We start from the raw sequence: 72,089 nt of genomic DNA, 5'->3' as shown, positions 1-72,089 counted from the left end.
CTTTGTCTCTCTCTCTCTGTCTCTCTGTCTCTCTCTGTCTCTCTCTTTCTCTCTCTCTCTCTCTCTCTCTCTCTCTCTGTCTCTCTGTCTCTCTCTCTGTCTCCCTCTTTCCCTCTCTCTCTCTCTCTCTTTCTCTCTCTCTCTCTCTCTCTCTCTCTCTCTCTCTCTCTCTCTGTCTCTCTGTCTCCCTCTCTCTGTCTCCCTCTCTCTCTCTCTCTCTCTCTCTCTCTCTCTCTCTCTCTGTCTCCCTCTTTCCCTCTCTCTCTCTCTCTCTTTCTCTCTCTCTCTCTCTCTCTCTCTCTCTCTCTCTCTCTCTCTCTCTGTCTCTCTGTCTCCCTCTCTCTGTCTCCCTCTCTCTCTCTCTCTCTCTCTCTCTCTCTGTCTCTCTGTCTCCCTCTTTCCCTCTCTCTCTCTCTCTCTTTCTCTCTCTCTCTCTCTCTCTCTCTCTCTCTCTCTCTGTCTCTCTGTCTCCCTCTTTCCCTCTCTCTCTCTCTCTCTCTCTCTCTCTCTCTCTCTCTCTCTCTCTCTCTCTCCTACAGTCTGTACACTCTGTAATTACTGTAAAGTTACTGACTGTGGAAGCGTATTTGTAGGAGATAATAGAAATCAACATTTACTCAAAAGTCAGTATTTGATATGTGCTGCATTCTGAGTAGACTTGGACAACACTGAAATGTTTTGAACATGCAGCTTGAACTAATTTTATCTCAAGCTGCATTCTGAGCACCACTGATGTAGAAGGTTTTCAGTGACATACTCCAGAGAGACTGCTTTTAAAGATTGCTTTGTGGTTTGTATTTGTATTTGCTGTATTTGTCTGCTCTGTGTACAGTAAAGCATACTGTACTCAAGCCTCCTCCAGTGTTGAGTGAAGCTTGAATTTGAAGTGTTTACTGAAGAATTTACTGAAACACTAAACATACTCAATAAAGCTCATTACAGGCGTCAAATGTCAGAGTTTAAACTAGAGCCATCAGTGTTTTAATGACTTTACTCCCAAATAACTTATTGGAAATCTCAGGGCCGTAAATAAACTTTGTATTTGTCTTTAGTCTCTCTAAGCTGGGACTGACTTCTTTGGCATTGAAAGCATAACATGTTATTAACACTACTTATAATGCATTATATTAACAATTCATAATGTATAATAAGCATAGCTATAAAGTGTAATTGATTTTTACAATAATATTTAGAACCATGTTTATACTGCCTTATGAATGCATTTGAACATGTTATAAATGTGTTTGTAGATGCTTACAAATGTTACATTCATATAAAGTGTTACCATTATTTTTTTTCAAATTGTCTGTAAATTCAGTGGCTCAAGAGTAAATAAAGTCAATGACAGTCGTCTGTTGTGAGATGTTGCTTTGTAGAGAAGCTCGTTACAGCACAAAAATCTTTATGTACTATCCAGAATAACTAGTGAAGCTGGCTACAGTATGTTGTCTGAGACTTTGTATGAAATGATAATGATGGTTATTTAGCGGCAAAACTAGACAATGTTTTGACTACATGCCCTGCTTGTACCTCTCTACCATGAATGAGTTTAAGAAATACGTTTTAGTCCAGAGCCCGATCTCAAATCTGTCATAAAGTAACGCCAGGCAGCATACTCAGACATCCCATCTCTCAATATGTTAGGTAGATTTTTGAGTCATGTCTGGCTCTTATCACCATCACACCATGAACAATTCAGCCAGTATCTCTAGAAGGGTGCCTTTCACAGCAAACTCCTCTGAATGGGGTTGTTGGAGCCTATCCCAGCTGTCATTGGGCAGAAGGCAGGATACAACCTGGACAGGTTGCCTGTCCATTGCAGGGCAGACAGACAGAGACACAGACCTCACAAACAACTACACCAAACAAAGTTGTCTATAAAAACACTTAATGGTTTCTAGATCACATGCAGATATGGAAGTGTGGTGTGGGTGGCTGGAGCCAGGAAGAATCCAGTTGGAATCTCCCCTCAGCGAGGAGGTGACATGGCAAACATAAACCACTTGGCTTCACCAGGATCCACTAATCTGAGATCATTTCCCTGACCCCTGTCACTAAACCCTTTGTACTTGGTATCACATTCATGTCTTGCATTCTTGTCTGATGAGTTGTTCAAATGCAATTCCAGAGCGAAAGAGGCCATGGACAGATGGAGTCTCCTTCAGTTGATTCAAGTACTTCTCATCACATCCTGTTTCTGTAAAGGTAAGGAAAATCAGCTCACTCACATTCACCCAAGTCCAAAAAGTACATTTAGTATGATAAGTAAAAATGCTGCTGGCTTTGTTCCAGCTGGTGAAATTATTTTATACTTACTTACACACTGGATGATCTAACAGATCCTTTTGCTTCTTCTCTAAATATTTTCTATCAGCAGAGAGAAACAGACATCCTATGTGTTTTGAGCTCATTTATAGGAATCATTTAATTCCAGAGAAAGGATACTTTAGCTGCTTTTTGTAGTGGTCCTCAGTCTCCAATATCTTCCTACATTTTTCTTTAATGTGTACTTGAGAAAGACCCTGAGAAAAAATCTATGACTGATTCATGACATGTTCTTAAACTGCAGAACTCTTCACACCTTTGTGCATGTATGTAGATTTTGTTGTTACCTAAGAACAAATCCCAAATAGGAAAACTGCGTAAGTATATATATATATATATATATATATATATATATATATATATATATATATATATATGAGTAAGTGATACTTTTTTAATTCCACAAACAGGGAATTTCCACCTCCACATTTAAACCATCCCTGCAGTGAAACACCACATACACACTAGTGAACACACGCACACTAGGGGGCAGTGAGCACACTTGCCCGAAGCGGTGGGCAGCCCTATCCCACGGCCAGTTCCCTAACCTCCAGCCCACAACTGCCCCCAAATGTATATATGTACAGTGCTGTGCGAAAGTTTTAGGCATCTAAGCCAATTTTTAAACAATTTACCTCAGCAGTGAGTTTATCAAAATATACATTAGAATAAAGTCACATTCATAATTCAAATAAACATAAAAACATTAATTATTAATCAATATTCTACCAATTTTGTTTATTAAAATATTAACACTTTTCTCAGCAAATAAACTCATAAACTCATACTACACATACAAATAGATTTTGAAAAAAGACTTTTGCACTGTACTGTATATATAATTTTATGCATATATATATATATATATAAATAAAATACGATTTTAGCCATGTGCTTTAATCCCTTTAAAACAAAAAGATTGTTGTTCCTAACAATTTGTGGACTAAACTTTAATGTGTGGACTGCGTGTTGTTTGGATGCTCCACTGTAGATGCTTTGTAAATGCTCAGTCCATCTTTAAGTAACATTCAACTTAACATGAATTGAATGCAACTGGACTTCAATGCAACCCTAACGTTAACCTCAAGGCAAAACCTTCATCTATTCCTAACCCTAACCCTACACACAATGTTGTTGTTAATTAACCGAACATCACCAGAAGGTTTGTTAATGACTTAAGGATCTGTAGAGCATCTATAGGGGACCATCCAAATACAATGTGACCCAGATTTCAGACCAGACATGAAAAGGTTAAAGATACTCTCTCTTAACATCACACATGTTGATTCATGAGTTCAAATGAAATCGCACAGTGCATGGATATATATGCAGGTGTTTGTGTGCGTGTTTGTGTTTAGTAAACTGTTAGAATTTATTCACTGACTTTGTTTGTTTTTACATTTCAGATGCTGAACTTCACTGTCCTGACATAAATGCGACTGTTGGGCAGCCATTAAATCTGAACTGCAAAGTTACATGTGAAAACTGCAAAGCTATCGAATATAAATGGAAGAAGGACAACAAAATACTGAAACATGAGAATAGTACTGGTCAGCTTCAGTTTTATTACCCAATTCCAAAATTTTCCATGGAACACAATGGAACCTACACATTTTGGGTGCAGCTGAATACTACGTCTCTTACAAAGACCTTCAGTGTCTTATCAGGTACTTTTCCTTCAGTCCATATGTTGTCACTGTTAAAATAATCTCAGACTGACATTTAACTGACTTTAATAACCTAAAAGTAAATAAATTTACAAGATAAATATTTACAGTAGAATATCAGGGAGCACTGTATGTCGTCAGGACAGCGTCTTATATAGCATCATAAGTGTAACTCAGCAGATTATCTACAGAAAGAAAGATTAGAAGGAAGAAAATAGTTTTGTAGAATACAGTAATAAAACATTTGTGGTCTCATTAACTGCCAAAATACTACAATTCAACTAAGAAGGATAAAAACATGTTGTTTCTGTATATACCTAGAGTTTTAGCTCTGGTCAAATGACACATTTATGAGCCATGTGTTAAATAAATAAATAAGCAGAAATCAAATACTTGTAAATGCTGAGCGTCAGATCAGGCACATGTTTCTGTATAATTAAATCACAATGATGTAAACAAAGACATCCAGACTGATTTGATGTGAAATGTTCCGTTGCAGAGAAACTTGCAAAGTCAGAATGGTTCACAGTGGTGATGACAGGAACCAGACGTCTGAAGCGTTTAATGACTCTAAAAGTTACTTCTCGAAACTCGTACGTGACATGCCTACAAATAAGCTGCCTGAGGCCCTGTACATTGTTTTACCACAGTTCTGAGATGAAGTTTTGGCTTAAAATGTACTTTTTTTTATTATTTATTAAAGGCGAGGAGATATATGCAAGGTGTTGTGAGGCAAAATAGTCCTCAATGAGGACGTATTCCACTACCTTACCATTATCAGCATTATACAGATGAATTTTAGAAGGCATGTGTAGATTGGTTTACTGGTTATTTTTGATAAATAAAATGGCTATATTTTTGTTGTGGATATATTGACCCCTGATTCAAGTTGGACAAAAATGAAAACTCTCTGAATGATTCTGTTCGCATCACAGAGATTAAATTATGCAGATTAAACTTATAAACATATGAAGACATGGACCATAGAAAATGTACATTTCTAGATTTCAGACCAGACATGAAAGAGTTACACTCTGTGAAAGTAGAGTGTAACTCTTTCATGTCTGATCTGAAATCTAGAAATTTTAACTTTTTATTTTTGACACACCAACTCCATACCTGGGTGCATGTGCAGGTGTTTGTGTGTGTGTTTGTGTTTAGTAAACTGTTAGAATTTATTCACTGTCTTTGTTTGTTATTGCCTTTTCAGCACTGTATTGTCCTGACATAAATGCGACTGTTGAGCAGCCATTAAATCTAACCTGCACAGTTACGTGTAAAGACTGCAACTCTATCGAATATAAATGGAAGAAGGACAACACAACACTGAAACATGAGAATAGTACTGGTCAGCTTCAGTTTTATTACCCAATTCAGAATCTGTCCATGGAACATAATGGAACATATACATTTTGGGTGCAGCTGAAGAGTGGTACTCTTACAACGAACTTCAGCGTGATCTTATCAGGTACTTTTCCTTTTTCAGGCCATATGTTATGTACTTCTACATTGCAGTGTACACTGTTAAATTAATCTCAGACTGACTCAATACATAAAGAAATTTTACTGACTTCAATAACTTACAAAAAATATTAACAGCAGATTTTAAAGAATGTAGAACGCATTCCACGAGACAAGGCAGTCATTATGATTACAAACATAAAGAGCATAATGCATAAAAAGGCCTAATGTTAGGTCAGAAATGTGCATGGACTGCAATATTTCTGTATAATTAAATCATTACAACATGAACAAAGTCATCCAGACTGATTTGATAAGAAACGCTCCATTCTAGAGAAACTTGCAAAGTCAGAATTGTTTACACTGGCTGTGACAGGAACCAGATATCTGAAGGTATTAATGGGCCTCACTCACCAACCCTTCCTATAAAGAAATTTCTTCTTAAAACCCACGTACACAGTTTTCATGAAGATTCTGACATTCACCAGTGTTTTCTTATTTCGGATTTGCTCTTAGGTAAGAAAAGAATCTACACACACTCAAGAGCACGAAGGTGTGAATATGGCACTTTAAGAACAAGTCATGAATCTGACATAAACATTTTATTGGGATAATTCTCAGGAACACATTTCGGAAAACCTTAGGAGGATATTGGTGAATGAGGCCTATTAACTCTAAAAGTAACTTCACAGAAAACTTTTACATGACATTGTTGCGTACTTTCTTTTCTTTCTTTGTTCTTTTCTTTCATTAGTGCTAGTTATTCTATGTTTTATTGTAAATTATACAGTACCCCAACAACTGATCACAAGGCAGATGTCCTGACCAAACAGTTGTTTTTTACTTGTCCCTGCTAAGGGCACAAATAGCAACTTTTACCACATTACATCTGCTTGTCTACCTCACAACAGGATGTATGTAGTCCTGACATAATCCTTAAGAGATGAACCAATAGCTGCAGGGAAAATATTTAGTTCAAAGACTCCTCTTAGAAACTTGTTGGTCAGACTGAGTGGTAGCAGATGGACAGCATGCTTCAAACCTTGCTCTACTGACTTTCTCCTCATTGGCAAAGAAAGAGATGTTTACAAATATGCTTAAAACATGGTTTTGCAATAGGTCTGAGATAAAGGTTTTGCTTATTTTTTTTACTTGGTAAAGAGATACATGCAGGTTGTTGTAAGTTGAAACAGCTTTCAAAGAAAATGTGTATCCAGGGCGGCACGGCTCCTCTCTGTGTGGAGTTTGCATGTTCTCCCCGTGTCTGTGTGGGGTTCTTCCTCCCACAGTCCAAAGACATGCAGTCAGCCTGGTTGGACATGCTAAATTGCCCCTAGGTGTCTATGTCTGTCTGTCTGTCTGCCCTGCAATGGACTGGCGACCTGTCCAGGGTGTATCCTGCCTTCCGCCCGAAGACTGCTGTGATAGGCTCCAGCACCCCCCGCGACCCTGACAGAGAAGCGGCTTAGAAAATGGATGGATGGATGGATGTTTATCCATCTTTACTACTATTTTCCCATTATCGAAATATATACAAAATCTCAGAAGACACTTTTTGCTAGTAAATAAGATGACTACATTTGTGTTGCAGACATCTTGACCGCTGATTCCTGCCAGCTAAATAAACTGGAATCTATAAGTTTATCTAGAATTAAGCGTTTTATAATTAAACCACTCTGAATGACTTTGTGTGCATTTAACTGACTGAATTATGCAAAAAATGTAAAACGTTGGTGGTTTTCTGCTTCAACCTCCTGCCTTCACCACTGTTTATAGCAGGGTAGTGGACGCACTTACACATATGAAAGTACATCATCTTCACAAACAGAAATTATCTACCCACTGAATTCTGATTTGTATATTTTTATATTCATGCATTAGACTAATGATTTTTTTTTTTTTCCAGAAAACAAGACTGAAAATATTCCCCACCTTGACACTTACACAGATGTTTATTCTCATAATCATAAAGTGGCTGTAATTTTTATGGCCATTCTTTTTGCCACAGCTCTTGCTGCTTCCATTGGTTATATATATAAAAAAAAAGAAAAGTAACTGCATCTTACCAAACAGAGAGCATGTTCAAATTTCAGATTCCAGATCTTAATCCCAAGGAGCAAAACACATCGCCATGGATACTGTAACAAGGTGTCTTACTACTGTGAATCTGTGAGTCAAGCTGAACAGTAAAAGAGGAGGTGAAAACTGAAACAATTGGGTCAGTTTTATATATAAAATATAGGACAAATAAACACTGATCAGGTTTCTGTGCTTGTTTTGTAGAAAGCTTTGAATATATATACAGTAAATATGTACACATATGTAATGTACTTCTTCTGCTTTTTATATCTAATTTCCATGAAATATCATTGTATTACTGCTCGTTTGTGATTGATGAATAAGAGATTGTTGGACAAGAGTTCATTTTTACCAAGTTACTTTCAAACTATACAAAGATTCAAAATGTTTTTTTTTGTCTTGTCAGTCCTGAGTCATGTCATTTTTTTCTACTCTAACACTGAGTTGTAAGTCAAGCTATTTACCCTGTTAACATGCATTCTCAAAAATAAAAGTACCAAACTGTCACTAGGGCTGTACCCCTCTTGTCTCGTCTCCAGGCTTTTTATTTTATTCTGTTTTAAAACATTCGATTATAAAAAGGTACAGATACGTACTTTTCACCTGGGGAAAAAAAACGTATTTAAGTTGCACAACTGGACCTTCAAACCACTGTCGTACCTTTAAGGGACATTTATATTGTTTGTACCTTGATGAATAAAAAATGTGCCTGCAAGAAACTTTATTTCTAACAGTGTACAGTGCTTTTAGAAAGCATTCAGACCCCTTTGCCTGTTCCTTATTTTAACATTAACATTTTAACATCTGCAAAAAAAGCTCTGTAATACATAAGAATAAACATGTTTCTTCAAGGTTTCTTTTATTAAACACAAAAAGCTGAAATATCACATTTACACAAGTATTCAGGCTATTTACTCGGCCCCAGAGTTGTGAACAAGTCACAAGTAGAAAGCAACAAGTAAACCTCAAGTCTGACACTTGAGTCCCGAGTCAAATCCCAAGTCAAGACTCTGGAGTCAGTACAGGCAAGTCTTGTGTCGAGTCCAGAGTCCTAAACTTTGAGTCCTAAACAGGTCAGTTTGCTTGCTTCAACATTTAATGACATTTCAAAACCAAGAATGATGGTGGCAGCAACAAAGTATTTTAATGGCCGCATGTTCAATCAATCAATCAATCAACCTTTATTTTGACTCGGAAGTACATTGAGGGCAACCCTCATTTTCAATGTAGCCGAGCATTTACAAAAACAGGGATTGACATGACAAAGAAAATAATAACTACATTTAATCATTTTAAATTAAAAGAAAATTTAAAATAACAGTGAATAAAAGATGAAAATAGATAAAAATAAAACTTGAGGTTTAAATGATAAATTAAGACCAAAAGATAAGATAAGAGATTAGTAAGGTAATAATACAATAATACAAATTAAAAAGTAATGATACAAAGCTATTAAAAATAAAATGAGAGAAAATAAATAAATAAATAAATAAATAAAAAAGAAATAAAGAACTAAGGAGAACTAAAACAAAAACTAAAAGTTAAGAATAAATATGATTAAGTAAAACAGGTACAGGCTGTCTGTAGGAGGTTTGATATTAAAAGTTTAAAATGACTGAGTGACACCAGTGAGCCAAGTTTTAGTGTTTCCTGTAGTGAATTCCAGCTGGTGCTGTAAAAGCAGATTTTCCCAGTTCAGGAAAAAGTCTTGCTACCTGGCAGCTGATCCAGTTACTAGAGCGAGTCTGATAATTACTGCTATTTGTATTCATCCATGAAGTGATGTATTCTGGCAAATGACCGGAAAGTGTCTTATAAATAAAACTCAACCAGTGTGTTTCCCTTCATACCATTAAAGAGGGCCACCCAACTTTCGCATACGGCTCACAGTGGTGAGTTCTGTATGGCTCTCCAGTGATGAACCTCAGGGCAGAGTGATACACTGGGTCCAGTAATTTGAGAGAGCTGGAGGGAGCATATTTATAGATAACGTCACTATAGTCCAGCACTGATAGTAAAGTTGCTTCAACTAGTCTTTTTCTGGCATGGATGGGGAAACTTATGTCTATAAAAATAACCCAGCCTTTACTGTCTAGTAAACTGTCTTGTCTTGTCTGCCTTGTCTGCCTTTACTGACTAGTTTATTTATGTGTGGTTTAAAACTGAGTTTATCGTCCAGCCATATGCCAAGGTATTTATATTCCGTGACTCTCTCAATAGTGGATCCTGCCAGGGTAGTAATATTTACAGTACTAAAATCAGTATTGAAAGATCTGGAAAACAGCATGAACTTAGTTTTCATGGCATGTAAAACTAATTTGTGCTTATATAATACCACCTGTAGAGCATTAAATGAGCTCTGTATATTTTTTTATATTTTTATATAATTTAATGTTAATAGTGCATTGTTATGCATTAAGTTTCTAGCTTATAGAGGCAAACTTGAATATTTCACATGTCTTCCCAGATAAAATAGGCCAGGAATTAGCATTGTAACAGACTTGATGACGTTGCTGTAAATATACTGTGTAATGTGATGCAGTTCTTTTATACCCACGCCAGGGAATCCAGTTCAAATGAAAAGTAGCTGACTGTCAAAAGCCACATCTGCTGACAGATGTCTTTCCATGTTTCTTTCACTTTGGGTTGTGAGCCTTTCTGTGTTGTAAGTCTAAGTCATCTGATAAAGGCAAAGTCGAGTGGCAAGTCTTTTTTATAGAGTCCAGTCTCAAATCATTCATGATACAAATCTTACTTGTGTCCACATCTCTGCTTAGTGCTGTTTTGAGGAGCCCATGGCTGTGAGTGCAGCCTTAAGTCTTCTTGGATGCGATGCTACAAGCTTGGCATTCTTGGATTTGGGGATTTTCTCCCATTCCTCTTCACAGTCAGGTTGGATGGGTACAGCTCGGCTACTCAGGGATGTTCATACACCCATCCCTGAAGGCACTCCTGCATTGTCTTGGCTGTGTGTTTCCAGCATTGTCTTGCTGGAAGGTAAACCTTCTCCCTAATCCGCAGTCCTTGGTGCTGATGAACTGTTTTTTCACAAGGATTTCTCTGTAACTTGGTCTGTTTTTCTTTTAATTAACCCTTAATCCTAGTTCCTGCTGCTGACATCCATATTACTTTATGCTGCCACCACCATGCTTCGCTGTGGGGTTGGAACTGGCCAGATTTTGAGCAGTGCCTGGCTTCCTCCAGATGAATGCTTGGCATTCAGGCCAAAGAGTTTGTTCCACCAGAGCATAGAATTATTTAGGATCCTGAGAGTACTTTAGGTGCTCTTATGCTACATTTACATGTCACAAGAAACAACGAAAAACTGAAAACCTCATAGTGGTCTGTGACTGACAACAGCAGCCACACAAATACTGTCATGCTGAAGCTGCTGCTGGTAGTGGAATTTTCCTACTTCCCAAAACCCCTACAGCAACTTCAGCAGCTGTAGTTGTTTTGCGTACTAATTGAGAACCAGATGTGTCCCTGAGTCTACATTCTATTTTGTGTTTCCAACTTTGTGTAAGCAGTCTGGAGAAGGGCCTTTCTTGTTCATGCATGATGGAGGTCCCATGCACAAACAGAGGTAAATAAGGCGTTTTGAGAGTCTGATGTAAAAGAACTTAACTGGCCTACATAGCGACCATACCTCAACTCACAGTTCCTTCTCATCTGTATTTTAGTCCAAAAATTATAGTGTTATTTCCTACAGCAGTTGGAACAAATGCTTTCTAAAAGCACGCTTGAATATGTATGTGTTTGTGTGTGTCTTTACTAGAATGCTGAAGTGAAAATACTGAACCATGGAAAGTAGTTACCACTTCTCAAATGACATGATTCTGTAAGCAAAAATAAGTTTACACATCCTTTTCAGAAAACACTGCACATTTAAATATAAAATTGCTGTATTTTTTACTCAGTTTAACATATAGGGAAAAATAAAACATAAAACACAGCCTATGCAAAAAGTGGCATATTTCATATTTACTCTTTTCCCCTAATGTGTTAAATTTGTAATGTTACACAAACACAAGAAGACGCTTGAATGGCAATTCCAAAAGAGCAAAATCCTGAAAGCAGGCAAAAGGTTCAAGGCAGAAGTCAAACAATCAGAAATACCACTCAGTGTTTAAGAAATTGCCAATACCTCCCAAAAGAGGTCAATACCTCTCAGGTGACTGAGAACGAGATGATTGCAGGTGATTGTAGGAATTGGTGACGTCATCGGGACTGGGATTATGGGAAATGGAATGCTTGGCAAGGGAAAAGAACCTGGAAGCGTGACAAAATTCAGCAAATAAACAGCAACTGTGCACTAAACTTAGCTGAAAAATTCCATATTTATCCCATAGTTGACAAAAAATTCAAAATTCAAAAAATTCAAAACAAAAAAAATGTCATTTGAGCAGGGCTGTTCAAACTTTTGCATGTGACTGTATATATAATGCAAATAAAGTAGTTTCTTATTTTTAGTGATTATTCATGTGAGTCACTTGTGATTAGTTGATATGCATTCAGTAACAGTTAGATTGACTTAATGTATATTTTATGTATTAAGCACAACATGTAAGATAACAGGAATGGAATCAAGATTTTAAAACACTTCTGAAAAAAATATATATATAAACTTAATTCTGTACCTTAAAAGGGCAATGAATACAAGAGATCCATCTCATAAAACATAATATACATGTGATTTTTGTTCATTCGATCTGTATCAAAAGTATTTATATTAGCACTTGTAAGGTCAAAAGTTCACAAATTATGCATTTTATTCCTATTTTTACACTCATGCCACTATAAAATCTAGGTTATTGATTTAAATTAGGCATCTGTATTATTTTTCTGTTTTATACTCTACTATATTTTGTTATATTCTATTGTTATTAACTGTATTATTTATGTATTATTCTAACTGTATTAAAGGAAAGGTGAGATTTTGGTGATAATTGGATTTGTTGTTTGCCGAAATGAACCTGTGACTGGGTTCTTATCTGATCCCTTCTGATATTTAACAGATGCAGGCTGTTATTATAAGCAGTTACTTAGTGGCACTTTGGTTTGAGAGGTCCTTGTTAGAAGAAACAAACACTCAACTGACTCTCAGTAACATGTTAAACATTTATGAGGGTTAGGGTTAGGGTTGAGGTTAAGGTTAGGATTAGGATTAAAACAGATGAAAAACTCGTATCTCCAAAATGGTTCTTCACTTCTAATATGAGTCAGTGGAACCAAATGTATTTCTAAGCCATTTTGGGACGTTTCTTTTGGCCCATTCATCAGGAAAATTTGACATAATATAAAGGACAAAATACATTTTTAAATTATGTAAAAAACTGGAAAACGACAAGAATGGAGATACAAGGTTTTGTTCTGACAGCAGCAATATTAACATCAAATACATCTACTTAATGTAAGTACTGTATCAACAGAACATCTACAAGATATTTACTTCAGTGTATTCAGATGCTGCACTACGTCTACTTCACTGATATCTATTAAGGGTTTATTAATCATCTACAAAGGACCACTCCAGAAAAAGTTTACCAAATAAATAAACGTTCAGCAAAGCAGGCATGATGCACACGCCACACGTAATTCATTGTCTTTATATTGGCTGTTTAGTTATTTGTATCTTAAGAGAATTTTGTTGTATCATATCTTATTCTCTGCTGTCGTTAATTATTAGTTTCCTGTGTTTACTTTAGAATGTCTGTCATTGATTTAATTACAATCAAAATTAACAAGCCATTTTAGTGGATGTAGTGAGTCACTTATGTTCCCAAAAGTGCCGAAAAGGCCCCTGAAGGTGTCATATTTCTGAATGGTTTTTCAAAGTAGGTTTATCACAGCATTGTCTGTCCATAAAACATGAAATCGAGACTCTTCTGACTCATTTCTGCTCTTTTAATCAACTTGTCTTCTGTTCTTTTTGTTTTCGGGGCTGATGAGGGGTTCTGAGCAGTTTTCTCTGAACAGTCAGTGATTTCAAGGCAGATGTTCTGAAGGTTTTCTGTGCCCATTTCCTTCACCACCCACAGCTGTTTTTGTTTAGTCAGATAAATGGGGAGTACGGTGCCTCCTTTCTTCAACCTGAAAGTTTCCCCATGTTTTTGCTTTGATTCTAACAAAGTCATATTCAAATATTTCCTGAGTCTTCGTAATTCTGCTTGGTTACTGACTCTGAAGGTATGCAGCAAAGAATGAAAGCAAAGGTTAAACAACTATTATTTCTTGAAAGCAGCATCAGTGTCAGAGTCGGTCTCAGTCTGAAAAAATTCAAAACAAAAAAAAATGTCATTTGATCAGGGCTGTTCAAACTTTTGCATGTGACTGTATATATAACATATAATGCAAATAAAGTAGTTTCTTATTTTTAGTGATTATTCATGTGAGTCACTTGTGATAGTAGTGATAGTAGTGCGACCAGGGTGCTCTCTGTGTGGAGTTTGCATGTTCTCCCCGTGTCTGCGTGGGTTTCCTGCGGGTTCTCTGGTTTCCTCCCACAGTCCAAAAGACATGCAGTCAGGCCAATTGTGTAAAATGATCAAATTGTAAGTCGCTCTGGATAAGAGTGTCAGCCAAATGCCGTTAATGTAAAAAAATGTAATGTAGTTGATATGCATTCAGTAACAGTTAGATTGACTTAGTGTATATTTTATGTATTAAGCACAACATGTAAGATAACAAGAATGGAATCAAGATTTTAAAACACTTCTGAAAAAAATATATATATAAACTTAATTCTGTACCTTAAAAGGGCAATGAATACAAGAGCTCCATCTCATAAAACATAATATACATGTGATTTTTGTTCATTCGATCTGTATCAAAAGTATTTATATTAGCACTTGTAAGGTCAAAAAAGTTCACAAATTATGCATTTTATTCCTAATTTTACACTCATGCCACTATAAAATCTAGGTTATTGATTTAAATTAGGCATCTGTATTATTTTTCTGTTTTATACTCTACTATATTTTGTTATATTCTACATGTTGGTGTTCACTGGAGTTCACTGATGAATACAGTAAACTGAAAACAAACTAACCTACCAGGTTTGAATTTTATTGACTTTTAGATTTTCCACCCAGTTGTGAACATGATGATGCTTCTCTCAGTGTGCAAGTTTCACGCCTGGCTCTGATGTGCACGAAACCTGCGCGAAGTGTACAAAACTGAATTTGTGGGTGTTTAACAGAGCGTGGAGAATTGACAGGAAACAGACAAAAACACTTTCAGGTAATCAGCTGCGCAACTCTCGCCATCACATCAGACACTTTTATCAAGAAATGTCGAAGACTGTCAGCAGAAAGTCAGTACTGTGGAAACCACATTTCCTGTCAGAGAGAAGTATTGGAGGAAGTTCTCTCCTTTTTATATATATGACGCCAACTAGATAAGGAAGCCACAGAGTATTGTTGTGTACAGCTTCAGCGCAGCTCCAGCAGGATGCTTCTGACTCTTTTCTGGCTCTCCTTGGCCGTTTGCTGCACTCCTTCACTTTCGGCCAAAGCAGGTGAGCCACATGCAAATATGCATCTTTATGCACTGACCATTAGAGCAAACATGACTTCAACTCTTGAGCACTTTATGCATAGCTATGGGCTGACAATCTCATTTCCTCTCAAGAGTGCTATTTTAATGCTGCTGCAGAGACAAAGAGCAAAGAAAAAAATACACCATCGCTACATAAAGACAATATTTTTCATGTGGCATCTGAAAATTATGTTGTCTTTGTTAATGGTGTAATCTTCTTTGTGTTGAAAACAGTAGTTAGATAGTTCTAGTCCTACATTACCCCTGCACTGCATGATTTTGTGTTTGATCATGCACAGCTGCATTAGTGGACAGTGCTAAAGTGTACAGTACAAAGTGCCCCAGGAATGTTGCTCACTGGCAGACTTTGGCCAATGGGGAAGGGCAATATGGTAATGCATATAGAAAGTCATGCGGTGGCAGATGACAAAAACAATAGAACTGCAACAGGTTTAAAGGAGACTTGCTGTTGTCAGTGCTAAGGAAGTAAAGACCCTGAAGTCAAACAAGTTTTAGCTCTATGCAGCAATACAGCTCTATACACAGCACATTGTATTAAAGAAAAGGTGAGATTTTGGTGATAATTGGATTTGTTGTTTGCCGAAATGAACCTGTGACTGGGTTCTTATCTGATCCCTTCTGATATTTAACAGATGCAGGCTGTTATTATAAGCAGTTACTTAGTGGCACTTCGGTTTGAGAGGTCCTTGTTAGAAGAAACACTCAACTGACTCTCAGTAACATGTTAAACATTTATGAGGGTTAGGGTTAGGGTTGAGGTTAAGGTTAGGATTAGGATTAAAACAGATGAAAACCTCATATCTCCAAAATGGTTCTTCACTTCTAATATGAGTCAGTGGAACCAAATGTATTTCTAAGCCATTTTGGGACGTTTCTTTTGGCCCATTCATCATGAAAATTTGACATAATATAAAGGACAAAATACATTTTTAAATTATGTAAAAAACTGGAAAACGACAAGAATGGAGATACAAGGTTTTGTTCTGACAGCAGCAATATTAACATCAAATACATCTACTTAATGTAAGTACCGTATCAACAGAACATCTACAAGATATTTACTTCAGTGTATTCAGATGCTGCACTACGTCTACTTCACTGATATCTATTAAGGGTTTATTAATCATCTACAAAGGACCACTCCAGAAAAAGTTTACCAAATAAATAAACGTTCAGCAAAGCAGGCATGATGCACACGCCACACGTAATTCATTGTCTTTATATTGGCTGTTTAGTTATTTGTATCTTAAGAGAATTTTGTTGTATCATATCTTATTCTCTTATTCTCTAATTATTAGTTTCTTGTGTTTACTTTAGAATGTCTGTGTCATTGACTTAATCACAATCAAAATTAACAAGCCATTTTAGTGGATGTAGTGAGTCACTTATGTTCCCAAAAGTGCCGAAAAGGCCCCTGAAGGTGTCATATTTCTGAATGGTTTTTCAAAGTAGGTTTATCACAGCATTGTCTGTCCATAAAACATGAAATCGAGACTCTTCTGACTCATTTCTGCTCTTTTAATCAACTTGTCTTCTGTTCTTTTTGTTTTCGGTGCTGATGAGGGGTTCTGAGCAGTTTTCTCTGAACAGTCAGTGATTTCAAGGCAGATGATCTGAGGGTTTTCTGTGCCCATTTCCTTCACCACCCACAGCTGTTTTTGTTTAGTCAGATAAATGCGGAGTACGGTGCCTCCTTTCTTCAACCTGAAAGATATTTGAAAAATATTCAAATATTTCCTGAGTCTTCAGAATTCTGCTTGGTTACTGACTCTGAAGGTATGCAGCAAAGAATGAAAGCAAAGGTTAAACAACTATTATTTCTTGAAAGCAGCATCAGTGTCAGAGTCGGTCTCAGTCTGAAAAAATTCTTACTCATTAAAACCTAGTCTAAACACACATGCTGTAAAACTGAAACGATCAACCACACAAAAAGTCATTTTTAGCTTTATTTTTACATATACAGCAGCCAGTGGTGGACAAAGTACACAAATCATGTATTTGAGTAAAAGTAAAGTTACCCAAGGTAAAATATTACTCCAGTAAAAGTAGAAGTTCCTCCCTTTAGACCTCCATTTGAGTAAAAGTACTAAAGTATTTGCCTTTAAATGTACTTAAATATTGAAAGTAAAAGTACTAAACCATTAAGTATGAGTCTAATGTTCTATTACTGTTTTTGTAACAAGACTCTAGTCTTCATTCACTCATTTTGGGTGAAAATGCTCTATTGTCACTCTTGGTAAACAGTCACAATTGCATATGTGTACATATAGACGCTCCCAAAATTTTACGCTGCTGCATTGATGTTGAACCATATGCTTGCATGCTTACAACAAACTTATGCTTATGTCAAACAAGCTCGAAACAAAGTGCACGCTGTGTCCTGATTGGTGTTCTTGCTTTGTGCTTCGTTTGTGTTGACATGTTATGTCTTTATACACACAGAAACCAAAAGGAACGACAGATTTGACATAATGTAGTGGAGTGAAAGTAAAAATGCGCGAGAGCTGTGAAAAGTCGCCCAAAATGAAATACTTCAGTAAAGTACATGTACACTAAAAAACTACTTAAGTACAGCAACAAATTACAATGACTTAGTTACTGTCCACCACTGGCAGCTGCTGCACTTTACGTTGAGTAAACATGAGAAATGGGCCATGAAGTGCTCCAAACTGACTTGGAGTAAAATTTATTTGCATTAACAAGCACTAAAAGTTAGCAACGTTTTTTCCTTTAAAGTTCTTATTTTGAAGATTGTTTTTTATATACAAGGAATAATAAGTTATTAATAACCAGTAGTCAAAACATGCTTAGTTGTAGCAATCTAAGGTCTTGTTTCCTCTGCCCATTTTTCTCTGTTTGCTCGCTCTCTCTACTTCTCCCTCTCTTTCCTCCCTCGCTTCTCCCTCTCTCTAGAATTGCCTGCACTCCTCCAGACCCCAGCAGCCATCGTCCTGTCCAAGCTCAACTCCACGGCCGAGCTGCGCTGCTCCACCACACTCAAACCTCTTGGGCTGTATCTGAAACAGCGCTACTCTAAGCCACGAGAGCTGCTCTATCTAAGTATATCTGACAATACTAAGACCATCACTTCTGGTTTTGAACATCGCCTGTCAGTCACCGGCGAGTGCTGTGACTTCACCCTGAGACTGTCTGAGCTGCAAATTGAGGACACAGATGGCTATTACTGCCAATGGGCGTTTTCTGAGGGTGAAGGTATAAAATTCAGCTACAGGCAAGACAAAGAGACAGTCATCATCGTGAGAGGTACAGTTTCACAGCTTCACTATAAACACACAAAATCAAATGGAAATATGGAATGAATTATTAGTTAGAAGTACTTATTAATAATTAGCAGGACATAGAAAGCTGTGAATAAAAAATAGAAATCACAGCACTAACAATGTAGGGTATCTACTTTCCACTAGGGTATATTGGTTGTATACTACTTATTGTGGTGCACTGTAGGATTGTTTGGGTGCCCTGAATGCTCTGCACTAGGTTTTCAGACTTCAGTACAAAAAAACAGAACCCCTAAATAGCGCCCTATGTGGTGAAGAGGGCACAGTTTCAGACTAGAGTCTGAAGAGTCAGCCATAGTGAGGCACGACGCCGACTCTTGACTCTGCTCTCGATTCCCCGACTCCACTTAATTTTAACCAAGACAGCACCAGGGCTGGTGACAATGAGATCTGTCAGAGATGACCGAAACCTTCCTACACAAAGCTTACTCCATTTTTTTGAGTAGCTACACGTTCTAGGGATGTGACGAAAGTTTGTATGTTACCAGGGAGAATCAGATAGCTTGACAAATGATCACAGTTGATTAATGTTTCTACAGTGTAACTGGCTAAATTGCTAGTTCAGCTAATCCCAACAGCTTCATGTAGATTTATGGAAGTTGCTTCTTACTCCAAGCGTCTAAGTAAAGTCGTGGGCTGGAGGTTAGGGAGCTGGCCCTGTGACCGGAAGGTTGCCGGTTCGATCCCCAGGGCTGACAGTCCATGACTGAGGTGTCCTTGAGCAAGACACCTAACCCCCAACTGCTCCCCGGGCGCCGTGGATAGGGCTGCCCACCGCTCTGGGCAAGTGTGCTCACTGCCCCCTAGTGTGTGTGTTCACTAGTGTGTATGTGGTGTTTCACTTCACGGATGGGTTAAATGCAGAGGTGGAATTTCCCCGGTTGTGGGATCAAAAAAAAAAAAAAGTATCACTTAAAAGCTTAGCTACCTACGCTCTTGGAGAAGCTACCCATCAGATGGGTAATTAAATGAACTATCAAAACAGAAATGGCATCCAAATAAATGTTTCCGTCAACATTCAGGGAACAGACCATTCAAATAGGAAGCCAACTTCAGCCTCATACATCTGTGTATGTTTAATCAGAGTGTCCTGACCTATGAAAATGGGGAAGTGTTGAATAAACGGGCAAGGCATAATATCAATGTCAATAATTTCATTGTTGTACTTCAATGTGCAATGAATTGATTCATAACACAATGTCTCAGATCACTCACATATACGTGGGACACGTCAGAAATCTAACAAGTACTGCAAATCCAAGCAAAAGTACTTGCTCAAAAAAGCATCAAATAGGTCATACACTGGAAGTAATGTGAGTCACTCAGCAATAATTTTCACCGCAGCTCTTCCTGTATTAGTTTCTAAAGCAGCTTGTCCTGATTGTTCCTTTCTCATCATTTATCATAAGAAAAATATACAGAAGAAAGAAGGCGCTCTTATACTAGCAGCTGCTGCTTTGCCCTGTTAGCTTTTCTACTGTGGTTACAGTTAAGCTCTCAGAAGAGCGTATGTGAGAGGCTAGTGTGTGTGAATGAGTCGACTTCTTGTTCTGTACCTCAGATGGAGACCCAGAAGAGGAATGCAATAAACAGCGCATGGTTCATCACCTTCTCTTCATCATCAGCGTGCTCACAATTGTCACAATGTTCATTATTTGCACAGGTCTGATCATATGGAAGTTCTGGCAGGTAAGACTACATGAGATTTTATCATCTTCACAACCAAGACCAAGTTACAACTTCTAGGGTTAGGGCTAGGGTTGACCTCTCAAATGTAGGACACCAAAATGTAGGCCTATACCCTGATTTTGCACTGTGAAGGAAAACGGAGGAAACATGTCACCAAACGAAACAGCATGTTTTTCCCTTCTCCTGTAAAGTTACCATTTTGAAATGACATGTTTTGTTGATTTTCTTTAAGTTAATACATCCTCTACAGTGAATAGAGTGCTGCACAGTTTAATATACAGTTACTGTTTATTTGCTAAATTCAACACATTGGGGAAGAAATTCATACAATGTGGCCTGTACAAAGGTATGTTTCATATTTTTGCCAATTGGGTTGTCTGTAGAGGATGTGTTGACTTATTTTTACTCATAAAATCACTTAGAAATACATGCGTATGAGTAAATATCATTTGTAGACATAAATCTCAAAGAAGCAGAGGTGAAGTAAAGTTTGGTTTATTACATTTATTGTGATACAAGTCGACCTAACAGCCCTATAAGTTATGTTATCTCAATATGCATACAACAGAGTGGGTAGGATAATAAATTGATGCTATTTTGTTTAGATAAATTGGGATTTTATAGAACAAACAGCTAGTCAAGTTCTTTTAAGCATAATCATTATTTTATTTCTTATTTTAAATGTTGTTAGTCACAGTTTCTGAGCCCTCTCATCCTATGATCCACATTTTTGATCCAGCAGTCATCAGCTATGAGAATTTGTGGTCTTGAGCAAGACACGGCTTGTTGGAACTTCGCAGGAATACTTTTCTTTTGAGAGGTTTTTTGCTTTGATGACAGAGATTATAGATTATGCAATGTTTTTGTTTAGTCTGTGGAAGATTTTTGCTCTGTTTTTTTTATTAGAGCCATATAAAAAGTTTTTGAAAAAAACACATCTGCAACACTTTAAAAGTCATAACATCCAAATGTTATAAATAATCTTGTGATCTGCGTTTTTACTCTTGTGTGTTTCTACAGTCTTCTCAGCACTATTCCCCTCATAAGGTCCCTCACAGGTACCACCAGCCCCAGTGCTTGCATCACAGAAGACAACAGCCTCAGCATTGATGTTAGTTTGCCTTATGTGGGCTTTTGTCTGTGTGTGTGTGTGCGTGTGTGTTTATCTTGCACTAGCTTGTGTTTTCTAGGCTACCTCAAACCTTCACCCATTAAAAAGGTGACAAAACATCCTGCTTTTTTTCATCTGTGCCGTTGTTTTTTTTTCCATTCTGCTGACAATTACATCCTGTTCTTTTATCTTGGTGAGGCGACAGTATCCATTTCCACACTAAATAAGCTAGTAAACATTGAAGTTGACAACTCAAGATACAGAAAGAAAAATGACATAGACGAAAGAAAGATCTACAGTTTTAAATGTGATTTTTTTATTTTACACTGTATGGAATTTTTATGATGAACCAATAGAAATAGTCCAGAATCATACAGAGTGTAATATTTTTACATTAACTTACATTATTATTATTATGATTGTTATTGTTATTATTATTATTATTATATTCTTCACTCTTGTAAAATTACCATGTTGGAGATATAAGGTTCCATTCCAACAGTGATAATATAAATGTTAAGATTAATGTTAATATATAATTTCACCTGCAAAATGACCTGTTATGTGTCGTGATAAAATTTGAAAGTGAACTTAACGTAAAAAAGATTAGATTAGATAAGGAAGCTACCCTCATCAGGGAAAAACTAAATGGATAAGCTTAGTGGTTTAGGACCTTTGTTCTCATTGGAGTTTGTAGAATAAGAGGCTGTTTTTCTCTAAATTTGTTTTCTTTTTTATCTCAGACTTCATCTTAATGAATGTTACATTATTAAGTTACAATTTAGGGATGTTTACGGATCTTCAGAGTTTAAAAAATGACCAAAACATTCATTAATATCTCTTCTTTCTTGTATTTGTAATTCATTAACTTGCGATATGTTACCCATTAATAGGCATGACCGATCAATTGATCTGTCTTAAACTGAGAATATGTTTGATCAGAGTAATATCCACTGTCCACCATACTGAGCGGCACTTTCTCATCCTCTTCTGAAAGTATACTTTCTGTCTGGCAAACCATTTTCAGTGATGCTCTGTGTTGCTTTTGAGTTTTTCCCCATATTTTTCAAATGGCTAGATCTTTGGTAGATGTCACCTCTAACTATACTTGCATGTTCTCCTCTATTTTCTTATCGTTCCCTTTTGGGCATATGAACCAACAGCCAGCTGAACTGTTTTGCCCAAATTGGTGAAAGTCATGGATGCCTGTCTTTGACTAGCTTCAGTGGGCCTCAAGCCTTAAAGACAGTGAAATTAAACTTAGAACTGTATTTGTTGTAAACTTGCTCAAGCAATTAAAGATCATTCATGATATCATTCTTCATATACATTTGTACTCAACAACACTCAATCATTTTAGAGTTTTTAATTGAAAATGCTTTTGAAAAGCACTTTCAAGATGAGTAACAATGGTACTCAACCTATCACACAGTGGGCTCTTAGCACACTCTTGCCCAGTAGACCCTGCAACAAAGGCACACTTGGACACCTTTTATAAGCCTGGCACACCCAAAGATGCAACATATTGCATTAAAGAAGTGCAAAGTCAAAACTGACTGCATAGCTCTTTCATCAGCCTGGAAGAAATTAGAGCACAACATTCTTTAATCTACATGTTACTCAGAACAGCATGAAACTCATACTAATTTAGTTTGTTTGTAAATATCACTGTCATTACAAAGTGAATTGTCCATGTCTGTGGACACCTGCACAATCGTTCTATCCATGGGGGTGTTACCCAAATATAAAACATCAAATCTGAAGTCAAGGGGGATTTCCAAAATGTTTATATCTCTCCAGTATTTTTCAATAACAGGGCATTCCCAAAAGACATGGTAGTGATTAGCCTTTTGCGAAACACAATGCCTCCAACAAATAGACTTGCCTGTGTAGTGGCTCTTCTGCCTTGGGGTTAAAAAAACAGATGTTTCTCCAACAGAATTTCCTCCAAGTTGCAGAATAAGTGGATTTCCATTGTAGTGCGCAAATACTCTCCCAGTCCTCCTTGGCAATATGGTTGCCACACTCATTTTCCTATTTTTCTTTAATATATAATGTAGAGTCAGTGTCTAAATCTATAGATCCTTTATACAGCTTTGAGATAATCTTCCATATTGGTCTTTTAAGGCTTGAAAACTCTGGAAATTCCCCTTATCCAGCAGGAGATACAACATTTTATTGTGACTTTGAGATGTCACTACAAAATGTGTTTCTTTGAATTACAGGTGCCTTCATATATGGGTAGTTACCCATGCCCTGTTATACCCTCACACTGCAGCAGATCACAGTTCACTCGGTCCACAGTTCCGCTGTGCATCAGTCCACTTCAGATGAGCTTAAGCCCAGAGAAGTCGGCAGCGTTTATGGATGTTGTTGACGTGTCTTCTGCTGTGCATAGTACAGTCTTAACTTGCATTTGTGGACACAGTGATGAACAGTGTTTACTGACAAGGGTTTTTAAAGCTCATGAGGTGACCATCCATCACAGAAGCATGCTGTTTTATGCAGTGCCATTTGACAGGTTAAAGGTCATTGACGCTCAGCTGTGTTTTTTCAGCAGTGTCCTTTAAACACAGAGATTTTTCTAGATTCCCTTGATGATACTATGCACCACAAAGAATGAAATGCCACTTTTTTAATCACTTGCTGAGAAATGTTAAATTACTATATTATTCAATAAGCTTTGTGATAAACCTTGATTCATCCTGGCTCATAAAGGGCTAGGCCTTTCCTGGATGCAGCTGTTAAATGATTGCATCGCCTGTTTGAGATGTTTTTTTTTCAACATTTCAGATTTACAAATCAATGCCTACTCTTTTATTTGCATTTCACAAACTGTCTCAACTTTTTTTGGCATTGTTGTTGGTTTATATATTGATCTATATGTATGTGAATGTGTCTGCTGGATTTGTGTAAGTTGTATCACATTAAGTAATGTCATTAGATTGAACTATCAAACTAGTCCGTGACCAACCCTCACTGAAATTGTAAATTAAACTAATCAGAATCAGAACTTTGTTTGAAGTTTAATTGACAAAGTTTTGTAAGATGTAAATCTCTCAACAACAGAAAGAACAGGTCAGATCATGTAATTGATTAACTGCACTAGAGTTCTTCTCACATCTTCTTCACATGGTTTCAAACTGAGGACAGTCTGCAGGGGTACACATGTTGACTCAACACTGATTCTTTCATGATGTGCTGCCAACTGTTTATATGACGTACCAGATTTTTTTCTTGATTTTTTTTTTTTTACAATCGTATGTGTCAGTACTGAGTAATACTGATCTGTTGTTGCACTTTGTGTTGTCAGTTTATTCATTGGCTGTTAATTGCTGCATGTTGGTTAGTGTAGTGGTTAACACCTCTGCCTTCTACACTGTAGACTGGGGTTCAATACCCACCTGGTCAAACACCCTACACTATATCAATAAGAGTCCTTGGGCAAGACTCCTAACACTGCCTTGGCCTGCCTGTGTAAAATGATCAAATTGTAAGTTGCTCTGGATAAGAGCGTCAGCCAAATGCCGTAAATGTTGAGTATATTTACTTCATGTTGGATTTAGTTTATGGAGTACCATGACTTTGAATACAGATTTACATTTACAGCATTTAGCAGACGCTCTTATCCAGAGAGACTTACAAGAAGTGCTTTGTCTATCTAGAGAGTATCTTTGCTAGGTACTGGTAGGTTAGAGAGAAAGTCTTGAGCTCAGATACTGCTAGAAACAAAAGTCCACGTTGATACCCAGAGAAAAGGGAACAGAGTTAAACACAGTGTAGTGAAATACAACACAGTGGAATACAGATGGTTAAATACAGAGCTTCGAATCATTAAACTTGACATATTATTCTTTGGTTTCTGCTGTAGTTATACTATCCATTATTTTATCCCTTTCTCATTGTGGACACAATCATGCTATATATATGTATTGTGTTTTACACCCATTTATCTTCTGTATGTCTTCTTGTTGTCACATCACCTATAACCACTTATACTTGATGAATGTAGCTGAATAAATTCTTTAATAAATATGACTTTGTGACTATGTTGTCCGTTACAAGCCACCCCATTGTGAAGGTTGTAACAACGGGAGGCAAAACCTTAATTCTGTGGTCTGTGAGCCGTTTTTGAGGTTTTGAGGTTTTTGAGGTTTGCTTTGGATCATTGTCCCGCTAGAAGGTCCAGTTTCCCGCACATTCTTCGCTGCTGTCCACAGGACCATAATTCATAGTACATAATTCATAGTGAAACCCCCCCCCCTACATTTTCTCATGTAGCCCCACAAGATCTCAGCGGGTTTTAAACGGTTCACTAAATGAAGTGCGTGACATCTTGAAAATATCCAGCATTTGTTGTGGTTCAAAATTCTTAGCAATTCTCTTTAACTGCTCTGTATATACAGTGGCTCCCAAAAGTACTTGGACATTTCTGCCACGTTTTAAAAACCAGCCCCAGGCTTCGCTCTTTCCGCCCATGTGCTTTACAGTAGCCTCACTGCATTCTGACTGCAGTTCTTCTCCACACAAAGAGTCGACCATCTGTCTGATTCTGTGCTAAAGTGGTCTTTTAAAACAAACATCCCAACAAAGATCCTGACTCAATCTTAACAGTGATGAAACTGCACAGGCCTGTCATCGTGTGCAGTTGTGTGCAGAAGTGTGTGCGCTGCGCCTGACACTGACATTTGTAACGTCAGTGTCAGAAATGCAACAGCAGCTGATAAGACGTTGACAATATCTTATCTTAAAGGCCTTGTGTGAAGCAGAGACCTTCAGTCAAGGTGAGAGAGGAGCCATAAAGCTAGGAACCTTTAGTCAGCGTCGCCGTGCCTTACGGGCTGCTTTAAAAGGCGGACGCTGCTCTGTAGTGCAGCGGCTTGTGGAAAGTCTAATGTTTATGTTCGGGATTTGCTCACAAACTTCACAGATTTAACCGGTTAATGTTTAAATGTAACCGTTTGCAGCCTCGGTACGGCCTCTGTGGGTGTTTTTAGAGAGGCGGCAGGAGGAAAGCAGCTTGCTGAGTGCACTCGTGAACAGTTTTAGTGAGTGAGGTTCACATTAGCGGTGGAGGAGCCGAGTCTGAATCCGAGCGCCGCGCCACTGAACCGGGGCTTTTGCCCTGTGCTCGCCCGCTGGATGTGGTCTGGGTGTATGTGAGACAGACTGAGCAAACAAACTGCCAGTCTTTTCGTGACTGTCATGCAGAGTTTGTATCCCTGGCCAATTACCAGCTCTCAAATCTGCAGCCCTGCGGTGTTTACAGTAGTTAATCTTCTGCAGGCGAAAGCTTAAGCAGCTTGTCTATCAACAGCTAGTCGTTATTCAGGGCTGCGACTCGGTCTCGCTTTCTTTCCAAGCATTTCGAGTCTCCATGGATTGAGAAAAATGAAGGGGTCCTTTACTGCTTTGCGTTGCATGCTGCAGACATCCAGGCATCATGGTGTTTTCTCATCACTGGGTAAGTTCAAATCTATGGTCTAGGTGATAGCTGGTCGTAAATATCGTAGTTTGATATTCGTTTGGCTTGTGTATTTAACTGAAGTTCATTCAAGGCCTTTAGCCTGTAGTTTTGTGGATTGTAAGAGTCTAAAGTGCAGATGCTTATCCTGGGGGAGGGGGAGGGGGAGGAGGGGGGTTTCATGGCCTTAAAAGACTATTGTACATTTTCTATGAAACTCCAGTACATCTAGATGATCATTTTAGGTTTTTTGTTCTTCTACTAATCAGCTTTGAGGCTTGTGTTTATTTCAGTCATTGAAATTCAGACCTCGGTTTGCAAGTGTTCGAAGTGCAGATTTTTCAAGCTTGCAAGGCCTCAAGAAAAGTTCAAATGTTCAAAATGTTCAATGTTCAAACTTTTTTCTTTTGTACGTAAAATTGCAGCTCAGTGGGCTTCAAAATATTCATATAGAGCAAGCATAACAAGACAGATTATAAAAATGCAAGAAGTAAATGACCATTTAAAGAAAAGTCTTGCTTTGCGTTTAAAAAGCAGAAGGTGCCTGACAGATTTGAGAGAATTCAAGAGTAATCGCAAAACGTTGCTTGTCTGCTTAGACTTTGTGCTAGGAATTTCCAGCAAGCCAGCATTTAGGGCCACTGTGCTTAAAATGAAATAATTTAACATTAATAAATTAGTTGTAAACGTCTCTTGACTCCGTAGTCCCTGGAGTGAGATTTGAAAGTCAGCCCTTTTCTGATGGCCTATCTAGAGAGTGGGAGTAAACATTTGAAAGACAGCAAACATTTTGTGGCAGAAAAATGAGATCAGACTTTGGTTTATTAGTAGCTCTCTTACTGAAACTGCTGGATTAATGCAGATGGAAGCCAGATAGATAGCTGGATATTTTACTGATAGCTGAATATCTGATTGCAGTCATGCAGCTTTGCTGTTTGCAAGTCATCATAATGGAAAGCGCTTTGGTGACTGTCATGTCGTATTAAATGAGGGAGGAGGATGAGTTCGGAGGTCAAGGTGGCAATCTGGCCTAATTTCTCTGTCTAATGGCGACTTGTCTTTAGTGTCTGTTTTGTGTTGCGTAAGGATGAGATCATAATTTTTAATTACATTCTGCTTGCAGATCCCAGTAATTTGGCTTTTAAATCTTATAGATCTAAAAATTCTTGTAGTGCTCCCAAAAGCATTCCTGCCTGGGCCGTGAATCTACTGGGAGATTCTCCTCGAAAGAGGCCCCCGAATATTCTGTGATGACTCTCTCTAGGACGAAGCCACAAAACAATGTGCAATGTGCTCCTCAGTATATGGAGCTTGGAGCAAGCCGGCATGCCCCTGCTTCCGAGCAATGATGCGGAAAGCTGTCGCAATGTTTAACCTGCACTTGCAACTTCTAGGTGCATACCCCCATACCCTTCACGTGTCGCATTACAGCATCACATGTAATGCGATTATTACATGCGTCAAGGTATGTAGCATATTTTTGGGTTTGGATTGCTTCATCTTAACAAGACTTGCAGCATAATATTTGGGGCCTCTTTCGAGTGAATCTCCCTGTATTTTCAGTGTGCAGGCCAGTGCTGTTATAAGGTTGTTCAGCTGCTTTAGATTTCACTTCTTCATGTTTTCCACACATGGGTATGCTACACTTAATTATATTTGATATAATTAAGCTGTTTTGTTCTGTGAGTGAAGCACTGTGTAATGGATGTGTTCATAAGAACAGGATATATCTGTGTGCTAGCAATTTGTAGTGGTTGTTTGTCACATTCAAATAATACAGCTTGGGTATTGTAGTCTTACTACACAGATGGATGGAAACACAACAATCCAAAACTCTGTTCCTCTGTTGAACTCACATTTTTTAAATCCTCCATCAATTTTCAGTGGCATTTAAGTCAGGAGAAGTATTTAGGCTGTATGTTTGGGGTCACTGTGTACTTGGCCAGTAGGAGAAAGTTCCCCTCTGTTATGTATTGGTAGATTAGTCAATTCATTCATTCATTTCCTTGGATAATGTGTAGTGCCCCAGTGCTGTTTACAGAAAAGCACTCCCATCATCATGCTCCCCCTTCCATACATCACTGTTCTTGGGATCGTAAGCACAGCCCTTCTTTCCCCAAATATGACAAGCTTCTTTATTTTTCATGGGGTCTAATTTTGTTTAGCCTGACCAGAATACATTGTCCTAAAGGAGGTTCTGATGTGTATCCCACAGGTAGAGACGTGTCTCTGTGCCCTGTGCTTCATTTGTTAGCAAGCCATTTTTAGTGCTTAGTTTTTTTGTGTGGGTTGAATGGGGCGACTGCATTGCAAGTCTTTGCTTGTTGTTCTCTGTGCAGCTGGACTTGCTCCTTACAGGTCGTCATGCAGCTGTTTCTAACAGTCTGCTGGCTTCTCCCTTACAGTCTTGCTACGTGTGGTTTATTTTGTATAGTGACTGAATACTTTTTTCATTGTCAGTTTCATTTGATCTCCTTTTTTGCTTATGAACACATGCTTTGTTCATATTTCTAAATACAAAGTGAAAAGGTATTGTAAATTTGAAGTAATTATGTGTACTGTAATATATAAAATAATAAAGTGTCTGAATTCTTATTTCACCTCACTGTAATAGCTGTTAACAGTCATTTAAGATAATGAAGTCGGTAGGGTGTTGCTGTAGTGTAGGTGATAAAAGACAAAAGCATAAAACCTCTTATTACTATGCAGTGTGATGAAGCGTGTTCCCAGAGTAAACATTACTCATGTGTGGTGGTGATGATGAAATACCTACTCTGAGCTAATAATAATACCAGTTTTGGGCTTGGCCTGCAGATCCAGATTTGCAGGTTCCCTAAATGTTTTCCACTTAAAATGTTGTTAAAATGTTTGTAGAACAGCTTTAAAAGTGGTTCCACATCCTGATCCTGGAGTACCCCTTTTTTTTGCGTATTATGGTCTTTTCCATGCTCTAACACACTGGAACCAAGACATCAGGTAAAGAACAAGGCCTTCCTTAACTGATGTGGGTATATAAGAGCAGGAAAACACAGAAATGTGCAGGACAGTGGTCCTCCAGGATCAGGATGTGGAACTTGGATTAAAAAAACAAAACAAAGACCAATCCAGATTGGAGATAATTGCAGATTACTTTAGCTAGTTTGGAGAGAGAGAGAGATGCTGCCTAAACGATTAGAAGGAATAGGACCGAACTTTGTTTGTTTCCTCTTTAGCTCGGAGGCTGTCTTCAGCCAGCGGACCAGGACCAAAGGTGTGCATAGTGGGAGGTGGTCCAGCAGGGTTTTACACAGCACAACATCTCCTGAAGGTTAGTTCCCATTCTGTGTCACATTTTCTCAAAGCAATGAGTTATGAAGAAAATTAGCATCATGTGGTTGGAAGCCAAGGATGCTTTAGAATAATTTTTGCTGTGAACCTCCTGTTGGAGCTTTGAGTGGGAGGACAAGGCCAGGTAAGTTTAGTAAAAGCATTATTCTTGTCAACATGGACCAAGTTATGAATGAAAGGTTTCTTCCAGCATTGATTTTTATAGTGATGATTGAACGTGTGCCAAAATCAGCAGGTGGTGACCAGCATGCTGATGAAAGATCTTGATGATCGCTGTCTTTCTCTTTCTCTTTCTCTGTGCGTGACTGACAGGCTCTCTTTCTCCCGCTTTCTCTCTAAGTGATAGTGAGAATCAGAATCAGATGGTGTTCTCTGTGCGTGACTGACAGGCTCTCTCTCTCCCGCTTTCTCTTTTGATAGTGAGAATCAGAATCAGATGGTGTTCTAGGACTCAGCCACACTAATGAAACACTAGTATTTATTAGTGTCTAAGTATAACAGCATAATAATTTATGATACAACATATAAAACAATTTTCCAAAAAATGTTATGTTGTTATAATCCACAAAAAGATGAGTGCAGAAGTAGCTAGGCACGCTCACAATAGCGTCTGGCAGAGAAGAGTTAAGAAACGAAAGATAAACATTTAAAAATGTAAACAATGCTACTGAGCAAGTTCACCGAAATTAGTCCACTTGCAAGAAGGTCAAGAAAAACGGTTTCAGTTTTTTACCTGTAGTTTACATGTGTTAACTATAAATACTACAACGTAAACCACTAAGACAGCTGAAACAGAGATTTAATGATGCTTCAGAAAATGAGAAGCAGAAGAAAATCCTGCTGATACTGATGAATATTCAACGCCTTTTTACTCATTTCATTGAGCTTCCTAATAAAAGCATATAGAATAACAATGACCAAAGATGGTTTAATCTGCATGCCTGTTTATAAAGAGAGGTGATGCAGGACATTACAGTTGGATACTATTTTTTTTGTAGGTTAGAGACCAGTGACCGCTAGACAGATTAAATTGAATTCAACTTTGTCATTATACATATACGGGGAGTTAAGTATAATGAAATGCATTTAAACTACTTCTCTGATGCATAAACATTTAAGACGAGCTAGCAGATGGTAGCATATGCAGGAAACTAAGTTTCTTTTGAGATGCCCTTTAATGATTCTCACTGGATTGACCCCTGATACTCTATGTTTATAGTGGTAGTTTCTCACAGGAGGAGAGGTGTTTAGTCTTTAGTTCTCTTCTCTCATGCTCTTAGGAGGCAGCAATGCATCTAAAAAAAAAAAAATGTTGGGATCGGGCCAACGGAAAGCTGGAAAAGTAAGTGGTGCTAATGAAAAACAGCTGGGGGAGCAATTTGCAACTAACTCATGTGACGACATAAAAAGAGCACGTTAGAGAGGCAGAGTCTCTCAGAAGCAAAGATGGGCAGAGGTTCACTAATCTTTAAAATCGGTGTGTAAAAATTGTGGAACAATTTCAGAAAAATTGTTCAAAAATTGTGAAGACTTTGGATTTCCCACCATCTACAGTGCATAATATCAAAAGATTCAGAGAATTTGGAGAAATCCCTGTACACAAGGGACAGATGCTTGTGATCTTCAGACCCTCAGGCTGCACTGCGCTGAAAACGGGCATGATACTGTACTGGAAGTCACTGCGTGGGCTCAAACACTTCCAGAAATCATTGTCTATGAACACAGTTCGCCATGCAATCAACAAATGCAAGTTAAAGCTGCATCATGCAAAGAAGACATGTCAACATGATCCAGAAACGCTGCCGTCTTCTCTGGGCCAAAGCTCATTTAAAATGTTCTGAGGCAAAATGGAAAACAGTTCTGTGGTCAGATGAATCAAATTTTGATATTCATTTTGGAAACCCTGGCCGCCGTACCCTGTGGAGAGGAACCATCCTCCTCACAGTTCAAAAGCCTGCATTACTGATGGTTTTGTTTGCATTAGTGCCTATGGCGTGGGCAGATCTGGAACATCTGGAAAGGCACTATCAATGCTGAACAGTATATAGAGGTTTTAGAACAACATATGCTCCCGTCCAGACAGCGTCTCTTTCAGCCTGCCTGCAGTCCAGACCTTTCACCAGTAGAAAACTTTGGCGCATCACAAAAAATCCGGCAAAGAAGACCCAGGACTGTTAAGCAGCTAGAATGCTACATCAGACAAGAATGGGACAACATTCCTTTCCCAAAACTCCAACTGTTGTCCTCCCCATTTCCTGGACATGTACACACTGTTAAAAGAAGAGGTGATGCTACACAATGGTAGACATGGCCCTGTCCCAGCTTTTTTTAGATTTGTTGATGTGTTGCTGCCTTCAAGTTCTAAACGAGTTGAGATTTCTCATGAAATGGTAAAATGTCGCACTTTATGTTCTGTGTTCTATTGTGAATAAGATATGGGCCTGTGAGATTTGCAAATCATTGCACTCTGTTTTTATTTAAATTTATTAACATTTTACACAGCATCCCAACTTTTTTTGGAGTTTGGGTTGTAAATTATAGTACTATGCTATGCAAACAATAATGACAGCCTAACTTTTGTAATCTGAGAGTCTGTGTCTAAATTATATTCAAAAAGCTATTTAATTGAGCACCAAGTGTTTTTTGCTCAAGAAAATACTAATAATAAAATAAACATGAATAACAGTAAATAGAGATTTTATGCCTGACATCATGTTCGTTTATCCATTTCTAGATCTCTGCTTTTTGCAGCCCAGCATTATTTGTAGTTTTCATCCAATACCTGTGTAATAAGAATGCTGGAGGTATACATTGACCAGAGGGATCGAGAAGAACCAACCCTCCTTACATCTCACAACATCTTGACTACTTCTTTGAAAAGCAAGAAATTCCTCTGGTGTTTGTTTATCTGCATTTATTCCAGTATTATAGTGTTTTTACTGTCAACATGCAGATTGCCCAGATAAATAGCTTTAACCTGTTTGTTTAGGTATCTAATTAATTTACACAGTACTGCACATAGTCATATTACACGTGAAGTTCCAGTTTGTTGTTTACCTCAACGGGAGTTACAATAATTGCAGCCCTAGTTATTATGCTGTGAACATAACATGTTTAGAGGTAGCAGTGACTTCTCAAAAGCATCTCTCCTTCTCTGTTACCAAGCGTCCAGGTGCTGTGTACTGATGCAACATGCTCTTCAGATATTCAAACTTTTCCTTCCTCATTGCTTCTTTTTTCATCCCTTGCTTGTTACTTCATGGACCTCAATTAAGACTTCAATGCTTTCTTCCTCCTACAATTTCTAACGTAGAGTCAAAGACTTTGATGGTAGGTCTGTCATGGTTCCCGCTTATGTGTTTTTATCCACTTTTTTAAGCCTTCCTTTTTTTTAATCCCACTATTATCTCAATTAAACCCATGGATATGATGCTCTTTGTAATTTTAAGCCTGGGCTTAGAGTGCTTACCTGCACTCTAGTCGCTTCTTCTTTTGACATCTTTATAATTCACTCTCCCTGCCTCCCCCTGCCACCCCCTGCCTCTTGCATGGGTTAATGCTTATGCACTGTGGTCAACAAATAATCTACCTTCTCTCAGTCCAACAGAGCACAACACATGAGTGAAAAAGAAAACCATTGCAGAATAGGCCTAGTAATCAGCAGCAATACAGGTTGTCATGCACAATTTGTGTGGCAGGACATACATGGCAAGCTAACAAAATAGACTTGCTTCGTTCAGATGTTTACAAAAACATTCTTTGAAGTATGTTACAGACATGAAAGGTTACACTGATAAACATAGGAGTAAATTAAACTGCTGCAGTAGTGGTGCAATTACTGTAATTTTTTTTCCTGTTTTCCTTCAAGGATTATTTGCACCATTCGAGCTTATAGTTAAGTCTTGAGGGAGGGTCCAGTATTTTACTTTTATACTGAAATGCCGCCATTGCTACACGTCCCTGAGACAGGTTGACCTGTAAAACAAGGCTGCATTTTATACTGTGATCACTCATACTCCGTTATGTGCTAATCTGATCTAAATCAAATAATGTTTCCCAGCTTAATATTCATGGCTGTGGAATTTGAGTGGATATGAAGCCATGTATGTAGGTAATTTCTGGATCTCTTTTGAGGACAATATCAAACGATCTTGAGAATTTCTGACGGTGTCCAAAGGAGGAATCAAACGTAAAAAAAAATAAAAATAAAAATTGTGCACCATGTCTCAGCAGAGAATAATTGCTATGTTGTTATGCGGTGTGTGAAAGTATATGTGCTATGTCTCAGGCCCGGGACGACATGGTTGTGGATGTCTATGAGCGACTACCTGTTCCGTTTGGCCTGGTTCGATTTGGAGTGGCCCCAGATCACCCAGAAGTCAAGGTCAGTTTTCATTGCTTTTGGGACAACAGCTGACGCCAGTAAGCAAGATCAGGAAAAAAAAAAAATTTCGATGTTCAGTTTTGACCATTTCTCTCTGCCCACTCAAACTACATCCAGCTGTTCATTAAGGTTGCACAGACTTGTCAATGTGGTTTAGTGCATAGTATGACTTCCTGCGAACAACACAGATAAAACTTGATGTAGCTGAAAGCTGTGGTCAGCTATTTTAATAACCACACGCTGACACAGTGTAACCACACACAATGCCAATATAAGCATACAATTAGTCTGGGTAATTTTTTTTATTCTGGGTTTTGTGAAGTTTTAGATAATCTGTCTCTTATCAGTCTTCATTGCATATCCCATCCAATGCTTTGTTTTCTTAGCTTTAAAGCTGTAATCACAAAACTTTCCAGAAATCTTCAGCCGTTGCTGTTCCCTGTGCTTTTCAGAAAGATATCTAACTCACGTTTTCAACATATTGCCTCACTCACATTCACCCGTCTACCTGCCCACTATCTATTTACCCCAAGCTTCAATGGGGAGTTTTTAACCTGCTCCTCTTTTGACCTCTTTCAAGACAAACCAACCAAACTTGCAGGTTCTGAATATGGACACAAAGTACTTTATCTCTGCTGTGTCCCTTCATTTTTTTATCTCTCAATTCATGTTCCTTTGAGTTAATTTCAACTTCGTATTTAATATTTCAGTTTAAAAACAATATTTAACATATATTGTTTTTTTCCCCCTTCCATCTTTTTTTTTTTCTTCCTAGAACGTCATCAACACGTTTACTCAGACGGCCCAGCACGAGCGCTGCTATTTCTACGGCAACGTGAACGTGGGTACGGATGTCAGTGTGGAGGAGCTAAGGAAAGCTTACCACGCTGTTGTACTTGTGAGGACCGGTTTCACTCATTGAGTTGAATCAAATTGGACTGAATATACATCATACACCTTGTTGAGGAGATTTGTCTTGGACTCACAAGAGCAAGAAACACATTTTAAAATTTAGCTGTCCTGCTGCACAATCATAGACATGCATACCCTCACCGTTCTGAAGTCTTTTGTGTCATGTAATAAAGCTGTCAGTTGATCTAAAGAAAAGAACTATAGAAATACTAAAACCACTAAATCACAGTCTGAAATTTGAGTTTTGCAGATCAATGTGTGCATCCACACCTGATTTTATGTCTAGTAGTAGTAGTAGTAGTGCTACAGCTATTGTTAGTACTATTATGCAATTTTGTTGCAGTGATAATTCCATTAAACGAATGTACATAATACCATTATGTAATTATATAATCATAGTTTCAGTTTATTTGATGCCCTGAATTGACATTGTTTTTCTGTTATTTTTGTCAGCTTATTAAAATGAAATGTAGTCATTAGCACATACAGTCTACATTGTTAAGCTTAAATTTTATTTGAAAGATGTTTTGTGTTATATTTTGATTAATAACACAATTGTAAATAAAAAAAATGCAAAGACTAGAAATATTTTGTTAGATAAATGATACATTCTTTCAAACCTAGATGTCAAAACTTACTGCTGTTCCCGTGTATTTCTACTGGCTGTAAATAGCTTTCATCCTGTTATCATCCTGTTTATGCTGAAGTCAAGCATATACATATGTTTAGCTTTGTAATAAATGGACATCATTGAATTGGGGAATAATGCTCCACTTAACAAAGATGAAATTTCTTGTTTGTTTGTCCAGAGTTATGGGGCAGAAGCAAATCGCTCTATGAGAGTTTCAGGGGAAGGCTTGGCTGGTGTGTTCTCAGCCAGAGACTTTGTTGGATGGTACAACGGACTTCCCAGCAACAAAGAGGTAATTCAGAGCTTTCTGAAGAGTCACCCTTTCATACCGCTTTTGAGGCACAGTCTTGAAATGTAACATCATATAAAGTATGCAGCTATGCAGTGCTGGAGTCACTGACAGCTAAGAGTAGAGGTTGATATGAAGAGTTTCCTGTCCAACTCCATCAGGGCCCTCAGACACAGCCTACATTTTTGCTCCAACTCCCTTAAAGCACAAATAAGGACTATCTGCAGACACATGAGGTCCAAGTGGGGAAGCATTGCCTCAGAGCTTATTATAGAATGTCTAGATTCCATCTCTAATTTGTTTGCCTCCCATGTGTTCTCCAACCAGCTCCAGCCACATCTGAACTGTGAGACGGTGGTGATTTTGGGGCAAGGCAATGTGGCGCTGGACGTGGCCAGAATCCTGCTATCTCCTCTGGACTTGCTGAAGGTTGCTATACCGAAAATCCGCCAAATATATGCAGTACCATGCACAAGTTTTAGACACCCGAGAAAATTGTATTTAAAAGTGTAATAAATAGATTCTCATTGGTTTTGTTGAACCCTTTCCAAACCTCTCGTCATGGCAGTCAAGTATTGTCTGCGGTTATCATTCAACACTTTGTGTTTCTGAAGGGCTAATGAATGCTTCATGTTAAATCAATTACTTACTTCATTGTAAATGGCTGGAGGCACTGATGAGAGAACAGAACTAAACTTTATTATTTAAAATAGCTCACAGCTGTATGTTACTGAGCCCTGCTGGTGACATCCCATATAAATTATAATAATGCACAATGCAATAATTTACAACTGTGTAAAGTGTGGGATCGAGGTCATGCCTTGCAATGTCATGGCCATGCATTAGAATCTCATTCCCACACCTTACTGAGTCGTGGCCATGACTCAATTATCTTGTTCCCACGCGTTACTAAGTCGTGGCCATACATTTTTATTTATATAGGATGACACCAGCAGGGTTTTGTAGTATATGTGTATATACTACAGATATTTATTTGCATCTTTGTGTCAATACATGTATATTTAGTTTAAAATACATCACATAAAGATTCTATACCAGGTAAAGAGCCTATATCTTGCATTTTTCATTTATGTAATGTTTGCACCAAGGTCCACTTTTCTGCAGTTATGTCCTGCACATCCAAGCTAAGAACAATTTAGGAACCTTTATTTTTAAGAGTGTGTCTCTGTAGGAATATAAGTGTAGTTTATTTAGTGGTACGTGCTTATGTAAGCCACACTTTTTCTTTCATGAAGTTCTCCAAAGAGCTGAACGGGCCAGACCAGTGCCACTATTGGTTACTCTGAAACATACAGAGTTTTGCTCTGACACTTTTTACACTTTTGTTCACAAAGGCCCTTTATGCCTGCTTTCCTGTCATTTCCTGTATTGCATTGGCCTTGATCCCAGTGACATCATGGGGTAACTGTTATTTTAACTCCACTAAGTAAAACCTGTTTTATTTTTACAGAAGACCGATATTACCCAACATGCGCTAGATACTCTTGCAGCCAGTCGAGTGCGCAGGGTTCTAATAGTGGGACGAAGGGGGCCTCTGCAAATCGCATGCACCATTAAGGTACGACGTCTTTCCCTCTTTATTCTCTTCCTCTGTCCGATTTCGTCTTTATCTTCACTTTTCTTTCACCCTCACTCTCTCTTCCACCTTGATTTACCACTTCTTCTTCTTTTTTTGTCTTTTCTCTCTCTCTCTCTCTCTCTCTCTCTCGCTCTCTCGCTCTCGTCATTGCATGCCTACATCAGCAGACAGACCAAGTTTTGTTACATTTCCCTGATTGGTAAAAGCAGTGAAAGCATCTGCATAAAAGATGTTTGTCCTAAATCCAAAATGAAGTACAATGAACACTTTTCTTACTTGAAAATGTTTTTCCTTTGGAAGCCAAACTTTGCATCTGCTAAAAAGCCCTGGTGAGGTGCCATAGCTACACAGACATTATGTCAGGCTTTCTTGAAAGTGTAGTTTTAACATGTGTCTTGAAATTGCCAACTACATGTGTCCTCTTTCTTCTTTAGGAGGTGAGGGAGATGATTAACCTTCCTGATACTGCAGCTGACATGCTTCCCGCTGACTTTGAAAGCATATCTGAGGCTCTGAAAGGTAGGAAAACTGTGTAGAACAGTAGCAAGTGACATGTAGTCAAAATGAGATGCTCACAATCATTCAAAATCACTTTGATAAGGCCATGCAAATATTTCCTGATTCCAAATGCATTAAATAGATAGGAGCTTACTTTGTCAACGTAGTCTGTGAAAGACAAAAAGTAAAATCAAATTTTAAACTGTAGTCTCACGGTAATATGAAGATGCAAGGAGTAGAGGTCGTAAAGGTGGATGACTTCAAATATCTTGGGTCAACCATCCAGAGCAATGGACAGTGTAGAAAAGAGGTGAAGAAGTGGGTGCAGGCAGTATGGAGTGGGTGGAGACGGATGTCAGGGCTGATGTGTGACAGAAGGATAGCAGCAAGAGTGAAAGGGAAGGTTTAGAAGACAGCAGTGCGTCCTGCTATGATGTATGGTTTGGAGACTGTGGCTCTGTCTAAAAGACAGGAGGCTGAGCTGGAGGTGGCGGAGATGAAGATGAAGAGTTTTTCGTTGGGAGTGACAAGGATGGACAAGATTAGAAATGAGCAGATCAGAGGGACAGTGAAGGTGGAGCAGTTTGGAGATAAAGCCAGAGAGGCCAGGTTGAGATGGTTTGGACATGTGTTGAGGAGGAATAGTGGATATATTGGTCAAAGAATGTTGGAGATGGAGCTGCGGGTAGAAGCAGAAGACGTAGACCTCAGAGAAGGTTTATGGATGTAGTGAAGGTGGACATGGCGATGGTTGGTGTGAAAGTAGAGGAGGCAGTGGATAGGGCAAGATGGAGGCAGATGATCTGCTGTGGCGACCCCTAAAGGGAGCAGCTGAAAGAAGTCTCATGGTAATAAATGTATTAAAAAATAAATTCCGATATTTAGACGAATGATGTTAAGATCTGTGTAAGTCATCTAAATACCTGAATTTATTTTTAAATAAATTTATTACTGTGAGCCTACAGTTTAAAATAATTCAGTGTATGATCCATGTATAGCACACACGGTGAAAATAATAGGATCATCAATGCACGACTCCTGTTTGATTTTCTAACGTTAAATGGTTATTTTGACAAATTTCAAGCAGGTTTCTGACCTCACTACAATACTGAAATTCATTACATTCCTCTGTGGAAAAGAAGCTGTGGGGGTGTTTGTTTTGGGGAGTTTAAAAGCATTTCAATTATGACAGAGTGTGGCTTGTGTTGCTGTTAATAATCTTAGGGAAATCTTCTTTTGTGAGAAGCCTTTTACTTTAGATATTTTAACATATTTGTGAGGATTTTATTTCATTCAGATTCAGATTCCTTTATTGATCCCAGGGGGAAATTGCAGTTGTTACAGTTGCAACCATTTATGTAAAAATAAACACCTTACTAATAATTTAAGACAATATAGAGAATTTACAGTATCTACACCCGATTTAAGTACTTAAGAATATAGTAAGGTGGCGGTGATTGTGGTAGTAATATGAAACATCAGGTATAAAGCAGTTACAATTATTTAAATTAAATTTAAATAAATTATTTATTCATGTAGCCACAACTGCATTAGAGAGGTGAAGTGAAGTACTAATGTTTTAGATCGCAACCTCTTCCCAAGGGTATCTCTCGAGAACACCGTTTCACTGATCCACAGCCCAGTGCTAGCGAGCTTTATATATTTGGCATGGTGACCTTAAAAACTTCAACCCACCTCACTCTACAGTCGCTGGCATGTTTCAGGGTCCTTGAACAGTTTTGAGATTTCTTCCTTTTATAGTGTTGTGCCCAGAAGTAGTAGTGGGCAGTATGGGCAAAAATTCACATCTTTAAACATAACAGAGATGCATTCTGTACAGAAACCAATCAGTGATTTATAGACTAGTAGCGGAACTTTGGAATCTATTCTAACTAATGTTCTTTTTGGGAAGTCCGGTTAAGAGACCATTATGGTAGTCTACTCTGCTGGAAATAAGTGTGGATGAGTTTCTCTAGGTCTTGTTAGAACACCAAACCTTTGATTCTGGCTTTGTTTTTAAGATGGGAGCTGCTTTGGTGGCTCTTTTGATATGGCTAGTGAAGGTGAGACCCAAGACTGTTAGAATGCCAAGATTTTGGAATCGAGGCGTTTGCAAATATAAATTATATTCTCTTTGTTGCCAAACAAACACAGTAATCTCTATTTAATTAAGAAAAATTTACCTAGTCCAGTTATTTATGTGCTCTATACATTGACACAGGGGCCTCGACATGCCATAGCCACCGTATCAGACTCATAGCTGGCAATAATAGTAAAGGAGCTCCGGCCTTCTAAATGAGACCTAAACCATTTATAGATTGTTCCAGAAAGCCCTACCAGCCCTACTAATTATCTGATCTAGAAGTATTCTACAATTAAAGTAAATCTTAAGTAATTATTATTGGGGAAAATAGTAAAAACAGAAATTAACACTATATAGACGATTGTCCATATTGCTTTCTAACCCTAACAAAATAAACCCAAGTATATCTGGGGCCCACATAGGGTGTTGTTTTACGTCTGAAAGTCATTGGTCACATGTTTGTTTAATTCAGTACATACTCAGCTTAATATTACTACCTACCTCCCTATGAGGTGATTTAGTCCATCAGAATATCCTAATTATTCTTTTATTACTGTAACATTTTTTGATTAGGACATTTGCTGGCTTTTTGGCAGTTGCATTCTGGCGCCTGAGGCATTAGAATTACTGCAGTTGCTTTCGACTTGGCCTGAGATTGGCTGACAAGGTGAACTGCTGATGACTGCAAGAGTGTAGTGTAGATTATTTTTCCCTTGACTTGAGCTTACAACAGTGGTATTTGGAGATAGGAGATGGCAAATCCGACTTTCTTAGAATTAAAACGTAACATACAAAAGACGCGTCATGTTTGTCATTAGAGATCTCAGCCAACAAGAGTGATATTCTGACATCATGAAACTGCTGCCGCCTTGCCCCGTGTGATTTCAATGTAATGTGACATGATGTTCTGCAGTGGTAATGAAAGTCAGAGTTTCTAACAAGCATGCATTGTTTCAAGTCCAGCACACATTAAGTCACTGCTGCGCAGGGCCGCATTAAACGTACCGCAAGCATCAATAACTGCTGCACAATTTAAGGTGGATTGGGAAAATTAAAACAAGAAGCCAGCGAATTAGAAGTTTTGTAGTTTTTATGCAAACAGTTAGTTATTAACAAGCTGGATGATCTTGAAAAAAGAAAGTGATCATGTTTTTCATTTAAAGATCAACAGACTTGACTAGATTGGCATACATCAGACATCTCAGATGTCCACTAGGAAGACATTTCAAGACACCTTTACTCATTTTAAGAATGAGATGTTTTGGGATGTTTTTTGAAGATTATAAAGTTACATTTCTGCCCAGTTCAGTTCATAAAATAAGTACAGTTGACCTGAATTTTCTATTTTCATCGTGGAGCAGTTTTTTTCAGCGCTCTTAAAGTTTTTTTATTTCATGTAAAAAAAAAAAAATCTGTGTAATTAGATAAATAGGCTAAGTAAGAGAATTTTAGCTTTTAGTTTCTAAAAGCTTGCTGATTAATCTCATACATGCAAAGCTAATCTAGTCTGCTGATCTTTAAATAAATAGTAACAACTGTAGTTCATAGAGAAAACTGAGGGGCCCTGTCATTCTGAAAGAAACCGTGCCATTATATGTGTATACATGACACTAAGAGGAATTGTGCTGTAATTGCTTAGTTAACTCAGGAACTATGTCTATTTTCAAGCATCTGCTTTTAAGATGAATTGTGCATTTTTTCTTTTAAGTGCTTTATTTACTAATTTCTGTTATTAGAAGGGCAATTCCACGGTTTTATTTCTGAATAACTCATTGAAATGTAAGCAGTCAGTCAGAATGATTTTGATGTGAAGTGGCTGACAGTAGAGAAACTTGCAGACTCAGATTTCCTGACAGTGGTGGTGACGGAACCAGTGGTCACATGTCTACAACAGAAATATAGGCATTTTATTTTATTTAAGTTAAGTGATACTTTATTAATCGCACAAACGCGCAAATTCCACCTCCATTTAACCCACCCGTGAAGTGAAACACCACATACACACTAGTGAATAGACACACACACTAGGGGGCAGTGAGCACACTTGCCCAGAGCGGTGGGCAGCCCTATCCACGGTGCCCGGGGAGCAATTTGGGGTTAGGTGTCTTGCTCAAGGACACCTCAGTCATGTGCTGTCAGCCCTGGGGATTGAACTGGCAACCTTCCGGTCACAGGGCCAGTTCCCTAACCTCCAGCCCACGACTGCCCCATTTACTAACTTGCATGTCTTCTGTATTTTTCTATACAATGTTAATGATTGTTTAAGAGACACATTTTAATCTCACAAACGGGGAAATTTCACCTCCGCGTTGAACCCATCCATGAAGTGAAACACCACATACACACTAGTGAGCACACACACAAGGGGCAGTGAGCACACTTGCCTGGAGCGGTGGGCAGCCCTATTCACGGTAAAACATGCATGCATTTGAAAAAGTTTTCTCTGAGGACTTTGAGGATTTTGCCTTACAACAACCTTCATGTATCCCTTTGCCATGAATGGATTAAAACAAATGAATAAAAAAAAATAATAAACTTAATCCCAAAATTATCATATAACAATGTCTCATGCATCAGGCAGCGTATAACTAAACACATCCTGTCAAAACTTTCTATGAGGGAGCTTTTAGAGGTGGATGTTTGGATCCTATCACCACCACTGTAAACAATTCCGACTCTATTTAACACCAAATCACATTAAATGATTTTGTTTACATCTTAACCACTTAAAGATGTAGAATTTCTTGAAAAATCAGTGCAGTTGCTCTTTAAGTGTTTGTCATTTTTGCCATCACCAAGTTTCTTGTTGGTTCAAAGATAAGAGAAATATAATTAAACAAAAAAAGTTTGTCACCAGGATTGAATGTGGTATTGCAATCCCTTTTTCCCAGAGCCCGTGCCAAGTATTTGCAGTGTGCCATTGCCAATGTTTCTGTGAGTCGATGGAAAACTTAGGGACTTTTGTGTGTGTGTGTGTAGGCGTTACTTTAGATCTGCTAAACAAGTATTTCCAGTGAGTTTAATTCCTAGTCCAAGCTTGAACGTGAAAGTGCATGTAGAAGTCACATCAGTCCATATTTACAAAGACAGATTTAATCAAAAAAAGTCCCTGTGCGTGTGTGTGCGTGTGTGCACGTGCTCTGAAGCTGGATAAGTACTGACAAAATCTGTATAAACATGCATCACTATCTTTGTGAGGAAAATCCCAAAATTAGGGGGAAAATGACCTAATTATGATGTGTAACATTTGCGCATGCGGTTAATATTTATTTTCCAAAAGTCACAAAAACAGATGTAGATAGAAACATACAGTTGTACAGCCAACATAAACAAGAGACTGCAGACAGCATTTAAATGAACATTCAGATATGGGTGTAAGAATCAACTTGATTCACAGTACCTGGTTCACAATTTAGTGACCACTATATTTTGAACAAACATGATTGGAAAATGAGTCTAATCATGTTGTTGCACAACTTGTTGCCTAAGTGTTTAAAATAACACTAGAGGTGGGAGGTGGGAGGGGTGTGGGGTGAGTTTTTGTTGATGGTGATCATTTGCAAACTTTTGACTGAATAACTCTTGAGAAAATTTAGTTCAATGTAAAAACATCATAGAACATTTTGAAAGTTGTTGTTTAAATAAAGCAAAGCATTAGATGGCATGATTAACCCTCGTGTGGTGTTGATGTTTTTGTTACTCAGTGGTCTGTACTGTATTTTTTTTTTTTATCAATACAGCCATAACAATTTATCTAAAAAAAATGCCAGAAGTTAAAAATGTAAAAAAAAAAGTGACATGTGTATACACACACACACACACACACACACACACACACACACAAACACACAGAGTCAAAGCGCCTCCACAGGTTAAAACAAGATCTACATGTTAAAGCAAATCAAAAAAGGCAGAAGAAAAACAAGATTTAGACCAAAGCCAGTCAAGTTTCTCTTTAAAAGAATGGTAATTTTAAAAATCTATTGCTTATCTTTTATAGTTTGTTGTTGTGGTTGTGGTTGTGGTTGTTGTTGTTGTGGTTGTGGTTGTGGTTGTGGTTGTTGTTGTTGTGTTTTTTTTATTTGTTGTTGTCTGTATTATTATTATTATTATTATTATTATTATTATTATTATTGCCCTATGGTGGACTGGCAACCTGTCCAGGGTGCATCCTGCCTTCTGCCCAATGACAGCTGGGATAGGGTCCAGCACCCCACAACTACCCAGAAGGATAATCGGTTTGGGGGAGGTGGGGGATGGGGGGGGGGGGGATCTGTGTGTGTGTGTGTGTGTGTGTGTGTGTTATAACATAGTTATAATAGTTTTTATAAGAGGATAAGGATGCTACAACTGATTTTAACTTCAGTTAGGAATAGGGAAAGGGGTTTGCTTGAGAGACTGAGACTGATTCATGTTGTAGCAATAGGAAATGGCCCTTATCAAAATGGTCAACATTCAAATGTGATTAAAAATGAACAGACGCAAATTTCAGACTTTTTTGTTGTTCATCAGTTTCATCTTTGCTGTATCTGTACATTCAAACCTGCATCTGGTGGAAGTGCGGGTGATTGGAGCGTAATATTGAACAGCCTGAAAACTGCCTGATTCGTGGTTAAATAATGAAAGTTATTGTTCACAACATATAATAACAATAATAGTAAATATAGAAAATAACAGAAATACTAAGATACTAATACTAATTTTGCAGTCCCTAAAGCAGAGTGGATGTTCTTATTTAGATGCACATTGTTGTAAACAAATGCTATGAGTTCCATTTAAAGACGTTTTTGCCTTTTACTACCAATACAGTAAATAATTACCAGCCTAAAATAAATCAAGCTATTTAAAACAAAGCTTCCCACGTACAGCTGAATCTCTCTTACTGCAACATGATCACTCAAGCAGCCAGTGTTGTATGTGAACATTCACACTACACAATCACATCACTTTATCTGGGGGGAAAAAGGCTGCATTCTGTTCTTTTTCCCTTTTATTCTTTTCAGTTTTTGTAACTTGTATAGATATTTAAGCTCTGGCCAGTAAGGGGACAGTGCATGTCCTACTTGCCCCTGAACTCCACCCATGAAGACATTTACTTTTATAGCATTTTGTAGATGCTTTTATCCAGAGTGACTTACAGTTTGATCATTTTGACCAATAATGTTTACCCACCAGCTGGGCAAGCACTGTACCAATAAGTCCTTGGGCAAGACTCCTAATGCTACCTTTGCCTGAAGTTAGTGTTAGGAGTCTTGCCCAAGGACTGTTACTGGTATAGTTCTTGTCCATATGGGGGATCAAACAAAATGATCTGCTGTTATTTTCATCAGACTAAATTTGATTTTGCACTTAAACTTAAAGCCAGACCATATTTTTGAGAGTGAGTGAGGGAGGGAGGGAGGGAGGGAGGACTCGTTTTAGTTTCACTCCACTACATTTCAAAGTGAAATATTTTACTTGTTACTCCACTACATCGTGCGAAAACTGTGTTTGTCGTTCCTTTTGATTCCTTTGTGTATAAAAATGTAATGTCAAAAAGAAAGAAGCGCAAAGCAAGAGCACCAATCAGGGCGCAGCAGTCACTTTGTTTTGAGCTTGTTTTGACCTGTTGGTCATACCGATATAGTGCAAGCACAGACAGTTCAACATCAGCACAGCATTTTGGGAGAGTCTGTTCAACATAAATGATGAACTAACCTAACTTTGTGTAAATAGAGCACAATATAGAAATATGTCCACATATGCAGTCGTGACTGAATTTCTACAAACACCATTTCGTTTTATAGTAAATTGGTTTGGTCTGGTTTATGTTTATGAACAGAGGCCTACAGATCAACATAGTAAAGGAAGCTCATTTGTGAAGTGTTTTTATTAAACTTGTAACTAATTTGCACATAAATCTTAAACTGAAACTTGGAAATTGTTTGCCTGCAGTGTTTTGTGCTTATGATCATTTTAAGTATTATCAGTGACTAATTAATAACATTCTATTAAAATATTGGTTTACGAAGAGTGACACCTAAAATGAGTTAATGAAGCAAGAGTGTCGTTACAAAAACAGTAATAGAACATCAGAGCCGTAATTAATCTTTTAGTACTTTTACTTTCGATACTTACATTTGAGTATGTACAGGTCTAAAGGGAGGACTTTTACTGGACTAATATTTTACCCTTGGTATCTCTACTCAAGTACATAGTTTGTGTACCCTGTCCACCACTGCTCAGGCAGCTGAATACATTTTTCTGGCTCACTCTTAAAAGATCTGCCTGAAAGACGGTGTGCGGAAAATGACATGTATATGGGGATAAATGATATCCATTGGAGATGATAAATAAATAATAATTTTGTGCATAGGGCCTTGTTTCCACGTACTAAATCTGATTAATCACTTCAAGTTAATCACCACTTGCTTTCTCGCCGTACGACAGTTTCCTGAATCAGACATGGTGTAGTCCGTGCGTCATTCATGATGGTCAGAATGGCTCACTTCTTTTCTACAATGATTTGTTGATAAGGGACCAGTGTTTTTGAGTTTAAAAGGGTGAGTGCTGGGGTTAAAAAGAGGAGCACATAAGTAGGAACTAAGTAAGTAAGTTTTATTTATATAGCACATTTAAAACCAAAGTGCTTTACAATAAAACAAAAAGGATTCCCACCTTCCAAACACCGCTACCATACATTCACACAACAGTGTACAGACCTCAGGCCACAGTTCATAAGCCCAAGATCTATTAGTTCTTTCTCATGAACGGCCATATAAATACTCAAAACAAGAAGAGTGGGTCGACGTCATTACTTCTGATTTATTTCAGATATCTGTATGTGTTTGTGTATATATAGACCTGCCCAGGCCGAGGAAGAGACTGACGGAGCTAATGATGAAGACGGTGAAAACGGAGAGTGGACAACATAAAGCAAATAAGAGCTGGGGCTTCCGTTTCCTTCGCAGTCCTCTGGAAGTGCTCCCTGGGCCAGATGGGAAAAGAGTTGCAGGAATTCGTTTGGCTGTCAACAAGCTTGAGGTTAGAGTTTGAGGTTGCGATTACCACATATTACACTTTGTTTTACACTTTACTTATGTTATATGAACATGTTTGACATCTTTTGTTGCTGTCCTATGAATAAGCAATGGGCCTGCAGTAGTCCGCAGTTCTGAAATTGAATAGCTCTGCTGAAATTGGAAGGAATAGCATTACTGAGTCAAGAAAAATACACCCTAAAATATATGTTTGCACAGCTGTGAGTCCCTGCATAAAACCTGAAATAATTATTTCAAGTAAGTTTGGAAAGGCTGTTTGGAATCCTCCAATTTTTCGGACCTTGTCAAAAGGTTAGATCTCAATTGCAAAATTAATTCTGATAAAGATATGATGCGGTTGTAGAATATTAAGATTTGACTTTTCTTTTACCGTCTGTATGTTTGTAGTATGTCTGTAATAGTAATTGTCCATAAAATTCCACTGTGTATATTGGACGTCTTTACACCTGTACGTGAAGCCAGAAAAATAATTTTTTCCGTGTGTGCTTGTGATAATAGTGGGTCTGAGGAGGCAGTAACACAAGTGTGGTTTTGTAGCAAAGTGAGTTGGTAAAAGCACTTGGAACGTCAGACCTTCTGTGGCGCCCCTGCACCTACGTTGTCATTATCACTATAATTTGACTATCAGCACTGCAGATGGACAAGAATGGGTTTATGTCCAACCAAATTAGTCCTATACTGGCATCATTCTGTTAGATTGCACTTCTCCTGGCATTAAAATAGAGCCCTTAGTATCCCTTTTTATCTTCAGTAAAAATGAAAGGAGTGCAGTTTACTTGAAAACTTAATTCAGTGCTTTCTTTCAGTTTATCAGAACTTTTCTAAACACTCAATTCTTTGGCTTTTCTGATTTTGTCCTAATGTATTTTTGTACAGGGCTCTGGGGAGGACGCTAAAGCTGTGCCCACCGGCCAGACGGAGGATCTAGAGTGTGGTATGGTCATCAGCAGCATTGGCTATAAGAGTCTACCTATTGATCCATGTGTGCCCTTTGATCCTCGCAGCGCCATAGTTCCCAACAACATGGGACGAGTGAAGGACACAGCAGGTAGCAGGAAGATAAATGTGTGCATGTGCACTAGTTTGTCATGTCGTGTAAGTTTTTATGCGTTTGTGTGTGTTGGTAACTTGGTGTGTGTGTCTGTGCAGGGCTGTACTGCAGTGGCTGGGTAAAGCGTGGTCCGACCGGCGTGATCGCCACCACTATGAATGACAGTTTTGATACAGCACGAATGCTACTGAAGGATATGGATTCAGGAATGCTGAACCTGTCCGTGAACAAACCTGGTGGTCAGGAGATCACAGCCTTACTCAAAGAAAGAGGTATTATAAACAAACACACAAATATACACTATGGCTGAACTGAGATGGAAGAAGTGGGCTAATAAAAGTTAACAAAGTACCCTTTTGTGGTCAGTAACAACATCAGTACCTAATTAATTTATTTAGTATTTATTATTTAACTTTAACAAGTTTACAGTATAACCCGTATATTAAAATTCTCACTGATGTTAAATTTCACAAACTTCACATAGAATAATGTATAGATGTATAAATCTAATCTAAAATAGCAGCATCACTGTTCATTTAGGTTTCCCTAGCAGAGATTGGCAGGCAACAAGCATATAGCCTGAAGTCCAGATAAACAAGTGGTGGTTGTGTTTTCTTGTGAGTTCCTTACATTTAATTTTGTGAAATAAGTGAAAGAAAAGAACATTCAGTACGAATATTGAGATTCTTGAAAGACACATCAGAAGTATTTATTGTCTAGTAGTTTTATTGTACATAAATAAGCTGTGTATGTATTTTATTACACACTTCACTGAGCTACACAAAATAGCACTTAAAAAGCGACAGTTTACTTTGAAAATGCTTTATAAATCCTATTTTTCCTCTGAATATTAGACAGTGTTACAAAGTTCAAATATCCTGTAATGAAGCTTTGATAAATATGAATGTTTTTAAATTTGTAATGTTTAAGTTTAATAATAAAAAGTGCTAATAGAAAACAATAGGCATAAAGCATCACACAACTTCAGAAAAATCATAATTTAATACTTACAGACTTTATATTTCCATTTATCTTTAAGTTCATAAATGGAAATATTTTTTAAACTTTGCTATTTCTTCCTACTTCTTTCTGCTATTAAGTTGCTAAGTCAGAGGTAACTAAGCCAGAACAGGCATTAAGTTCAGATACAGTGAACTACTGAAGTAGAGAGATCCAGAACGTAGAGCTGAGGATGTACTGTAACTTAAAGGGGACCAGTCATACTGTTAATATAGCTTTAACCACTTTTCCAGCCCTATAAATATATATTCAGAACTCAAAACATAACATTTTGAGTATACATAGCTTCTTTTCTGAGAACCTATAAAGCCTGATGAAGCTATATTAGCTCCAGGTGACATGACCATGCTCCCTCTTGTACCTCAGCTCATTTGCTTTACATGATTAATGAAAATCTGTGATTTCTGTGGAATTAATGAACATATTTATTCAGTTAATCAATATGCCAACTTGTGATGTTGATGGGAGAGGAGGGAAAAAGTCCCGTTTAAAGGATTTATCACACCTGAGTGTGAAAGAAGTAACAGTTTGAAAGTTACTGCTGTTACAAATAACCTAAACTGCATTTGTACTGAGTCAGTTGAGAATTTAACTGATGGACAGATGGCTTGAATGAAATTACGCAGTCGCGTCTCTTCTTTCAGTCAAAAGTATACTACACTCTAGCCACAGTAGTAGATGGAGTTAATATGGTAGTTATTCCTGGTTGGTAAGACTGCCTTTTTTGTTGTGAGTGTGAAGCAGGTGCATTAGTGGTGGTTGTGAATACACTGTTTTGATGTTTGTGAATTTAAAGGGATTACAAAATTATTCACCTTCAAATGTACATAAGTATCAAAAGTGAAAGTAATCAAAGGTTAATTATGGCTCTAATGTCCTGTTACTGTTTTTGTTTTTTTTGTTTTAACAAGACTTTTGCTCTAAATTTAAACAAGTTTAAATTTAACACAAACTTGCTTTAAACACAGGTTCACAAATGAGTTTTGCTTTACTATATTGATCTATAGGTCTCTGTTCATAAGCATGAACTTGCAAAGACAAATTTACTATGAAATGAAAGTTTATATAAATTCAGCAAAGACAGACGACAGAGACAACTGTATAAGTGTACATATTCAGGGTTCCCGCGGGTCCTTAAAAAGTCTTAAAATGTCTTAAATTTAAATATCATTAATTAAGGTCTTATATTGTCTTAAATGTACCGTAAATTTGCTGTAGGTATTAAATATTCGGATGGTGAGTTTAATGCCGATGGGAAAAACAGTGGTAAAGCATCTAATAGTGTGTATTTGATTGATTAACTTTGTACAAACAAGGTGTAGAAAATGAGAGGCCCCTGCGCATAATCGCTTTACGGTACGTTTGCGACAGACGCCTGACGTCGGACGGCGTGACATTTCGCGGTTGTCGAGGTGAGCGGTGATGCGTGTAAGGAAGGGAAAGTGCAAATTTAACGACAAATGGATGGAAGAGGATGCATTCAGGATGTGGCTGGCACCAGCCAAAAACAAAAATGAGGCAATGTGCAAATTCTGCAAAAAAACGTTTTCTTTAGGGACCATGGGGGTCAAAGCCGTCGAGTCGCACATGAAGGGAGGAAAGCACCTGCGGTATATGGCCGCAGTTAAATAGAGCAAGCCCGGGCTGATCCCTGCATTGTTTGCAGCTCCAGCTAATGTTGCAAGTTCAGATGCCACCTCTCAGTCGACTATTAAAAACTTTACGACTGTGTTTGAAATTGTATACCATTGTTCTATTCGCAGCACGTTAGCTCAGAGTTTAAGGGGTGTAACTGTTGGTAGTTGATTTTGTTGAAATATGGCGTTTTGTGATTTATTTATTTTATTTTATTTTTTTTTGGGGGGGGGGGGGGGGGGTTGTTCAGACTGTTGGGCAAATCTATCTAACAGCTGGTAACATCGGCTGTCACTTGTTGCTATAGCAACTGTAAACATTCACCTAAGAGCCATAAAGAGTTCATTTGCAAAAACCTCCATCAAAAACCTCCAAATCTCCATTTTTATTATTAAATATGTATTTTTTTATTGATAGTGCGTTCAATGCACAATAACATGACTTATGAATTAAATTGAATTTGAAAAACCTTGTTTTTTTGCGAATCTGCAAAGCACAATAAAAAGCAAGCTTTTTCATCAATAACACATGGATTTTATCTGTTTTGCAAATTAACTCTTTAAGATGCAGAATCAAGCCATGTTGTAAGTAAGTAAGTAAGAATTGTTGTATTTTAGCACAGAATACATGATTTTACCAGTTAGTGAACCTGTAGAAATAATAATACACACACAATTATTTTAATGTGTATGATGTATGAGTGTATGTATAAGCAAGAAATCGTTAAAATAACAAATAGTAGCAAAAGAATACTTGTGATTATCACAATTAAAATGTCAGGTGTTTTGATGGATGTTTTTTTATCTCTGCTGTATAAGCTGTTATTTGTTGTAGTAGTAGTAGTAATAGTAATAGTAGTAGTAGTAGTAGTAGTAGTAGTAGTAGTAGTAGTAGTAGTAGTAGTAGTAGTAGTAATAGTAGTAATAGTAGTAGTAGTAGTAGTAGTAGTAGTAGTAGTAGTAGTAGTAGTAGTAGTAGTAGTAGTAGTATCCTTACACTAATGGAACCATTTTTTTAATCTAATGTGGATTACCTGGCACATTGAACTTATAACCCCTTCCACCCCTTATATGTGCAGGAAGGTACAAAAGAGCTGAATCTGAACAACATGCTCTCACTCTCGATGGATGGGCCCAGTGTTAATTGTAGGTTTGTTGAACTCTTACAAGAGGAACACAGAGAGCAGTGTGGTGGAGCCCAACTACAAATAATTGGAAGTTGTGGCCTTCACACAATGCACAACTCATTCAAGAATAGTTTCACGGTTTGGCAAGTTGAAAAAGTTCTGAAAGCCCTGCACTACCTGTTTCAAGATGGCAGAGCTCATCACTAAATCCAACTCCATGAGAAAAAGATGCAAGGACAAGAGAGGGGAGTTGATGGACCTAGACCATGAAATTGAGAAGAGAGTGGCAGAGCTACGCTACATGTCTTGAAGAGAATTTTGACCTCTTGAATTTGACCTGTTCATTGGTTTCTCTCTAAGATTCATGTGATAACATTTTGTGTTGTTTTGCAAACAAGCTGTTTTGAGGACTTTTTTTTAGCTTATTTACAACGCAGTATGCTTTATGTGTTATTTTATAATTCTGTATGGTTTCTACATGCAAGTCAGTGTGTTGTTTAATGTAATGCAGCTTATGTATCTTATGCTGGCTCTGTTCTGCATCACAATGGAACAAAATTGAAAAGATTGTTGATAACAATTAAGTTAAGGTTTGATTTCCAATGTGGGAGACAATAAATTGAATATTTTCTACCAAATAATTTTTATGACATTTTTGGGTCTTAAATTATATGTATTGAGGTCTTAAAATGTCTTTAAAAGCCTTAAATTTTACTTTTAAAATGGTGCAAGAACCCTGATATTTCAGTATTGACTGTTTACACAAAGTTTGGTTAGAGTTGGGAGTTTCTTCCATCATTTATGTAGGAAAATTTTATGCTGCTGCACTGACGTTGAACCGCGTGCTTGCGCTGGGTCGGTATGTCCAACAGGTCAAAATAAGCTCAAAACACAATGACCGCTGTGCCCTGATTGTACTTCCGTCACGCTTCTTAAGTTTTGACGTGTTATGTTTTTATACACATATAAACCAAAAGAAATGACAGATTTCACAAAATCATATAGGAATTGTAACATTTCTTCATACTAATTTTTTCCAAGTGAAACACGGTGTTAGTTGTGGTCTTTGAGGTAGCTGAATGTTTCGTTCAGGGATGGGTGGGGGTGGGAGGTGAAGCATGATATTTTTGGTTAGTCATATTTTTACTCGGAAGATGTTTTACAGGCAGACAAAAGATACTACATTTCGATGAAAGATTCCAGGAAAGGAAGGATCAAGACTAGCCGAACGATGAATCATGCCTGTGTATAGTAAATGTCCTGGGACATTAACTAAAGTTATAAAGATCAGTTTTGATTTCAGGTTTGCTTCAACACACACACACGACACACATTCTGTATATTGTCTCTTCTTCTGACCTGAACATTATAGAGCCTTTGTTTTCTATAAACTGTCTACTGTGATGGCTCAAGAGAAAGTGAAACAGTTGGGATGGGGGGAAAAATGAGTTCGATGCTGATCACCCAGAATAATGTTGTCTGTTGTCTGTTCAGTGGTGCTGTTACTTGCTTACACAAGGACAAAGACTGGATTATGCTGAATTATTTTGCTGAATTATGTCTTTAGGGTATTTTGTAATAACTCTTGTTAATTTAATGTTTCCACATGTTTATGTCGTCAGGTGTGAGAGCAGTTTCCTTCCCAGAGTGGGAGAAAATAAACTTGGAAGAAGTGCGGAGAGGAACAGCTGTTGGAAAGCCCAGAGAGAAGTTTCTTGATGTGAAAGATATGCTGGCAGTAGCTTGGTCCTGAACACAGCTGGAACAGTTCTCAACAACCTCAACAAATCCCACTTCATCATTCTCTAGGTTTGATTTGAAAGGGGCCAGCTTCCTTTTTAAACCTTCTTCTTACGGATGTAGAGTGTGTAGACAAGATGTCTTCAATTCTGGACCTCACATCCAGTCCTGGAGTTCATAATTGCTGCTGGCTAAATTGAACAGTTTATGTAACTGTTGGCAACTTCAATACACATGACTTTTGGATTAAAAAAGAGTATTTACTCTTGCAGTAAATCAGTACCCGTCAAGTCAAACTGCTGTGAAAGCCCATTATACCTTTTAAAAGAAAAAAAAATGTAAAGAAATGAAAACTGTCAATAATGAGCACAAGGGTCAGTAGTTAGCAAATGAGATCATCATCACAGTTGATGGGGACCATAAACCTACATTCATCTTTTGCACTGTTATCATTTTGCCTCATCTTACCACTTTTTTATTACATGGCGCCAGGTTTCCCCAAAGCATAGTAGTTTTAAAAGCATCTGAAGGTTTACAAGGTTTGCACAGCTTAAAACAGCTGGTTTTAATACTCTTAATGAAACTTGGCTCTTTGTTAATCATATCCAGCAGGGAAACCTCTAAGCTGGGCGGCACCACAGCCACCTCAAGAACCCTAATCCAGTGATCAGTGATGTTCAGTAATTAGGTACATGACAGATGTGAAAAAGGCCTTACAGTAATATGTTTAGTGTTTGTCTTTTAATTATATGAGATAATTGTCTTTGTAATATACTTAATATATTTAATAAAATTATAGTAATACATCATTATTTGTGTATGTGTACAAGAATAAGACAGAGAGGAAAAGAGAAAGAGGTATCACATTTGTGGTAAAATTCACTGTCCCTATAATAAAGCTGCACTATGTAAGATTTTTTTAAAGATCATTAAACGAAGCAGCCCTACCGAGTCAGGAGAGAAACAGCACGGTATAATTTTGCATGCATGCGCTACTACAAGTCATCCTGTAAAGCCTGAAACAGTCATTTGAAAGTCAGAGGTATCAGGATGGAATATTGCACACCCAGGCTCAAAAAGAAGGCTCAGCTCAATATTTTGGTCTCAAATGCAAAAATAAACATGGTGATGAACATTCCACTTACATTCATGGAAGACGCGTCCTTCGCCGAGGTTTGACTCAGTTCTCTTTGAATACTTTTTCATCACACTCATCGGATCCGTCTGTTCTGGAAGGGGGTCCGAACCAAAACCATCATTACAAAATGTCACATGCAGTTACACATTTTCACCAGAGAGGTCTCTAAATACATAGTGTCATTTTAATAAAACTGCATTTAATTTAGTGTATTTTTGAAAAATTAGCTTTATTGTCCTTTCACTCTTCCTGCTCTGGTGTCTTCTTCTGATCAGCTTTCCCTTTCACCTTCTCTGACCTGCAGCTCTCAGCCCCCTGAGGAGCATGGCCTCTCCTCCGCTAATGATCTTTGCCTTTTATCCCCTCAAAACAGTAAACGGCCGTGTTGTTTTGAATTGATTTTTACTATGTTTTAATATTATTACTATTACTTTTTTTAATAATGTCTCCTCCCATAACTGCTGATATTACAAAATAAAGATCAAAGTCAAACATAAAATATAAGCATACACAATGAATTTCTCCCGGGATGCGTTTTTTGTTTCCATCACAGTTTTTAAAACGGTCTCTAAAGCTAAGAAGACACCGTCTCACTCAGTGGTCTTACCCAGACTACTACTACTACGAGAGAGACTAATGAACTTCCTTCTACCTGTGAAGTAAGATGTGAACTGGTTCAGGCAGTCTTGACAGGAAGCTTAAATGGCACACTGACAAAAGCTGCGTTTAAATCTCGTAGTATAAGGGCGCCAGCATCTGCAGACAATAGGATCATTGATAACCTTAAGCCAGTTTCAGTGCTGAGCAATGGATGAAATCATGACTGGAGAGGTTTGATGAGATTAGTGGTGTCTCAGTAAGCTTGGAGTTTATTAGAAGTGAAAGAAGAATCAACAGTATTAAAAGCAGAAGGACAAGGAGAAAGGTTGCAGCCTCCAGTGTGGACAGGCGGAGCAGAAAAGGCCACCAAAGTTGTTGATTTAAAAGATTTTACTGTAACTGTAATTGCTAACACACATTGCTCTTACCACAAAGCTTGCCAAATGTGTGTAAGTTAATCACTTATAAACCCTTCACTTAAATGGGTTCTGGGAAGATCAAGTAGGTTAAATGTACCGTGACAAAGTAAATGAAGGTTTTTCATGTGGCCAGAAATCAACAGAAAATATTTGCAGATGTTGGTACTAAAATAAAATGTTAGTGTGGAGTGTCCAGATGTGCAAGATGTGCGATAGTGGTTACAGAAAGCACGATATGTACAGTAAGGTGTCCATATGTGCATGTGATAAAATATATGATTTAAAATGAGTCTTCATCTCTCCTCATCATGAGCGTGAAAGGTTGTGGGACAAAGGATCTCCTGAATCTGTCGGTTGAGCAGCTCTGTGACAGCAACCTGCCACTAAACATGCTCCTCTAACCCTAAACTAAACTTAAGCTCAAACTATGCAGCTATTAACCTTCTATTGCATTAATTATGACTCGAACATGATAGTGTTTAAATGTGATTTAAAATAACTTAAATAATGGAAATATTAAAAGTTTTTAAGTGGGGTATTTGGTAAATTGTTGCCATGTGGCAACAACACACAACAGTACCATAGCACCATAAAATCATTTTTAAAAATTGTAAAAAAGCACCATAAAATCAGATTTTTCTCTAAAAACATTCAATTTTTTGACAAGACCAAACAAATCAAACTTATACTGCAATGTGTGACTCAATATGGCAACACCATGCACTACACACAATCACAACATTTGATTGCACAAAACACACACACACATTATATTTCCAAAAGTATTCACTCAACCATTCAAATCACTGAAATCAGGTGTATAAAGCTGAGCCCCTATGCCTGCAGACTGCTTCTACACACATTAGTGAAAGAATGGGTCGCTCTCAGGAGCTCAGGGAATTCCAGCGTGGTACTGTGATCAGACACGACCTGGGCAACAAGTCCAGTCGTGAAATTTCCTCACTACTAAACATTCCACAGTTTACCACAGTCCTAGAAAGACATGCAAGTTATCAAGCCATTTAAAACATGTTGTATGATTTACAGTGTCAAAGGCAGCGGTTAAATCCAGAAGCATAAGTACAAAAACGTCACATGCCTCTGTGCTATAATTTGACCTCAAGCCGGGCTAGACTTCTTCAGGAATACTATTTAGGAAACCACTGATCTTGGCGATACTTGACTATACTATTAAGTATTTTACTCAAAAATTAAGGTTGAAGATGATTTCTGAAATCTGAGGAATTAAGATTAGGTGCTTTAATACTCTAAAACAATTCGACTAATGCTACTTTTAAAAATGCTGTTGGAATTGCGTCTAAAATACAAGTGGCGCTTAGCTGCATGACAAGTTCAGTCGCATTAGCTGTTTTAAAACTATCCATAGTTCTGCACCGTTCAGTAAAACTAAAATTACAATCCACTCCTGGTGATAATGGAATTGCAGAATGTGATCTTTGATGATGATTGAAACAAAAAACCTTGGTGAGATATACGTTTGTCTCTGTTTATATCGCATTGTTATAAAGGTTAATATGATCATACAAGTTTCACACTGAACTGTTGGCTTTTCCTCCATTTCCATTCCTTTTTTTTTCAGTTAGTCTTAGTTTATCTCCATGTTTCCACAGAAGTTTTGTAAAGTGTTTCTCTTTGGTCTTTACTGGTGTACCAGTATTGAAAGCAGATCTCAACCTACCATTAACATCACTGATCTTACTGTACACTGTTATAAACACTAATATACAAAGGCATATTATGTTGTTGTGCATTAGTGGAAGCAGTAGATGTTGACAATGATTTGATGGATAATAATTTCAACAAATCTGGTAAGAAACAGATATTTGGGTGGACAACATTGACCTTTTATACCTTTATTAAACCTTTTTTTAAAACATTTACCACATATACATAGTGACGTCCGTGTAGAATATGATGTAGAGTGAATACTTTTTTATGAACGCAGCAGGAGGGGAAACCAGAACCCAGCACTGATGAAGCAGCCAAGATAGCGGACAGGTCACTTCTAGCCATACACGTTCACCTGACAGTGGGGGGGGGGGGGGGGGGGGGTGCTGGACCCTATTCCAGATACACCCTGGACAGGTCACCAGTCCATCGCAGTATTTGTTGGTTTTGTAAAAGAAAATCTTTCGCATGATCTACAAACACCTGTGTTAGTGTGCCATTTCCTAAACTCATTAAACAGACTGTTATCAGTTCTCTCTTTGGGTCCTAGTATGAGAAAGTTTGCAGCTGTCTGGTTTACCCGATTAAATCCCGTGACCGCACCATGACATTGCTATGAATAGTCCAGAAGTTTGCAAACGCACACCCAAGTTAAACGATTGAATGAAAAGAACAGCGAGAACTAGATTAGAGCTTCGGTTAGTGTTCAGTGTTTCACTGGTGTTAAATTCATCTCCGTGCATGATTAGAAACAAATCTGTGCACTTTAGTTCATGAGTCTCAGTTTCATTTGCAAACTGCATCATCTTTGCAGCTTTTGGTTAGCCCGTAAAATAGTTTTGGCTCATCTTGTAATAGAGCCTACATCTGCCTCATTACAGTAGACATGCTTCGAAATAGGACTAAATTCCATGCGTTAAAATTTTAAGTTATTATTTTCGAAAGACCGTTGTTAGCAGCAGATATGCATGTTTGTGGCAATTGTTTTTTGAAGTTTGTTCATAAAACTACTAAATAGATCTGAACTATAGATAGATTTAAAAAGATATGGTCCTTTAAAGGAAAATCATTTTATAGACACACAGCTGCTGGCACAAGCACACAAATCAAAGGTATTTCATCCCCCTAAATCCCAGAGGCCACATCAACATGTCACTCTGTCAAAACTCCTGCTTTAACAGCAGCTACATGGCAGGATTTGCCAGGATATCTGGCATATGAACTGAATATAGGATGTGGCTGCTCTTGCTGGAAAAATATAGATGGGAGTGTTTTGCATTTTTGTTTTCCAGATTGTCCTTACAGTGAGAAACAGTACTTGTCATATTTCATCCAAACTTATTTAGTGTCAGCTCTTCCGTTTGCTCTAAGGTTGTTCTCTTTGGTGTTTTTTTTTATGGTGAAAAGAAAAAATGGAATAAAAATGTTTTAAAATAATTGTTCGTTTTATTCTTCTGTTGGCTTAATACTGCATCCACAAATGCTAAGTTATTTGATTCAACCTTTTTGTTTTTTCTATATCTGAGAATGAACTTAATGTGTAACCACGACTTATTGAGGGAATCCCAGAGCTGTGAAGTCTTTGTTTATCTATAGACCATGACCTGATTCTGGGTCTCACTTGGGTCTTTTTGTGTATTTTTTGTCTACGTTATATTTTCTATGTTTATTCATTGTACTTGTTGTAAATGAGTTCTTGTAAGTCGCTCTGGATAAGAGCGTCTGCTAAATGCTGTAAATGTAAATGTAAATGTAAATGTAAATAACAGGAAAAAGCTATTAAGCACCTCGCATCCATACAGTCGGTGACTCAACGTTTCAGGGAAACCTAAGTCACCGCTCATTTCCTCATTTATGTGCTTTATTTAAAGTTTTTACTGGGCTCAAGTTACAGTGACCTCAGAAATTGTGGCATCCTGTGTGAAAAGATCATAATCTGTATCTGCCACGAGGCTAAGATTGGGCTGTAGATGGATCTTCCAGCAGGACTGTGATCTAAAGCAAAACTCAAAATCATATTTTTCATGTAAAGATAAAGCTGATGAATTAGAAAACCTATTTATCCCTTTCCTTACCAACAGTGCCAATAAATGTGGCTCCACTGTGTTCTTCCCATCAGAATATGAACCATTTTATAGAACTGTATCTCTTTTAAAATGAATTTGACAGATTGAAATTTATCATGAGTTTATTTTTTAAATAAATATTTTCATGTTTGTACTGGAACATAAAGAGTTTGTCCACACCCTTGGTGGACACGGGGTTGACAGGCACAGTGAGCTGGTCAGAAGTGGTATCTGCAGGGTTTCAGCTAGAAGACAAAGCAGGGCATCTCCACACAGTGACCAGTGAGCTGACACTGAGGGAGGGTGGGGGAAGGCTGATGCTGACAGTTGGGTAGAATAGGATGTGCCACATGGTTTTTGATAGCTGAGGTGCAAGACATGCATCCTAGGTCTGGGCTTTTTGAGAAACAAGTGCTAAATGAACCTAAAGGGTGCCATGTGGTGATGAGGAAGCCACAAAGATGTCCAGCACACAACTGAACGCAAAGCACTAGAGGTGGAAGATCTATAGGGGTGCACTCACAGGTCAAAAACAGATTTTTGTGGCTTTTCCACTCTAGTCTATCCACTTTGGCTCGATGACCGTGAGGATACCAAGAACCTGGTGTTTGGCTACCTGCCTTTACCAAAGGAAAACAGTTCTGCATGCATGCTTGACCACACAGCTCACGCACATAGATAATGAAATCCGAGATAATTAAATGCATACAACAAAGATGTGCAACTCAAAAACTAAAAGGACTATACTAAAAAAGTCTAAACAAATCCCGAGGGAAGAAAATGCATGTTTATTATTTAATTTTAAATAACATTTTGCTGTGACTCCCTTTCCTTACCAACAGTGCCAAAAAATGTGTCTCCACTGTGTTCTTCCCATCAGAATATGAACCATTTTACAGAATTTTATCTCTTTTAAAATTTGCTTTTCTCAGGGGACATGGAGTCTGAATGGACCCTGTTCAAAACCTCCATTGTGGAAGCTGCCAGGTGTAGCTGTGGCCAAAAGCTTGTGGATGCCTGTCGGGGCGGTAACCCAAGAACCTCCTGGTGGACACCGGTGGTGAGAGAGGCCGTCAAGCTGAAGAAAGAGTCCTTTAGGGACTGGATGGCCCGAAGGACTCCCGATTCAGCATATAGGTACCAACAGGCTAAAAATCGTGGCAGCTGCAACAGTGGCAGAAGGAAAATCCGGGGCATGGGAGGAGTTTGGTGAGGCCATGGAAAAAGACTTTCGTTCGGCCTCAAAGAGGTTCTGGACAACTGTCCGGCGACTCAGGAGCGGTCGGGGTGGCTGCGCCCAAGCTTTATTCGGCAAGGGTGGAGAAACTCTGACTTCATGACGATATTGTCGGTCGGTGGAAGGAGCACTTTGAGGAACTTCTTAATACGGGAGACGTGCCTCCCTCACGGGAGTCAGGGCCAGAGGCTCCTGGGGTGTCAAGTTCCATTTCCCTGGTGGAGGTCACTGAGGTAGTTGGTAAGCTCCTCAGTAGCAAGGCACCGGGCGTGGATGAGATTCGTCCAGAGATGCTTAAGGCTCTGGATATTGTGGGGATGTCATGGCTAACATGCCTCTGCAATATTGCATGGACCTCGGGAACAGTACCCTTGGACTGGCAGACTGGGGTGGTGGTCCCTATTTATAAAAAGGGGGACCGGAGGGTGTGTGCCAACTATCGGGGTATCACACTGCTCAGCCTCCCTGGGAAAGTCTATGCCAAGGTGCTGGAAAGGAGACTCCGACCGATAGTAGAACCTCAGATTGAGGAGGAACAATGTGGATTCCATCCCGGCCGTGGAACAATGGACCAGATTTTCACTCTCTCATAGATTGTTGAGGGGGCATGGGAGTTTGCCAACCCAGTCTACATGCATTTTGTGGACTTGGAGAAGGCTTATGACCGTGTTCCTCGAGATATCTTGTGGGAGGTCCGCCGGGAGTATAGGGTGCCGGGGCTACTACTCCGGGCCATCCAATCTCTGTACTCCCAGACTGAGAGCTGTGTCTGACTCAGCATTAAGTCCGACTCTTTCAGTGTTAGTACTGGACTCCCCCAGGGTTGTGCCCTGTCTCCACTCTTGTTCACGATATTCATGGACAGAGTGTCAGGGCGTAGCCGGGGTCAGGAGGGCATTATGTGTGGAGGTCGGAGGGTGGCGTCTCTGCTATTTGCAGATGATGTTGTTCTTTTGGCAGAATCACATGGATGCCTCCAGCGCTCGCTGGAGCGGTTTGCAGCTGATTGTGAAGTAGTTGGTATGCAGATCAGCACCTCCAAGTCTGAGTATATATATATAATCTTCCCTATGTTATTTTGGGTTTATGTACCTACTTTTTAGGTTTTGTTTTCATTTTTAAATTATCACACTTTGTATCTTTTAAGCTCTTAATATTTATTGTCTTTTCATTCTTCAGCACATTGTCTTTACTCTTCATTTTGATGTTCCTTTTGCTTTTGTTCATCTAAAGAACATGAATTGCCCTTCTTAAATTTGCCTGGTGTATAATGGGGTGTGATGAGCAGGCCTAGCAACTCCAACCAACCTCAAGCATTTCTTTCTTTCAGTTCCTGTGGTATGCACTGCAATAAAACTGTAATTACTTTATGGTTTAAACAGAGAAGTGAACGTTTATGCCCGATGAGTTACTGTTTCACTTTCTTCTCTGTTTTCGTGTCACATTTGGCTGATTGCTTATAAAAAGTTAAGTGAGAATGACTGACATGGCGAAGACCAACTCTGTGATCGAAAGGCCTTTTCCTAACAGAGTCGCAGTTATCAGTAAAGCCCAGATTGGTGTACTCAGCCCACATTTTCTGCCAGTTGTTTAGAGTCTGCCAAAGGTCTCATATCCTCTCCCAATTATAGGCATAGACATAGAGATTGCAGATTTGACTGTTCTTTATTTGTTATTCTGTCCAGTAGGGCTGTAAAATGGTTCTTTTGAAAGGGGTAGGAAACACTTAACTCGAGCACAAGGAAAGCATAAGATGCTTTACCTTTAGCTGGATCTTTAACTCTAGCTGGAGCTTTTATTCTGTCCAGTAGTGCTGTAAAATGGTCTTTTAAATGTATTTAAAATTTGTCATTTACTCTGCTGCACAGTTACAGTGTCTTTATTCTTATTAAAAGGGGTAGGAAATACTTCTGGAAACACTGTCTCAGAACCTCAAGCACAAGAAACATGACAAAACAAGATTAACAAAAGCAAACAAAACCAATACCAAAAAGACTGTGGTGCAGAAAAGAAACAGGCCAAGGCACAACAGCTTTGATGTAAAATGTGAACTCAAGCAAAAGGGTGCAGCTGCATCCAAGATGTTTATCTTGTTGCAGGTCTCACAAAACCACTTCTAGGGTTCCAGCTGTTGAAGCCCTAAGCCTTGTTCACTGCACTGAAGCGGTTATGCAACACAATACAGATTTCATTATTGCATATTCTTCTACATTTAGTAGATTTTAGATTACTTGAGGAAGAAGCGTGAAGATGTTAAACTCAGAGGAGAGGATTTGGGGTTTTACATGTGGCTTACTGGTAAGGTATTGTGTACTAAACGTCAGGCTTAGTCCTGGCATGGGAAGCAGCTGTGAGGCTGGGTCCCATTTCACTTTACAACTTCTCCCACACCACTACTTTAGACACTACTGGTGGCAAACAGTCAAGTAGCCTCCACTCTCCAAGGAACCCTCAGGTTTTAAGTTTAAAGACCTGCCCTCAGAGATCCCATTTCCCACCATGTGGTCAGAACAGTGTGGTTACACAGTCTATTACCATTAAATCTATTGCCTTGGCCATTAACTTATAACAACTTATTTCCTTTTTTCCTCCACAGGGTATTAGATGAGGAATAGACTGCCCCCTTTCTCCCCATCGGTGGATTCTCCCGTTAAGGATAAGGTAAGTAGGTCTCCCTGCTGTCCCTCTTTTGCTATTTCCCTTTCTCAGGCAGACACAGGTAAGTACCTTCATATACCCATACACACACACATGTATTTTAAATCAAATCAAATCATGTTTGTCACATCACATTTACAAAGGTGGAAAGTGAGTGAAAATCTGCATAGCCCCCTTATAGAATTCAAATTTTAAAAAAGTGTATATAACTTATGAAATAAAACTATGAAATGTGCTGTACACATTCCGTATGTGCAGTTAGTCTGAGGGAGATAATAAATGAGGGATAATAAATCAGGGAAGAAACTGTCTCAGAACCAGCTGATTTGATTCGATTTGATTTTTTGAAAAGCTTTATTCCCCACTGGATGAGGATGAGGCTGAGATTGCGCCTGTTGTGATGCAACCGCCACGCTTTTCACTGTGTAGCATAAATTCACTGGAAAAGCCTGACTGTTCTGCTAGACTTCCATGTGTTATGAGATCCTATGAGGTACCAGATCCTAAAGCACAGTTGGCACAGAGGGCCCAGAGGGCAAAAAAAAGAGGCACCCTGCAACATCATTATCACAGCATGGGAGGGATCATGTTTACTGTACAAATGTTTATTTTCAGATATTGTCAGATAGCAGCTGGCCTCAGGAAAGATTCTGGTTACATCATAAGTCACTGACCACAATTTCCCATACAGGCCAGATAACAGAACAGCTAATGTGAATCATCCATCTGTGGAAATAAAGACAAAGAGCTGTACAAACTGTTAACCCTAAGAAGTGAAGAGTTATTCTGTCATTTTGCTGCATTATTTAAATCAAAGGATGACAGAGCTAATTACATCATGAATAAATGTACTTTGGATCATGTTCTGCTAAAATAGAAGCCTAAAATGGCCAAACTAGCTAATGAGGCACCTTGATACTAATCAATCTAAATCTAACTAAACTAAATCTAATACTAGTCATGCTCCCACACTTCACATCATGTTTAGAGTGGACTGGCCCTGCGATGGACTGGTGACCTGTCCAGAGTGAATCCTGCCATCCACCCAATGACAGCTGGGATAGATTCCAGCACCCCCCAGCACCCTAGAAGGATAAGGGGTTTCAGAAAATGTGTGTATGTATGTGTAGAGTCAAACAAAGCTTACGTCTTTCTCTTAAAAGTGTGAAAATATGAGCTAAACATTCAACACTTTCCAAAAAAATAGTAATCGACAGATCAACATGCCATTCTAGTGTCCATTCTGGCGTACTCAGAGGTCATGTGACAGTGCTTGGTGACTTTCTCATCACGTGAAAGAGTGATAAATTATTTAAATTGCATTTCCGTAGTCCTAAGGGATGGTATTCGTTGGTGATGGGGTAGGCCTCGCCTTACCACATCACAAGGTGCGATGCCATATGCAGTGGCAACATCCCAATACTTCTGAGAGCAAAGTTAATGGAGAAGCTGGACCAGGTAGAGCGCATGGGGATGATTTCAAAGGTGAGCAGCCCTTCTTGAATGGTGTGTTGGGATGGTCATCATTCCTCATACTGAAACATACTGAAACAGTATTCTCACTATTCATTACTTTACTTCTGTGTTACTCTGCACCAATTATTCCACTATTCTGGCAAGTAATTTTGCTTGTTTATTTCAGGAACCATATTGTACTTTGGTCTTGTATTTGATATTTTCTTCATGAGGTCCACTTTTGTAGTTTTCCATCCATCCATTTTCTAAGCCGCTTCTCTGTCAGGGTCACGGGGGGGTGCTGGAGCCTATCCCAGCAGTCTTCGGGCGGAAGGCAGGATACACCCTGGACAGGTTGCCAGTCCATCTCAGGGCAGACAGACAGACACAGACAGACAGACACTCACACCCAGGGGTAATTTAGCATGTCCAGTTGGCCTGACTGCATATCTTTGGACTGTGGGAGGAAACCGGAGAACCTGGAGGAAACCCACGCAGATACGGGGAGAACGTGCAAACTCCACACAAAGAGGACCCCGGTCACCCGGCTGAGGAATTGAACCCAGGCCCTCCTCGCTGTGAGGTGACAGCGCTACCCACCATGCCACCGTGCTGCCCCCTTTTGTGGTTTTATGTAGCAGAAACAGTCCTAGTTCATGTTAGTATGACCATCGTCTAACCTCTCTTTAACATTTCTTATTACAGCCCTGTGGGAGGGAGGGACGGAGGAGGAAAGAGAGTTCAGATGTGTTGCATGTAATGATGAAATCAGGCTGAGATGGCAGTTGGCGGGATCTTGGCTCTCCAGTGACACTGACATTTCCACATTCCGTGTGGGTGTAGTAATGAAGATTCCCAGTGTCATTTTTTGCCTGATTCAGACATCAGTTTTGTCTGGGAACTGTCAGTCTACACAGCAGGCCTTTACAAGCTTCTTCAATGCGAGTTTTCTGGATGTGGATTTGTGTTTATTGGCCCAGCAATATTTTGATTTCCGCCTCCAGTATGAGTTGAGGACATAGGGCCATGACCAGTGTCTCATCTCTTGGGTTGGAGCAGAGTATCCAACCATCAGGCTCTGTTCTAAATTGAAGATCAGCATGGATTGGCATGTAGGGCCTTCCGTGTACTACAAAGAAACCCTGGACACCTAAGAGTCCATATCCCTATAAGATATAACTGAGTGGGGGCTCCTGCAGATTCCAACAGTCCACAATATGTAGCAAGGTTTATGTAAGGCGAAGCAGATGTCCATACATTCTGTCCTTGGCCTTAAAGGGCATAACACGTTATGTGGGTTCAGTGTGGTATGTAGGTACCTGTTGGCCATCAACCTGTCTGAGCTTGATTCAGCAGAGTCTTGATGTGTAGAAAGACTTTAGTAGTAAATTAAAAATAACAGAGATAAATAAATAATATATAGATAGTATAAATGCAAATGATGAAAACAATGAAATAAATAAAGTAAAATATTAGCTGGTTTAGCTCGCTGATAACCACAACAAACACAGCTGTTTTTCCCTAGAAAAAATATTCATCAATTAAATGCCTACCATTCCTTACATAATTCCATGCTGGAATAATTTGGTACAAAATGTTCAATATTCTGCCTCTTAAGAACCTTCTTACTAACAAAGTGAGAGAGCTTAAATTTAAACTGATCTACCTACATAAACCTTTTGTATAAGGTATGAACTGAATATAGGATGTGGCTGCTCTTGCTGGAAAAATATAGATGGGAGTGTTTTGCATTTTTGTTTTCCAGATTGTCCTTACAGTGAGAAACAGTGGTCATATGTCATATTTCATCCAAACTTCTTTGAGTGTCAGCTTTTTGTTTTAAGGTTGTCCTGTTTGGTGTTTTTGAAGAAAAACATTTTAAAATAATTGTTAGTTTTTTCTTCTGTTGGCTTAAAACTGCAGGGGTCCTCAACCTTTTTTCACCACAAGGCCCACCTGTATATACCTTTAAAGTCACTGAGAACTTGTGAATTAGATCATCCATTTCACTTCAATCACAGAAAAACAAGACTGTTTAAAATAAAACAATAAAAAATGTTTAAAAAGTAAATAAAACATGTGTTGGCAGAGATTTCAAAAGTAGGGGATAAAGAAAAAATGTAGACGTAGATATAGTCTGTGATTTGGTGCTGCAGTCCATCGCGATAGTTTTTAGTTTCTCCATTAGATAAAAGGTGCAGATCTGGGGGTTCATGGACACAGTGTATGATGGTAAACTGGGAGTGTTGGTGCTGCCGCCCTGCTGCTGACACACGTTTGCTCAAGCTTATTGACAATACAGCAGAGGGGCCCTGACATCTCAGGGAGCCCCCACGTCTGTTACCTTCTGACTAACAGATTATCATTACAGGCTTCCAACTGTTCCTGGGTCTCTGTGATACACGTCCAATGATAGTTACTGGTTTTCACTGGTAACAGTGGTAACCTCATTGTTACTCTGATAGGCCTCTAATAGTAATCATCAGCTGTCATTGCTTAATCTGAATACTTCTGTCCAATGACAGGCTGTTTTTTTCCCTTTTCTCTATTTTAATATTTTACATGGAAAATGCTTATTCTCTGTTCATATTGCTCTTATGCTATTTTTTGCTATCCAGGGTTGACCAGATGTCAATGGGTTCTCCTTTTGAGTCTTAGTTCCTCTCAAGGTTTCTTCCTCTTGCTCTTAGGGAGTTTTTCTTTGTCACTTTTGCCAATGACTTGCTCATGGGTTGCAGACTCAGATTTTTTCTGTTAAGCTGCTTTGTGACAATCCTTGTTGTAAATAAACTTGAATTAACTTGACATATAACTTATAAGTACAGGACATTCTGGAGAAATGCTGTCCATATGGTCACCAGGAGTCAGAACTGACTTGACACCACTTAATAATTGAAGAGTTTCATTCAGAAATACTGTATATCCATTTTTAACACAATTTGTGTTTAGCAAGTTAAAATGTTAAATAAAAACATATTTTGATTTTAGTAAGAATAGTTGTAATCATATATATTGACAGTAATTCCAGTCAGGTGTGTGTGTGTGTGTGTGTGTGTGTGTGTGTGTGTGTGTGTGTGTGTGTGTGTGTGTGTGTGTGTGTGTTTGAAGGGAGGGGGGCCATTGATGCCTGAGACATCCAAAGTACTATAAAACTGGTCTGACCTGTACCGATGCAATGTCATCAAACGCACAATTAAACATAATGACCTTTTGTCTGCGCTAAAGTAGTAGAAGCAAATAGTGAAACAGAGCAAGAGTTATAAATGAATGAATTTCAGTTCTCAATGTTTTTATTTTTCTTGTAATCTGCAAACCTCAAGCCATTAGTAGGCATGCCTGAACTTTTGCATACAACTATACCTTCAAATAAAGACATTTCTTTTCTTTAGCCTTAAGACGCCTTCTTTTTAAAAAGGCTTTTAAAGGTCTTAAGTTGTACCTATGTTTTTTATTCGTTTATAAAGATTTAACTTTAAACTGATGAACTTGTAACTTGTGAAGGTTTCATTTAATTATTCATTTCTATAATGACAACTTCTGTTGGGGAAAAACAAAATATAGGAAGGAACACTCTAAACAGGGCAGGGTTAAGAAACAGAAACTTCACAAAAGAGAGAAAGGGGGGACTTCCAGTCAATTGGTGACAAATGGCAGCAGAAATTAAGCTGGACCAGATTTCACAGATATTGTTATGGTTCTTGAAAGTTGTCACTCCCACTTGCATGCAACCACTGTCAGCTTTCAGATTTAATGGAAACAATGCAGCATAGTGCAATACAGTACCTTGGAGCTGAGTGTGACTAAGTTCTAAGAAGAAAGGAAAAAGTTAACCCCTTATGATCTCAGGCTTCATACATATTAAGACTTATTATTCAGTAACTAATTGGACTACAATGCAAACTGGCTGACTTATTCTTAGGCTGTAGAAGTGTGCAGTAAAAGAACGAACACATCAGTGTGTCTTGGCCATTTGAGGGGTTAAATTACAGAGCAAAACACAGCTCCCCTCAAAGGCTGATGTTTAGAGCAGTGGTACATGTCAATTAAATAGCAACTTTCTAATTTACAGCAATATGTTTGTATCGTAAATCCTAATCCTTTCTATTTTTATTTTCATATCATTGAGCATATTTCACGCTTGTCTCATAACACAAAGCTTCTAGATGATTCCTTTTTGGGATAATATTCAATGAGTTCAGTGAATTCAAAGTAAAGCGTTTTGATCCCAGTATGACGGGGTAAAGCAGCATTTCAGACTGAGAACATCATAACAACAGTTGAATATCATGATAGAGTGATGGTGAGGGGCTCTTTTCCAGCCTTAGAGCCTGTATGACTTGCTGCTATGAATTCTGCTCTCTTTCGGTGAATATCCATTCCATCCACCGCCTGGGGCCTCCATTCTTCGTCCTCTGGGATGTGCGCGCGGTGGCCGTCGGAGCGTGTGGCCTCAGGTCTCCTGAGTTCCTAATGGGCTGTGGATGGTCCGGGTCCCCCGGGTCCTTCCCTATCTGTCTCTGGACCACGGGGGCATGGTTGCGGCTTCTTGCCCTCATTATTGAGCACATTTCATGACACATGACACGTGGACGTGTATACACACATATACACATTGCTGCAAACAGTAGAATTGTGTGTGTGTGTGTGTGTGGGAATATATGTGTATATGCATATGTATAGATATGTGAACATGTGTGTGTATGTATGTAGCAGCAAATAGTAGAATTGTGTCTGGGTGTATATATGTATATGCACATGTATAGATATGTGAATATGTGTATGTATGTATATATATTTTTTTCTTTTTTGTTTATTTAGTTGCCTGTTTATTTACTTATTTTATTTTTTCTCTTTCTTTCTTTTTTGTTTCTTTTATTTTTATTTATTTATTTTTAATTATTATTATTATTATTATTATTTATTATTATGATGATTTTTTTTTTCCTCCCTTCTTCTCTTTCTTTCCTGTCCTCTTTTTTCTCTCCTTTATTGCCTGTCAGGCCTGGCCAAACAAATAAAATACAAACTTTAACAAGAATAGGCTTTAGTAACCTATAGAGCTGTTCTTGTGAAAACAAATATGTTTGGTACATCAGTGCATTCGGATTACCATTCCGAAAAATTTCCAGGCATGACAGGTTAAAAAAAAAAAAGAATATCCATTCGTGAAGCTGAAATGTGATTGGTTTATGTGGCAATACAATGATCTGTAATACAGAAGCAGGTCCACATTTGGTTTAAAAGAAACCAAGGAATGTTTTGGAACGGCCTACTCAAATTCCTGATACCTACAGGGATGCTGTGGCAGGACCTAAAATAGAAGCACTTCTGAACAGAAAAACAGTCTGAAATTCCCCCACAGTGATGTGCAAGACACATATCCATTTACAGGAAACATTTGGTTGCACCTGTCGCTGGTAGAGGTTGTTCAGCCAGTTATACATTGTAATGGGGAAAAGTCACACTGTCAAATAGTCTTGACATTTTGCTAAATGTTGAAGTGGCTATGTCTGTGCTGCACTGCTTGCCCCATCCCTGCTCCATCCAAAACAGCGCAGAGTGCTGAAGTTACTAAATTTGCACTAGTTCAGCTTCACTACTCTTTTTCCACGAAATTAAAAGCAATCTGAGAAAAAAAAACACCTTTTTCTCAGATTAATATACTTCCTTGTGCTTTTTGACAGACATTTATGATGAGTTGATGGGACGCTTTAATTCAACTGTTGTACTCTGTATTTTCTCATCCGTGAAAGGGTCAATATTCCGAGGACTATGCTATTATCGGCCCACTCCATGGGAAAACTAGGCATAACATTTTCGGGTAAGGCTCATCACTTCTCTGCTGTGTATAGTTTAAAACACTCACAGCGTCGCTCGCTGTCAGCACTGGTACAAGACTTTCTGGACAATGTGTGATGCTAGGAATTGCCTAGCCTAGGAATTGCATTTTTTCATTTAGTCAGAAAACTGATGCAAACATTCATCAGGAGGGCACATCATGTGACCAGTCAAACTAAAATACAGAAGCTAACCAGATGTTTACTTGCCTATATGATCTAGGGCTTGAAAACATGACTTCGGTCATCCACAAAGTGAGTTAATTCAATAAACCAGGCTGTTTTCGATAATCCTGGCCTAGTTTGATCAACTTTGGTTTCATAAAGGAAGCTAATCTTAAGCCCTGCTCAGGTTCTGTGACAGCATACCCTTTTGGGTAACATGTTACGTTAAGGGTACATGACCTGTCAGTAATTAAGGCATTTATTAATGAATAACTAATCAGAAAATAATGAGTCATTAATCAGGAACAAATAAGTCATATATTAACAACCACGAGACTAAATTACTAAGACATGTACTAATGAATGAAGATGAAGGTAATAAAGGCTTTACTCAGTGCTAGAAGCTGTTAGTTTCATTCTGTTCATGAAATTTATGATAACCTATGTCGTACTGCAATGTTAAACTGTTACAACATAAACATAAACTGTTGTATGTTTAATAAACTGTAAACTAGGTTATTTACTGAAAATAGGCATTTGATTTAATTTGAACTGTGAATTATCTTAATACATGCCCCAGTTATTCTGAAACATACCACCTTCAGAAAAATGAAAATGTGTTTCCTATTATACGTTATTCTTTAAAAAGAATCCTATATCTAAATGTTTTTGTAATGTAAACAAAGCAGTTTGAAATGTAACACTTCAACTGTTTCCTCAGTTAGAAATTACTGCTATTATTTTCTTCGCCAGTAAATAAGATAAGATAAGATAAGATAAGATAAGATAAGATAAGATAAGATAAGATAAGATAATCTTTTATTAGTCCCACAG

At 38.3% G+C, this 72,089-nt stretch overlaps 2 protein-coding genes and 1 long non-coding RNA gene across 4 annotated transcripts in view; all 3 read left to right on the top strand.

Annotated features, from left to right (window-relative positions):
- Window positions 1-8,055, top strand: part of LOC108429185 — an 8,569-nt gene extending 514 nt beyond the window's left edge. Inside the window, exons 2-5 of the long non-coding RNA XR_001857983.2 lie at window positions 2,129-2,205; window positions 3,732-3,992; window positions 5,203-5,460; window positions 7,360-8,055. This is a non-coding gene — a long non-coding RNA (uncharacterized LOC108429185). The remainder of the gene's footprint in view (window positions 1-2,128; window positions 2,206-3,731; window positions 3,993-5,202; window positions 5,461-7,359) is intronic.
- A 6,856-nt stretch (window positions 8,056-14,911) lies between these two features.
- Window positions 14,912-25,229, top strand: LOC108429374. The gene is made up of 5 exons (XM_017701080.2): window positions 14,912-15,051; window positions 18,006-18,356; window positions 19,953-20,080; window positions 21,101-21,191; window positions 23,417-25,229. Exons 1-4 carry the CDS (start codon window positions 14,985-14,987, stop codon window positions 21,188-21,190), a joined length of 636 nt encoding a protein of 211 aa, XP_017556569.1. The 5' UTR covers window positions 14,912-14,984; the 3' UTR covers window position 21,191; window positions 23,417-25,229.
- An 802-nt stretch (window positions 25,230-26,031) lies between these two features.
- fdxr (ferredoxin reductase) lies at window positions 26,032-54,903 on the top strand. Of its 2 annotated transcripts, none has more exons than XM_037544474.1 (12): window positions 26,032-26,655; window positions 29,868-29,962; window positions 34,271-34,366; window positions 35,142-35,207; window positions 36,088-36,201; window positions 36,526-36,627; window positions 37,670-37,777; window positions 38,233-38,317; window positions 47,221-47,402; window positions 48,296-48,467; window positions 48,569-48,742; window positions 53,874-54,903. In XM_037544474.1, the coding sequence occupies exons 1-12, from the start codon at window positions 26,583-26,585 to the stop codon at window positions 54,002-54,004; spliced, it is 1,398 nt and encodes a 465-aa protein (XP_037400371.1). In that variant the 5' UTR covers window positions 26,032-26,582; the 3' UTR covers window positions 54,005-54,903. The 2 variants fall into 2 exon arrangements, with proteins under 2 accessions (XP_037400371.1, XP_017556578.1); XM_017701089.2 differs by having other exon boundaries at window positions 26,033-26,655; window positions 35,142-35,264.
- The last annotated feature ends 17,186 nt before the right edge of the window (window positions 54,904-72,089 follow it).

This window comes from Pygocentrus nattereri, chromosome 13 (genome assembly GCF_015220715.1).
Source record: "Pygocentrus nattereri isolate fPygNat1 chromosome 13, fPygNat1.pri, whole genome shotgun sequence".
NCBI classification, from domain to species: domain Eukaryota; kingdom Metazoa; phylum Chordata; class Actinopteri; order Characiformes; family Serrasalmidae; genus Pygocentrus; species Pygocentrus nattereri.
This window is presented reverse-complemented; position numbering and strand designations above follow the sequence as displayed.

Coding starts and splice junctions, on each gene's coding strand:
- LOC108429374 (XM_017701080.2), top strand. CDS start 14,985: ATGCTTCTGACTCTTTTCTGGCTCTCCTTGGCCGTTTGCTGCACTCCT. Junction 15,052..18,005: donor TTCACTTTCGGCCAAAGCAG/GTGAGCCACATG, acceptor CCCTCTCTCTAG/AATTGCCTGCACTCCTCCAG. Junction 20,081..21,100: donor TCATATGGAAGTTCTGGCAG/GTAAGACTACAT, acceptor GTGTTTCTACAG/TCTTCTCAGCACTATTCCCC.
- fdxr (XM_017701089.2), top strand. CDS start 26,583: ATGAAGGGGTCCTTTACTGCTTTGCGTTGCATGCTGCAGACATCCAGG. Junction 34,367..35,141: donor CAGATCACCCAGAAGTCAAG/GTCAGTTTTCAT, acceptor TTTTCTTCCTAG/AACGTCATCAACACGTTTAC. Junction 37,778..38,232: donor AAATCGCATGCACCATTAAG/GTACGACGTCTT, acceptor TTTCTTCTTTAG/GAGGTGAGGGAGATGATTAA.